This window comes from Euleptes europaea, chromosome 14, assembly GCF_029931775.1.
Source record: "Euleptes europaea isolate rEulEur1 chromosome 14, rEulEur1.hap1, whole genome shotgun sequence".
NCBI classification, from domain to species: domain Eukaryota; kingdom Metazoa; phylum Chordata; class Lepidosauria; order Squamata; family Sphaerodactylidae; genus Euleptes; species Euleptes europaea.
In genome coordinates this window covers 52,605,683-52,674,718 of record NC_079325.1, presented here as the reverse complement: position 1 = coordinate 52,674,718, position 69,036 = coordinate 52,605,683, and the positions used below count along the sequence as shown (strand labels likewise).

Genomic DNA, 69,036 nt, shown 5'->3' with positions numbered 1-69,036 from the left:
ACTTATGTCACAAGGTGTCTGTTGTGGGGAGAGGAGAAGGCGATCGTAAGCTGGTTTGATTCTCCTTAAAAAGAGAGTCGGTATATAAAAACCAACTCTTCTTCATCTGTACAGCTAATCGGATTGCCAATGGCCAATCAAAAACCCTGCTGAGAATGTCCCACCTACTTTTCTGAAACACTCGATGGGTGCCAGGAAAGGTGTTGGTGGGTACTATGGTGTCCACGGGCACTGTGTTGGGACCCCTGATCTAGTGAGCTTTGTGGATGAGCAAAGATTTGAAACCAGATGTCACCACACCTGGGCGTTTACCCTCTTGAATTTCTTCTTCACCCTGAGGAAGGCCCTGTTTGGTTCAAGCAGGAGCCAGCTGCTGTCAAGACAGCTGAGATGACTGGCAAGGGAAAAGGGGAGAGAAGGAGAATGTTTTGGAAGGGGAAGGGAGTGTCATTGTTCAGGGAGACAAAGTGAGCTAGATCTCCTACCGTCAACAGAGCAACTGCCCCTCCGCGCTGGAAGCTCCCCATGGGGAAAATGTGCCCACTGGGCTAAATGGCATGGCTTGTTCTCATGCAAGAGTAGAGAAGGACCAGCCTCACCTGCCTGTAGGCAGTCAGTCCTTTTATCTGTCTTTTTGCTCCTAATAAAGTATTACTTCTTCAGAGCTACCTGCCTGGATGAGTTTGCTTAAGGGATTCTAGGGACAGATGTCTGATTCTGGCATTACCAGCCGAATGTCAGAATCAGGCATCTGTCCCTAGCATCCCTTAAGCAAACTCATCCTGGCAGGTAGCTCTGAAGCAGTACTACTTTATTAGGAGCAAAAAGACAGATAAAAGAACTGACTGCCTACAGGCAGGTGAGGCTGGTAATGGCGAAACACAGGCAGGTTACATGTTTAAAAGCACTACAGGCTGTGAAGGTAAACATGGCTAAGCAATCCCGAGATAAGCAATTCCCGGGAAGGAAGACTAAACATTAGAGCACAGCTGTGGAAACCAGGACAAGCGAAACTGTACACAGAATTTACAGGCATGAGAACCAAGAACTTGACGTGTAGCCAGAAACTGGCCTACTCATGTCAGGAGCCTTTACTCCTGATAACAGCAAAGGCCTGACACCAACCTCCAGGCACTAGCTGGAAATCTCCTGTTACAACTGATCTCCAGCTGATAGAGATCAGTTCACCTGGAGAAAATGGCTGGTTTGACAACTGGACTCTATGGCATTGGAGTCCCTCCCCAAACCCAGCCCTCCTCAGGCTCCACCCCAAAAACCTCCCACTGGTGGCGAAGAGGGACCTGGCAACCCTATGCTGAGGTCATCTTTCTGGCAAGTGTGTTATAAGTTCAATCATAAGTGGCATATACATGGTTCTCCTTTCCTCCATTTTATCCTCACAACAACCTTGGGAGGTAGGTTGCCCTGAGGGAGAATATTGAACCAAGGTCATCCCCCACCAGGGGACTTTGTCACTATGCCAGGGGCCCTGGTCTCTTTGGTGCTCTTCTCAGCCCTCTTCAGCACCATACCAATAGCTAGGACACACTGCAGGACATGGGACGCTGTTATGCGCAGTTGGTGCAGTTTTGCCTCCGAACCAGGCCTCTAGTTCAGTGGCTCCCAACCTTTTTTTGACCAGGGACCACTAGGACTTTTTTGTTCGGTGCAGGGACCCCAAGGTTCAAAATAAAAATTCCGAGAAATTGAAAATAAACTTTAATCATAAGTGTTATTAAACTTAGGATAATATTTGAATATTTTTCATAATAGAGAACTTTTAATTGAAAATATTAATTTATTATGGTTTATAACTTTGTTTCACGGACCTTAATTTAGTTCTCGCGGACCCCTGGTTGGGAACCAGTGCTCTAGTTTGCCTCTTTGCTGGGGCACGCAAGGCGAAGAGAGCGGAAGGAGCAATGGGTAAAAAACTGGGCTTCAACGAGGCCCGTGAATCCTACTCAGCTATGCCAGTCACCTGCTTGCCCGTTTCGCAGGGACAACCATCCACTGTAACCCAATGGACGTAAGCCTAAAGAAAGAAGTCTAAAGAGCAGGATGCAAGTCTAAAGGATAAATAACAAAAACCAATGTTTTGATCCACTTCCCCCCCCCTCTCCTCTTATAAATGAACGTGTTAGCCTGAAGGGAAAAAGCCTCGCTTCTTCGTTTTACATGACGTGTAAAAATTGCTGTGCCCAGTTTAGGAATTTTCTCTCCACCTCACCCCTCCGAGGCTCCTGCCTCCCTTCTCTACCAGTCTCCCCAAACTGGGTGAAAAGCTACACCAAGGCAATGGTTTGTCTACCAGGTTCTCTCCAGTCCTTAGCCTGATGCTAACTACTACAATGTACTGCCTTTCGGAGACATTCCCTTTCTGCCTCGTTCATTCAACACCTTTTGCAAACTTCATCTCTCCCATCAAAAATTATCCAAGTAAAAGAAATGGTTGTTTTTTTTTAGCTCTCCAGTCCTTGAATGGTGTGATGTTTGTGATTTAAAACAGTAATGTGATAAGTGATCCCTAAATGCAGCCTTTAGAACTTGAAGGTAAAAATGCTCTAATAAGAAAACAAAAGTCCCTTTTGAGTGGAGTTGGCTGCCTGCCAGATTGGTGTGCTTGCTGTAATTCAGGAAAAACCAACTTGCCCATCTGGTTTTGTGACGCTATTATCGCTACAAGTTCTCTGAATGCGGCACATTTTAATTTTTTAATCTTGCAATGGCTCTTCTCGAAGTGACAAATATAACAAAAGATTGTCGGAGGCTTTCGCGGTCAGAGTTCGTCGGTTCTTGTAGGTTATCCGGGCTGTGCGACCGTGGTACCACGGTCACACAGCCCGGATAACTGACAAGAACCGACAAATATAACCTCCCGGTGGTGGCTGGGGATCTCCTGCTATTACAACTGGTCTCCAGCCAATAGGGACCAGTTCACCTGAGGAAAAACCCTACCTGCCACCCACTGTTTTTTGAAAATGGGCAGGGCCAGGTGGGGCTTTTGCCCAACAAGCCTTCTGAGTACCGATTGGACATTTGATGACTGGTTGTGCGGTTTTTAAAAAGGCCGCTTTGGCAGAAGGTGCCACAAGCATCTTCACTGTAAGGTAAGCTGCAGCAGCCATTTTGTGGCTGGCTCTGCCTCCCGCAGAAGCCATTTTGTGGCAGCCATTTTGTGGCTGGGCCAACACACCATGCCAGAATTGTACAGGCTTAAAAAATTGGGGGCCCTGCCCTAAACAAAAAAGCGGGGTAGTTTAAAAGAACAATGTGATCCTATGCAGAATTATTCCACTATTTTATTTAGGGTTGCCAGGTTCCTCTTGGCCATTGTAGGTTTTTAAAACTTTGCTTTGGCAGCAGCTGCCACCACAGCACAAGGATCTTCAATGTGTGACTGAAGGTGAGATATGGCTAGCTATGCCTCCAGCAGCTATGATGTGGCATTTTGTCGTTGCACCAACCACATTGTGTCAGAATTACAAAGGTGCCCGCTAGATCAAAGAAGAAGAAGAGTTGGTTTATATGCCGACTTTCTCTACCACTTAAGGGAGAATCAAATTGGCTTACAATCACCTTCCCTTCCCCTCCCCACAACAGACACTCTGTGAGGTAGGTGGGGCTGAGAGAGCTCTAAGAGAGCTGTGACTAGCCCAAGGTCACCCAGCTGGCTTCGTGTGTAGGAGTGGGGAAACAAATCCAGTTCCCCAGATTAGCCTCCGCCGCTCATGTGGAGGAGTGGGGAATCAAACCCTGCTCTCCAGATCAGAGACCACTGTTCTAAACCACAGCTCTTAACCACTACACTCTCTCAGAAAGGCTGGGGACCCCTGGTCGGAGCTATCCACATACTTTGTTACTTGTAAACAACTACATATCCATATAGGATAGCTATTACTGCACTTATTGCCAGCTGTGCTGGCTCTATGTAATGCTCACTTACTGTTTCACTTTTGTCGCGGTGTTTTGTGTAGGTTGTTGTCTGATTAGTTAGGTGCATTTCGCTAGCTGGTAATTGAATGTATACACATAGTATTGGTCATATAAATACCGGTGACTTTTGAGCTGCATCATTGTCCTCATTGTATGAACATGGGCTGGCCATAGCGGCTGTGCTTTTTGTTAACCTTTATTAGTACAGCACAAGTCTTTTTTTTTTTTACACCACCACCTGAAGGTTGGCAACCCTAGGCGCAATGCCATGGAGTCCACCGTCCAAAGCGTCCATTTTCTTCAGAGGAACTGATCTCCATAGACTGGAGATGAACTGTAATTCCAGGGGATCCCCAGGTCCGACCTGGTGGCTGGCATCCCTAATTTCATTCCAACAGGTTTAGACTGGACTACCTCTGGTAACAATTGCACAGACCAATACAGAGGAAGAGATCTGTAAGTTTAGCTGCAGTTCGGGATGGCTTGCAGTCACTCTCGGTGGGGACCTGTCCTGAGTCTGTTCAAAGGGGTCTGTTTGCTTCTTCTATGTGTGCATATAAAACCAGTTTTACAAAAACATCCTAAAAGTCTCCAGCAAAGTGTCAAGCAAAGGAAGATGAACCTTACAGCACTGTTTACCCCTCTTGCTGCTCAGAGCAATGGGAAGTACATAGAAATAATTTAAAGGCATTTAGTGTGATTATTTTTAATAACATGCTTACCGTATTTGCAGCTGGACGGGCTTCCAAACCAGTTTACAATTATAATCCGCCATAATATAGGATAAGAATGTGTGGGTTTGGGTGGGAGCGTCTTGCGGAAGAGGACTGAGATGTTTGTTGACTACTTTTCTTTCAAGGGCCCTTTATGCACGGGTAGTTTCTGTGGCGATCACCCCCCCACCCCCCCGACTACTTCGGGGCTCTGATTTCATTATGCACATCTTTTCTGACCTTTAGAAGTCACTTCGCTCTCTCCCTGTGTTTCCCCTGCATTTTCTGGATGCTGCCAGAAACAGCACCCAGAAAATGCAGAGAAAACACAGGGAGGGAGCAAAGTGACTTCTAAAGGCTGGGAAAGACATGCATAATGAAATCGAAGCCCCGAAGCAGTCGGGGGAGTGGTGGCAGCAGCAACGGAAACAACCCGTACATAAAGGGCCTTCCTTCCTTTCCCTTGATTTTTTACATTTTACCCTTTTGAGTCCCTCTTCCCATGCTGGCCTCCTAGGGTTGCCAGGTCCCTCTTCACCACCAATGGGAAGTTTTTGGGACAGAGCCTGAGGAGGGCAGGGTTTGGGGAGGGGAGGGACTTCAATGCCATAGAGTCCAATTGCCAAAGCGGTCATTTTCACCAGGTGAACTGATCTCTATCGGCTGGAGATCAGTTGTAACAGCAGGAGAGCTCCAGCTAGCACCTGGAGGTTGGCAACCCTGCGTGCATGTGTAAAGTGCCGTCAAGTCGCAGCCGACTTATGGTGACCCCTTTTGGGGTTTTCATGGCAAGAGACTAACAGAGGTGGTTTGCCAGTGCCTTCCTCTGCACAGCAACCCTGGTATCCCTTGATGGTCTCCCATGCAAACACTCACCAGGGTTGACCCTGCTTAGCTTCTGAGATGTGATGAGATCAGGCAACCCTACAGCCTCCTCATTCTCCGTTTTGGTAATTAACCCCAATTGCTGAGATGCTCAATTTCATTTTTCTCCTCTATGCAACGAAATGAGCTTCACAAAATGCTGGAGCATCTGTCGGGCCTGTGGCTGAACACTGAGAACTGAGGCCAATGGTTGCTAGAGATGATGGGAGGGAAGAATCCAAGATGTTGGTTCTCTTCTCTCCATTTCCTTTCCAGCTGCAGGGGGTGGGGATGCTGATAGCTGGATGCTTTGGCAAAACAACAACAAAAGAGGCGGGGAAAACCAAATGGAACTCAACCAGAGTACTGATTCCAAACCGAAGAGGTTGAGCTGGAAAATGCTAAAATTACGAATATATAAATTTTAATAAGGTGCACATTCAAGTTAAAAAGATTGTACATCACAGGTGTTCATGTTTGTATACAGTGAATGTGAAAGTTTTGCCTATGCTAGAGGCCTGTGTTTTTAACTTGAATGCGAACCTTATTAAAATTTATATATTTGTAATTTTAGCATTTTTCAGCTCAACCTCTTCAGTTTGGACCCTTTGGCATCCATGCTTGATCATAAGGGTATCCCTTCTGGAAGTATTTCCCAAAGAAAATGAATTAGGTACTCCAGATGACCTTCCTCAGGAGAGACCCAGTAGCTGCTGGACACAATTATCAGAGGTATGTGTATGTGTTTTCCCAAAAGGGATTTTAAAGCGCTTCTTAAAAATAATATTCAGACCATTATTAAAGAGAGGGCCTGCGGCCAAATGGTAGAAAGCAGGCTGATGGTTCAATCTCTGGTACTCCTTCTGGTTGGCCACAATGAACAGGGTTGCCAACCTCCAGGTATTAGCTGGAGATCTCCCGCTATTACAACTGATCTCCAGCCGATAGAGATCAGTTCACCTGGAGAAAATGGCCGCTTTGGCAATGGAAGTCCCTCCCCTCCCCAAACCCCACCCTCCTCAGGCTCCACCCCAAAAACCTTCCACCAGTAGTGAAGAGGGACCTGGCAACCCTAACAATGGAAAACAGGATGTTGGATATAGACCATATCAGTCTGAACCAGCAGAGCTCTTCATGTATTCTGACAACTGTGGGATTCCATCCCTGTACAAGTTTGCCCGCTGTTATCTCGACGGTCTTTCAGATGCCAGGATCACAGTCCAATCCTAAGCAGAATTGCACCCTTGTAAGCAGGGCTGTCAGCTCTGGGTTGGGAAATACCTGGAGAATTTGGGGGTGCAGCCTGGGAAGGGTGGAGTTTAGGGAGGGGAGAATGCCATGGAGTCCACCCTCCAAAGCAGCCATTTTCTCCAGGGGAACTGATCTTGGTTATGTGGAGATCAATTGTAATAGCAAGAGATCTCTGGGTACCCTCCTGGAGGCTGGCAACCCTACTTGTAAGTCCGTTGACGTCAGTGGACTTAGAAGGGTGTAGTTCTGTTTAGGATTGCGCTACCAACCTGTTTTATGATTTATTTAATTAATAATTAGTAATTTATTAGTATTTATCTGCCTTTTGTTTAATGTTATTTAAATGCCTATTCACCATTCTTTTTGTCTTAAATTGCCAGGTTTCAGCTTCTTTTAACACATGGTCATTAATTTTAGTTTCTACATTTGTAAGTTGCTGAGGCTATTTTTTTTAAAGATGGAATAAATATATACACTGCAGAGTGGGGTGACAATTCTTTGCTATTTATACACAGCCCAAAATGTGTAGATTTTTTTTAAAGTACTGTGGGGATTACTTTTGAGATTTACATGTAACTCCGTGTGCTTCTTTTCACCACCAGTCCTGCTCCCCCCCTCCATTCTGTTGTTTATTCCACTGCTGAAGTGTAGATTGTAAACTTCTCTGGGCAGGGACCTTTTTGCTCATGTTCGTTGAGGTATGCATGAAATCAAATTAGTGGAAGCCTAGGCTAGAATCTCTGCAATAAGTAAGGAAGTAAAATAAGTATGTTACTTTGCTCACTGATTTGGTAATAACAACTTGATGTCCAATTTAGTAACGGTCGAGGTATCGTAAGAATATCCTAAATGGGATTGAGGGTGGGGTAAAAGTTTGTAAAAGATTTCTGGAAACTTTAAAGTTGTTTTACCGGAACTAACATACTGCCTATGTTGTTCTGAACACGTTAGTTTTTTTTTTTTAAGTATCAAAGAGGAATGCGTCAAAATACGACTCTGGTGGGACTCGAACCCACAACCTTTGAATGACTTCGCCCCGTCACACAATCTAGAAGTCCAATGCGCTATCCATTGCGCCACAGAGCCTCCCGGATAAGCAGCGATCATCCTTCATGTTCTCTCCTTTGACCTCCCTCTCTCAGTTCCAGCTTAGCTCTCAAGCTGTTGATCTACTTAAAAATCCGACCTTCAGCCGCTGGCGGCCCTGAAAAGCCCCATTCCCGGAGGAAGCTGAGCTTGCATAACAACCCCCAAAAATTTCCCTGCAACTTTCATTTTTTCGTAGTTCACTTTAGGCACGCCTGAGGATTGCTTTCTTGCTTTCTTTCTTTCTTTTTTAAAGCTACGTTCGAAGGGACAAAGACCTGCTCGAAGCAGGAATTCATTCAGATCTTCCCGTGGGGATATTGCAACGGGACGAAAACCCGGGAGGGGGGGGGAGAAAGTATTTGGGACGGTGGGGGAAGAAGAAACTACGAAAAGTAGGCGGCGGAAAGAAAAGCGCACCCTCCCTTCTCCGCGAGAGCAGACCACGTGTAGGATGGAGCGCTCAGCCTACCCGAAAAAGGAGAAATACTACAAATCCCGGAGGGCATTGCGGCAGAGCGCCGGCGCCGCAGCGGCCCCTGCTGGCCGCCTGGGGCTTTGCGGTGACTCCCGCGGCATCAATTCGGGAGGCGGTGGCTCGGCGCCCCTCCCTCCCTCCTGCCATTCTCATGCAGAAGGGCGAGCAGTGCAGGTGGAGGAGGGAAAGGAAGTCTCCGAGCCAGGAGGGGCCAGGCCGATCAGGAGATCGCAGCCTCTGCAGGAGGCGGCGGCGGCGGCTGCAAAGACCTGCTGGCTGACAGCCGCCGGAGGGCTCGCCATCCCCGCCTCCAGGACTGGCTTCCTTTCCCCTGCGGTCGCTGCTGCTGCAGCTGCATTAAGAAATGCGGCTCTGACAACCGCTGGCCGGAGCCTCGTGGGAAGGAAGGAAGGGAGGGAAGGAGGGCGAGAGGAAGGAGGCGGAGGCGCTGCTCGCTCTGATCCGCCGGAGCAACCCGGGAACGCCAGGAAGAGATCCGGCGGTGCTGGATGCTGAAGACAGGGAGGAGACCTCCGGCCGAAGGGGTAAGCCGAGGCTGCTTGCTTAGGGTGGAGAGCCCCTCCCCTCCCAACCGGGTGGGTCCTTTTGATCCGCATCCCGGTCTGCGTAGCAACGAGAGCGGCATTGTGCAAGATTTAGGGGCGGGGGGGGGGGAGAAGAGCCCTCTCCCCCCCTCCAGGCACCTACAGGAAAGGGAAGAGTTCGTGCCGTGACCTTCTTTTCTCCTTCTCCTGGGTCTCTTTGCTCCTATTCTTTCAGCAGGTTGGCTAGGTTTGGGCTCCAAGGTGCAGAACCCCCCCCCCCCTTTGGTGCTATCAGTGGGCCGATGGGGTGGGGGGGGGCTAGAAGCCTGTTCGGTTATTTCTTTGTAGATAAAGGAATGGTAAAAGGGGGGGGGGGAATCAGGCCTGGCAATTGGGAATGATTAATCCTTGACTGATTAGCCTCATTTAAAGAGGCCTGCAGAATGTGAGATTCAGCTTCAGGAAAAGGTGTGTGGCGGTGTTTTTTGGGGGTGGGGGTTCTAACATTTGTATAATCAGCAATTTCTTCACCCTCAACCCATTTCCTAAAAATCTCAAATTATCTCTCTCTCTCTATTACCCCCATATTCATCAGCTACTCAAAGGGAGGGGGCTATGTCAATTATGCTCTGTGACAAGTTGATGTGGGATGGTGTCAGATTTCTTTGCCCCCACCCCAGTATGACTGATGGTGATACCAGGGGGAGAAATAGTTAAACAGGAAAGCCAAGCCACTACCTGGGTACTCCGCGTTTTTCCGTACAATTTGATCCTTTTGCTTCAGCCCTGCTGGCAGTGAACTCCTGGGGAGGGGGGGGGATTAAGCAAGGCCCATTCAGGTATTTATCTTTGGGCTGGGAGTTTGAGATGAGCGAGATTCATTCCTTCCCCCATTTTGGGTTAAGCTTTGTCTGTCTGTGTGTAGACACCTGGCCTCCTCCACTACTGGGTTTGGGTGGAGCATTACACTTTGGACTTCATTTACGCATAATTGTTTCTTTGAAACATGAACCCTCCTAAAATCTTTGGTAGGACTGCTGCCTCTGATAGAATCAGAATCCTGGCAGGGAAAAATGAGCCTTTTCACTTAAAAAAAAGCCATGTATTTACAAACCAGAATTTGAAAGGAGAATAAGACTTGGGTCGTTTTCTGTTGGTAGCCAGGAGTGGAATTGACTTTCTGTTGTTTCAGTGTGCTCTTTCTGGAATCGTACACCTACCTAGATAATTATTCTAATCTAAGTTACAAAGATTTCCAAAGTCTAGATACAGGAAAGAGAACAGGGACTAGTTAGACAGGGACTAGTTAGGAAAGGGGCAGCATCTCTTACTAAAATGACACATGGTTGTTCATATGTAGGTGTGGGAGTATGTCTCTGTGACAGCTAAAAAGCTGAAAAAAGACAAAATTTATAAGCCACTGAAATAGCTGACTGTTCTCTCTGTCGACTAATCCAAATGTGCAACAAGCTATATCTTTGCCCCCCCTCCCCTTAGCTGGAGAATGTTACTTGCCAAAGGCTGCAGAATGAGATTACAGGATAATAGGGAAGCTGTCACAATTAATTTGCGATCATTAATGTTTTGTCAAGTCCCTGGTTCCTCTTCAGTTTCCCACTTTTAGGAGCCAAAGTCAATAGGAAGAGATGGAATCCTACCATGCTGTTTGATAACAAGCCAGTAGCCCACCCTCGGGGCTTCTTTATTCATTCAGGAACACAAACTCCCTTCTCCAATTTGTTTATTTAAAGATATTATCCTTCTTTGCTGCAGGCACACTCCAGGTAGTTTACAAACAACCAATGAAACCACACCCTGATGCTCAAGGTAGCCCATTATTTATTTTTCTGGTGTAAAAGCTAATAAATCATCAAAGGATTCTACAATCTGGGTTCCATTAAAAGCTCTTTTGAAAAAAAATGTTTTACAATTCTTGGCCTCCCATATTGGCTTATTTAATATATACATCCCACTATATGCAGTGGCACAAAGAGACTCTTAAAAGTCAAAGTTTGCATTTTAAAAATCAATAAAAGCCTCAACAACCAATTTAAAATAGACTAATTAAACATATTTTTTTAAAGACACACATTATTTTTTTAACACACACATTATTGTTGCTGCAGGCTGTGATGCTGGAAGTGGAATCCATGTGGCAAAAATCTCCACCTAAGCATCCCAGCTGTAATGCACAGAGAGCAACTTTTGAGAGAGTGTTTCATTCAGTGGTCAAGCGCATGCTGTCTGCATGCAGAAACCTTCAGGTTTAATGCCTCCGGCGCAGGGAGGGGCTGTGGCTCAGTGGTAGAGCATCTGCTTTGCATGCAGACAGTCCCAGGCTCAATCCCCAGCATCTAGGGATCTGGCAGTAGGTGATGTGAAAGACCTGAGACCCTGGAGAGCTGCTGCCAGTCTGTGTAGACAATACTGACTTTGATCTACCAAGAGTCTGTTTTAGGATAAGGCAGCTTCATATGCTGAAAGGCTATCAGGCGGCAGAAGTTAGGAAAGATGGTCTTTACTTGATTCTACCAGAGAGTTTGTAGTCAGAGGAGACCATACTGACCTGGTCTGATTCAAAATAATTAGGGTTACCAACCTCCAGGTGGGACCTGGAGACTATCTGGTATTACAACTGATCTCCAGACTACCAAGATCCCCTGGAGAAAATGGCTGCTTTGGACTCTGAACAGTTATGTCCCATTGAGACCCCTCCCCAAACCCCTTTCCCAGGTTCCACCCCCAAATCTCCAGGTATTTCCCAACCCGGAGTTGGCCATCCTAAATGTAACACAATTTCATATGCTTTACTACTCAGATCAGGGAATGTAAATATCTATAGTGGCAGCCAGGAACTACCATGGTGTACATGTATACCTTAGAACTTTTAGAAATAAAATAGGGACATGCTTGTTCCTTCTCTTACATTCCTGTCCCCCCGTCCCCTGCAATACCTTGCTAAAGAATCTACCCTGTCCGAGAACAGGGTATAGAGGCCAAGGCCTTCCCCTGATCATTTATAGTCCACCTTTCTCATAGGGACTCAATTCAGATCACAAAATTAAATATCAAAACAACATTTAAAACAATCTAGAAACGTTTCCACGAACATTAAAGCTTCAACAATATTCCCTTCCTAAAAATGTTCTCATGAACAGTTCCAGTTTATACATCTCCAGAGTGATCAAAGTACGGGAGCCTTTCTGACCCCGTTGGTAAGCCATTCCACCAAGCAGGGCTCAACCGAGAATGTTTGGGCAGCAGTTGATTTTACCTGTTTTTCAGGTGGCGTCTTCAGTAGGCTACGTTCAGATGAGCGTGTAGAGATTTAATATTTAAATTGCTGCAAGCATGGAAAAGAGTGGAGATGCATCCATCCAAGATGCAGGGGGAGGGGTCATCTGGGGCAGCTGCCTGCTTGCAGCTTAGTTGGCTAATTTTTAAGTTGATAATTTTGTATGGCCCGTGAATGATGTTATAAATACCCAAATCGCCCTTGGCGGAAAAAAGGTTCCCCACCCCTGCTATATAGGATTGCAGTGTTAATGTTGAGCACTCCCTTTGCTTGCAAGCAGATTCCCAGTTCACTTCCAACTGAGAGGATCTCTGGTAGCAGGGCTGGAGAAGACCTCTGTCCAAGCTCCTGGGCAGCCCCACTCCTCCACATGAGTGGCGGAGGCTAATCTGGTGAACTGGATTTGTTTCCCCACTCCTACACACGAAGCCAGCTGGGCAGCCCCACTCCTCCACATGAGTGGCGGAGGCTAATCTGGTGAACTGGATTTGTTTCCCCACTCCTACACACAAAGTCAGCTGGATGACCTAAGAGACCTAGTCACAGCTCTCTTAGCTCCACCTACCTCACAGGGTGTCTGATGTGGGGAAGGGAAGGTGATTGTAAGCCGGTTTGAGTCTTCCTTAAGTGGGAGAAAAAGTCGGCATATAAAAACCAACTCTTCGTCTTAAATTTTTTTTGTATTTATCATAGGAGGCCCCATCAATACTCATATTGCAGATCTTCCCTACTCTTTCTCTGGTTAATGTTGTGAGGATTTTTTAAAAATCCAGCCAGTAATGAGAAGGAAATTAGATTCTTGCCTTCAGCATGCTTTTCCACACACACAGCGCTCTTTGCCTGTCTCTCGGCATGCCTTCGGCCCATCTCGACAGACAGGTCTTAATTTCACACTGAAATATATAGCCAGGATGTTCTGTTCTGAATTCCAACCTAGGGTTGCCAGGTCCCTCTTTGCCACTGGCGGGAGATTTTGGGGGCGAAGCCTGAGGAGGGTGGGGTGAACTGATCTCTATCGGCTGGATAGATAGTTGTAATAGCAGGAGATCTCCAGCTACTACCTGGCGGTTGGCAACCCTATTCCAGCCCCATTCGTTTGTTCGGGGCATGCTCCAAAGCTATAAAATGCACTGCGTGACCTTGGGCTAGTTACTCGCGCTCTCAGCCTAGGTTACCTCACAGGGTTATTGTGGGGATGTAATGGATCATGAGGGTGAACACGTGCACCATCCTGTTCCCTGGAGGAAGGGTGGTATAAAAATGCTGCTGACAAATAAAATACAAGCATGTGGCAACTCTGCCAATGCCCTGCAATCCTTGATCTTGGCAGTTCTCAGAAAGGAGATGACCTGAGCGCTCTAGCTGTAGGATCCAAGCATCCTTTCTCTGGCCCCGGTACAAATGTGTAAGATGACCCCTTCACCGATCCCATCCTGTACAAACTTAATTTCCTCCACTCTGAAAAGGAGAAAATCATATTCTTGTTGTTCTTGTTGTCCACAGGTGTGCGTGGAGTGTTCTGCTTCTCTGGCTGTAGTGTGGGTATTGGGGCAGTGATACTTCTAAGAGATGCATTAGATATGCATGCATGCAAGCAAGCTGGGTAAAGGTAGTCCCTATGCAAGCACCGGGTCATTCCTGACCCATGGGGTGATGTCACATCCCAATGTTTACTAGGCAGGCTATGTTTACGGGGTGGTTTGCCATGGCCTTCTCCAGTCATCTATACTTTACCCCCAGCAAGCTGGGTAATATTCTAATGTACCCAAGAGCAATCTCAGGGACATATTTTAACACCTCGGGAGTATCCCTGCTGTAGTTGTGTATAAGTGTGACCTGGATCCAGCTCTAGCTGACAACCTTTGACCCCAAAAAAAGTTCATTAACTGTTTTGCCTTTTTTTTCTTTTTTTTTTAAGTAAACTGCTTTGAGAACAGTGACTCAATAAAGGATGGGCAGATGGCCAAGACCATACTAGTCTCTTGCTGGCTGACCTTGGTTTAGCCCAGAGGTCCCCAACCTTTTTGAGCCTATGTGCACCTTTGGAATTCTGATACAGGGTGGTGAGTGCAGCCGCAAAAGACACACACACACACAGAGGAAGCTAGGGTTGCCAACCTCCAGGCAGTAGCGGGAGATCACACACAGAGAGGAAGCTAGGGTTGCCAACCTCCATGTAGTAGCGGGAGATCTCCTGCTATTACAACTGATCTCCAGCCGATAGAGATAAGTTCACCTGGAGAAAATGGCTGCTTTGGTAATTGGACTCTATGGCATTGAAGTCCCTCCCCCCCAAAACCCGCCCTCCTCAGGCACCGCCCGCAAAATCTCCAGGTTTTTCTCAAACCAGAGCTGGCAACCCTAAAGGAGGCCCAAGTACAGGGGACAAAAGGAGTAATTTTAAACAATACACTGGCAAAGAGAAGTGTGAGAGAGAATAAAACCAATACTTTGGTGTGCAGCCAATCAGAAGCCCTGCTAGGAATAACCTACCCACCTTCCTAAAACACCAGGAAAGGTGTTGGCAGCTACCAGGTTGGGGACTCCTGGTTTAGCCCTATAAAGTTGAACTGAACTGAAAACATGGAAAGTATTTCTTTCTTTAAATGGGTGATACGACCGTGTCTTGGCCTTAGTTTCCGCAATATGGGGATGATACTGCTGATTTACATTACTGGACTATTGTAAGGATTACTGTGATGACCTATAGGGTTGCCAGTTTCAGGTTTGGAAATACTAGAAGATTTTCAGGGTGGAGTCTGGGAGGGTGGGGTTTAGGGAGGGAAGGTACCTTGGTAGAGTATAATGCCATGCAGTCCACCCTCCAAAGCAGCCGTTTTCTTCAGGAGAAGTGGAATAAATGTTTTAAATAAATAAGTGATTTACGTAGTCTGGAGGTTGTAATTGCAGGAGATCCCCAGCCCCCACATGGAGGTTGGCAACCCCCCTGTAGGTGAAGCACTTTGAATACTAGAAATGCTGCTATTCTTATTGTGGTCCTCCTGGAAGGTTCCTTCATCCTGATAGCAGTGACAAAGATTTCACAGGCCATGGGGCTGTTTAGCTGGGAAAGAAGGTGGTTAAGGGGAGACATGATAGAGGTCTATACAATTATGCATGGTTTGGAGAGACTGGAAAGGGAGAAGCTTTTCTCCCTCTCTCATAATACTAGAATGGGGGGTCATCTGCTGAAGCTGGAGGGGGAGAGATTCCAAACAGATAAAAGGAAGTATTTCTTCACACAATGCATAGTTAAATTGTGGAACTCCCTGCCACAGGATGTGGTGATGGCTGCCAACTCGGAAGGCTTTAAAAGGGGAGTGGACATGTTCATGGAGGAGAGGGCTATTCATGGCTACTAGTCAAAATGGATACTAGTCATGATGCATACCTATTCTCTCCAGGATCAGAAGAGCATGCAGAATATTTTAGGTGCTGTGGAACATAGGATGCTGCTTCTGCAGTCGTCTTGTTTGTGGGCTTCCTAGAGGCTCCTGGTCGGCCACTGTGTGAACAGACTGCTGGACTTGATGGACCCTGGTCTGATCCAGCAGGGCTTTTCTTACGTTCCTATGGGGTTGGTGCTGAATTCATGGCTGCTGCTAGGTGCAGTGTGATCCAGAGGGCAATCTGTCAGGGAACTGGCACAGCGAGAGCATTCACCAGCATAGGTGAGCTGTGTGGGTTTGGATAGGTGCTCGGTGCATCTTTGGCCTCTTCCAAACCCGCTCGGTGCGTCTGTGTCCTTAAAACATGAAGGGTCAGTGCCCTTTCCAGTGTGCAGGGTCTGGTTCTTTCGCAACAGCCCGTTGTTAAACCAACTGTGGAGAATCAGGGTGTGCCTGTTTGGGATGGTTTGATTGGAATCAGGGGAGCTGGGCGTGGATGGAACCAGCTCTTTCCGACAGTGGAGATGGAAGGGGTGATATAGGGAGAGGGTGGAACCGTGGAGAGAAGAAATCTGGAAGGAGAGCGCAGGAGTGGGATGGAAATCCGCACAGGTCTTGTTGAGCAATGAGGCTGGCCTGTCGGTCGGAGTGAATACAATGCCATGGAGTCCACCCTCCAAACCAGCCATTTTCTCCATGGGAACTTATTTCTGTAGTCTGGAAATGTGATTCCAGGAGATCCCCAGGCCCCACCTGGAGGTTGGCACCATAGCCTGATGCCTCAGATTAGAGGAAGGCTCTAAACATTGCACACTGGAGTGATAGAATATAGGCCATTTTTGTCTGTGTTTCTCATGATAGGTTTGATGGTCAAGAGAACGAAGGGCTTGCTTGTATCAGGGTTGCCAAATCCAGATAAGCGTTTCCAAAATATGGGTCACATCTCCATGGGTGAGATGAGTGGGCAGAGGGGACTGGAACTGTGCAAAGGTGAAGGGAAGCATTTAGTTTCTCTTCACCCCTTTCTGGTTTTTGCACAGAGCTGGGTACATGCTTCATCATGATCCTGTTTGTAGAAGGCAGATTATTAAGCACACATGCGTTTTCAAGGGCTTTAATGCACCTGGATGCCAGTGCAGATTTCCACAGACAATTGGAACCCATCTCCTGCTGCCCTTGATTTGTTCCTCACCCTACTCTCTAGTGAAACAGATGTATAGGATCTTTGGGAAAGCATCTGTTTCCTGGACAGCAGAGAAAAGAGATGTAGTAAGAGGATTTGGTAATGGTGACAGAGTCAGCGTGATGTAGTGCTTAAGAGCGGTGGTTTGGTGGTGGACTCTGATCCGGACAACCAGATTTGATTCCCACTCCTCCGCATGAGCAGTGGACTCTAATCTGGAGAACCGGGTTTGATTCTCTACTCCTCCACATGAGCGGCGGATGCTAATGGTGACAGTGTCTTAGAGAGCCAGCGTGGTGTAGTGGTTAAGAGCAGTGGTTTGGAGCGGTGGACTCTAATCTAGAGAACTGGGTTTGATTCCCCACTCCTCCACATGAGCGGCAGATTCTAATCTGGTGAACTGGGTTGGTTTCCCCACTCCTACACATGAAGCCAGCTGGGGGACCTTGGGCTAATCACAGCTGTCTCAGCCCCACCTACCTCACAGGGTGTCTGTTGTGGGGAGGGGAAGGGAAGGTGATTGTAAGCCGGTTTGATTCTTCCTTTAGTGGTAGAGAAAGGTGGCATATAAAAACCAACTCTTCTTCTTCTTCGGCTTTAGAAAGGAAAAATTAACATGCGAGGCAGTCACTTTAATTACTTCATTTACCCCCTGCCTTTCTCCTTAATGGAGACCCAAAGCGGCTTACATAATTCTCCTCGCTTCCGTTTTATTCTCACAACAACCCTGTGAGGTAGGTTAGGATGAGAACAGGTGACTGGCCCAAGGTCACCCAGCAAACTTCCATGGCACGAGCGGGGATTTGAACCTGGGTCTCCCAGATACGAGTCTGACACACTTAACCATTATACCACACTGGTTCTCTAACTTCTAAATAAGTGTAACTGTTTGGGAAGAAATGGTAGGCAAAAGAGTAACAATGTGTTTCAGGTACCGTGGTAAGCATCGGTTCACACATTGCAAGAAAAAATGCAGGAAGGTTGTTATGAGTATGAGTTAATTTACCTGCATGCTCATTGATTTTGATGGGTACAAGCAGATTCAGAACTGCATTTCTCAAAAGTACGTACTCTTTACTAGATATGTGTGAAATCAGTTTAATTTTAGAAAAGAGACTGATGTCAAACTATTTGAGGGAGCTTGAGATCCAAGTACCAGTACTTTGTAAATTTGTGTCTCTGAGAGTTACAAGATAGAATCCCTTAGCGCTGACAGGAATCCAAAGGACATCTAGAGCTGTTGCAAATCAAAGCAATTGACTTTTGACTCTCTCCCTTCCCTGGTACCCTCGTCACACTAGACTACAGTGTGCCATAAGCAAAAAGTGGAAGACTTAAGAAGAAGAGTTGGTTTATATATGCCGACTTTCGCTACCACTTAAGGAAGATTCAGCCGGTTTACAATCACCTTCCCTTCCCCTCCCCACAGCAGACACCCTGTGAGGGGTGTGGGGCTGAGAGAGCTGTGACTAGCCCATGGTCACCCAGCTGGCTTCATGTGTAGGAGTGGGGAAGCAAATCCAGTTCACCAGATTAGCCTCCACTGCTCATGCGGAGTAGTGGGGAATCGAACCCGGTTCTCCAGATTAGAGTCCACTGCTCCAAAACACCACTCTTAATCACTACACCACGCTGGTACATTGTAGGGAAATTATTCTAGCTAGCTCTAGCAAGAAAGGGGAGCCCCTTACTCCAGGAAAAGGTAAGTGTAGAGTCACCTTCTGATTTGATTGGGGGGGGGGGAGAGGGATGTTGCATCCTGTGTTTGTGATTTCCAAAGGAAATTGAATTGGATGTCTGTGCAAATATAGTGATCGTGAACAAACTTTGTAGAACTGTTTATGTGGTCCTGTGATGACCCGTTTCTTGGCAGTTGGTCCAGGGCACAGCTGTGCGTTGGGGTGAAGCAAGGGTTGCCAGCTCCGGGTTGGGAAATACATGGAGATTTGGGGGGTGGGGCCTGAGGAGGGCGGGGTTGGGTGAGGGGAGGAATTTATGAGGTATAATGCCATAGAGTCTGCCTTCCAAAGCAGCATTTTCTCCAGGTGAAGTGATCACTTTTGCCTGGAGATCACTCGCAATCCCAGGAGATCTTCAGCCACCACCTGGCAACTGGTGACCCTAGGTGAAGCTGTGGTCTCAGGTAGTAGATTAAGGTGCAATGTCAGGGTTGTTGCAGAGCTGGGCAGCTGTTCAGCTCTGTGCCCAGGTATACACTCCTGTTTGCCCAGCTGTTGCATAATACTTCCAAGTTAGGCTGTAGATGCAGGTGCATTGTGTGGGCACGGCCGTAGCTCAGTGGTAGATTGCATGCTTGTTGTACAAGTGGGATGGTCTTGAGGTTAGTTTTCAATGTCTCAGTTAAAAGAGACTTTGAAATCTCAGTTTGGGAAAAGACTTTGGCGAGCTGGAGCTAGATGGAAGAGACGATAGTTGGCATGGGTTGTGGGACCTTGGCTATGTGGTAGAGCATATATTTCGCATCCAGAAGGTCCTAGGTTCAGTCTAGGTGGATCTGTAACTGGTTGACAAATCACACCCAAAGAGTTCTTGTTAATGGTTCCTCATCCACTTGGAGAGGAATGACTAGTGGAGTGCCTCAGGGATCTGTCCTGGGCCATTCAACATCTTTATAAATGATTTGGATGAAGGAATACAGGGGATGCTTATTAAATTTGCAGGTGATACTAAATTGAGAGGGGTAGCAAATATGGCAGAAGATGGATACAGGATGACCTTGACAGGCTGGAGAACTGGGCTAAAACTGATAAAATTCATTTCAACAGAGATAAATGTAAAGTTTTGCATTTAGGTAGGAAAAATCAAATGCATAATAATAGGATGGGGGAGACATGTCTTAACAGTAGTGTGTGTGAAAAGGATCTTGGGGTCTTAGTAGACCAAACACTGCACATGAATCAGCAGTGTGATGCGGACGGTAGCTAAAAAGGCAAGTGCGATCTTGGGCTGTATCAACAGAAGTATAGTGTCCAGATCACACAAAGTGATGGTATCGCTTTACTCTGCTCTGGTTAGAACAGAGTAAAGTGTTCAGTTTTGGGCACTGCAAATTAAGAAGGATGTAGACAAGCTGCAACAAAGATGGTGAGGGGTCTGGAGACCAAGTCCTATGAGGAAAGGTTGAAGGAGCTGGGTATGTTTAGCCTGAAGAGGAGAAGACTGAGAGGTTATATGATAATCATCTTCAAGTACTTGAAGAGCTCTCATATAGAGAATGGTGCTGAGTTGTTTTCTGTTGCCCCAGAAGGTCGGACCAGAACCAACAAGTTGAAATTAAATCAAAAGAGTTTCCGTCTAGTCATTAGGAAGAATTTTCTAACAGTTACAGCGGTTCTTCAGTGAAACAGGCATCCTTGGTAGGTGGTAATCTCTCCTTCCCTGGAGGTTTTAAAGCAGAGGCTAGGCCATCTGTCAGCAATGCTGATTCTATGACCTTAGGCAGATCATAAGAGGGAGGGCATCTTGGCCATCTTCTGGGCAGGGAGTAGGGGTCACTGGTGGTGTAGGGGGAGGTAGTCGTGAATTTCCTGCATTGTGCAGGGGGCTGGACTAATGACCCTGCTGGTCCCTTCCAGCTCTATGATTCTATGGTTCATAGCATCTGCTGAAAGGAACAGGTCATGGATGGTGTGAAAGACCCTGAGATCTTGAAGAGTTGCTGCTAATCAGAGTAGAAAGTATTGACTTTGATAGACCAGTGGTCTGATTATGTATTGGAAATGATGTCAATATTCATACACGGGCATGCTAGAGAAGTTGCATGATGATAAACCATTATTGCGTTTTACAATAACTTGTCAGGGAAAATCTATTTAGGGCAGTTGCACTGGTTCCTCAAGCCAAGGTTCTTCTGTTTACAAACTGATACCAACGATATTGATAAAAGAGCCAACCAAGGCCAATTTGCATAACCAAGCCAAGATGATCCTTTGGAGCTGTTTCTTGCATCCTCTCTTTGCAATGCAATACTTCTTTTTAATTGCAGAGAGTAATTCCTTCAGGATGGCTATGACTATTTTTTTGGAAGTATGTATTTCATGCCACCGCCACATGCATGATGCCATGACCCGTCTGCTATTGCAGAAGCACACATGGGTGTGTTATGGTGAGTGGACTTACCTTGTGTGGCTCTATAGCTGACAATGATTCTAGAGACTCTGATCTCTTCCAGGTTTTGGGTACTCTGAGAAAAATAACCTCCAGTGGCATCCTGAAGCAGTCCCTTACTGAGAGATCTTGAGACAAGGCAGATGGCAGCTTCACTGGAACTTAACCCACACACTGCAGCATTGGGATACATTTAGGGTTGCCAGCTTCAGGTTGGGAAATACCTGGAGATTTTGGGGGCGGAGCCTGAGGAGGGCGGAGTTTGGAGAAGGGAGAGACTTCAATGCCATAGAGTCCAGTTGCCAAAAGCGGCCATTTGCTCCAGGTGAACTGATCTCTGTCGGCTGGAGATGTTGTAATAGCAGGAGATCGCCAGCCACCACCTGGAGGTTAAGAATATTTAGCAAAAACAAGATTTCCCATGCTGAATTACCTGTTATCAACAAAAGCCAGCATGTAGGCTCCAATTTCAACTACTCTTCTAAATACATTCACAAATGTCACAAAACACGGTAATGACAATATTCCATATGCTATATTGAATGATCAAACAAAACCAAATTTAAGTAAACTGTGTTCAAAATTCATACAGAAACGGTTAACAAAAATACAATCATGCTTGTATATCAATGTCCCAACATTTTTGATGGTGGACCCTGGCAGCTGCCAGATGATGCCAATCTCTGAAGTAGGTTTCCCAGGTCCCTCTTCGCCACCCGAGGGAGGTTTTTGGGGTGGAGCCTAAGGAGGGCAGGGTTTGGGGAGAGACTTAAATGCCATAGAGTCTAATTGGCAAAGCCGCCATTTTCTCCAGCTGAACTGGTCAAAACCGGCTGGAGATCAGTTGTAATAGAAGATCTCCAGCTAGTACCTGGAGGCTGGCAATCCTATTCTGAAGCCGGCTCTGTAGAGCTTCCAAGCTTATTCTTTCTTATGGGAGTTGGCTACAATTATTAACCGTCAGGGCATTTCATATTAAAATCAAGAGCAAATACAGTATCTGTTTTCTAGCAAGCTCTGCAGTGGTGTATGAGACGCATCACACCATAGCGAAATGCTGCCCCAAAGGTCCCCCTCCCAGCAGCACATTCCCTGAGCCAATTCAATTATGCGAGTTGGCCTTCAGCGGTTGTCTCACCCTCGCCATCAGCAGCGCAGATCAGCTTTTAGCTGAATAATCTTGGCTTGCGGCGAATCTGGAAACTGCAGTGTCATATGAGGATTTACAAACACTGTCGGCAAAGTTAGTGCTTTTCCTCCCTGGTTTCCTGTTTGCTGCTCGGCTTCCTGTTTCTCCAAGTCCCATCAAAGGAGAGGTTGAAACGCAGAAATAGGTTGGAGGCCAAAGCTGGGTTTGGCTGGCGTTCAGTACAGGAGTCTGAGCTCCAGAGAAAAAATGGGGCCCTTTGGAACTTTGTGTGAAACATCTGAGAGCTCAGCTGGCTTCCACTGGCGCATCACGCCTGACCTTTTAAACGTACATGCACAAAGCGCATAGAATGTTGTGTGTGGTTTGGGCCATCCTTATCTGAGAAAGGGCATCGCTGTGCTGGAAGAAGTCCAGAAAAGGGCAACCATGAGTCAAAGCTGATCAAATACAGCCACGGTCGCATGCTGTCTGCCATTTTTAACAAGCAATATTAGCCATATGGGGCCCAGATTCATTTTGGGAAAATGCAAGAAGGGGAGTTTTTCACTGTGATTGTCTCTCCCCGCATTTAAAAGACCGTAGCTGAACACAGGGGTGGTGTCATTTACCAAAGCCATGTGGGGGTGGCTAAGTCCCCTTTCCCTGCAAGTAGGGTTGCCAACCTCCAGGTACTGTGCAAGAGAATAACCAGCAGCACTGGCTTTACAATAAGAATTTCAAAAACAATAATAGACGCAAGCGTCACAAATCTATATTAACAATGAAATAAACAAGTAATGAAGTGCAAAATTTGTGAATCCAAAACAATGTCTGTTACATCACAGGGTATGTCATACAGTACATTCTGTCCATGAAAGGAATCCAAAATTTCCGTGGTAATATTAATAGTCCACACAGATGACTTCAAACCACACATATAAGAAGAATAAGAACCTCTCTGGAGAAAATGGTCGCTTTGGCAATTGGACTCTATGGCATTGAAGTCTCTCCCCTCCCCAAACCCCACCCTCCTCAGGCTCTGCCCCCAAAATCTCCCGCCGGTGGCAAAGAGGGACCTGGCAACCTTACTTGCAAGTCTAAATCCAAATCAGGGCTGTGTGTAGTTGTACTTGCTCTTTTAAACTATTTATTAACAGGTAAAGTGTAGACAACTGGGGAAGGCAGTGGCAAACCAGCCCGTAAACAAAGTCTGTCTAGTAAACGTCGTGATGTGATGTCACCCCATGCGTCAGTAATGACCCAGTGCTTGCACAGGGGACTACCTTTACCTTTTACAAAAATAAAGAACAACACCAACAATAATAATACCAGGCTCTTGAGTAGGGATGCCAGCCTCCAGGTGGAACCTGGGGATCCCCAGAATCACATCTCCTCTGCAGACTACGGAGATGAGTTCCCCTGCAGAAAAAGGATGCTTTGGAGGGTGGACTCTAGGGCATTGACCCCACTGACGTCTCTGTCGTCTTCAGGCTCCACCCCCAAATCTCCAGGAGTTCCCCAACCCCAGAGCTGGCAACCCTACCCCCCCTACCCCACCAGTGCCAGGGGGGACCTGGGAACCTTACTCTTGCGATGCATCACCTTCTTGATTCTTGAAATTCATCCCCTTCTTTTGCCTCAAAGTAGGTCAATCCTCTGCACTTTCCCGTACCATTTCCCAACCATACTGATCATGAGGGTAAAGGAAATAGTTAAAGCGTGTCTGCAGAACATAATTTAGGCATGTCCCCTTTGCTTGCCACTAAGGTTGCTATATGGTGGCATTGCTTCTTCCTCTTTTAGTTTTAAAAAGCTAGGAACCAAGCTCTGCTGCTTCCATCACTGTTCCACTTCTGTTAACTTTTAAATAGATAGCATTCCTTTAAGATGACGGTAGCAAGGGAGGAAAAATAATTGTGTGCCGTGATCAGCACATCAGATAACCTCCAGCATTTCACAGATGCAAATAGGAAACACTGTCTTCATCATTTTTTTTACAGCCAAAGGCCAGCATAAAATATAAAATATAGGAAACGTTGTTTACCTGCAATATGCCAGTTCAGGAGCACTTGAGGATCTGGACACATGATTGGAAAACAAAACAGGTGTTTGAATAGATTGTTCCTTTTGGTTAAGACACAATGAAGAAAGCTGTGCCCCTTCAGAAATTCAGCAAAGATCTGTGCTTTCTTAATGGAGATTTTGGGGGTGGTGACTGAGGAGGGTGGGGTTTGGGGAGGGGATGGACTTCAGTGGGGTATAATGCCATAGATTCCATCTTCTAAAGTGGCCATTCTCTCCAGGCAAACTGATCTCTGTCATGGAATTCTTCACTGGATTAAGGTTTTCTGTTGTCCCATCAGATTCTCACCAGCAGATTTTCCAATACAAGGGCCCAAAGATTACCCTTTCAGCATCAAACGTGCTGATTACCATGGCCATCAGGTACAAGTACAAGGTATCTGGGAAGCTGAAATGAAATAATAAGCATTCTGTAGTACCTTAGCATGACAGTTAGAAGCCGTAGTTGTTTTGGTCTGGTCTGGTTTGAGCCACTGTGTATCAAGGGCATTTACCAAGTTGTTTGGCAACACAAACCAACTTTAAGATTGTTTGCTGAGAGACCCGAAGAATAAAAGCGTCCTTCTGTTTCATTTGTTTTGGATCTTGCCATGGCCCCCATACAGATGAAACCCTGTTGTAGTTTGTATTTTGATGCTGAATTTGATCATCTCAGAGTTTAGGCATATTAAAGCCCTCCCACATTTGTGTGTGTGTGTGTGTGTGCTCCATCAAGTCACAGCTGATTTATGGCAACCCTGTAAGGTTTTTCAAGGCAAGAGACTTTCAGAGGTGGTTTGCCATTGCCTGCCTCTGCGTGGGCTGAGGGAGTTCTGAGAGAACTGTGACTGGCCCAAGGTCACCCAGCTTGCTTCATGTGGGAAAGTGGGGAATCGAACCCAGTTCCCCAGTTTAGAGTCTGCTGCTCTAAACCACTATACCATGCTGACTCTCAAAGCATCCCACATGGGAGACACCAATTCTCACCCTAATGAAGGCCAGTGGGAACATCCCTATCTGTGGCAACTACTATGTACATATGTAAGTGCCATCAAGGCGCAACTGACTGAAGGTGACCCCAGCAAAGGGCTCTCAAGGCAAGTGAGATGCAGAGCTGGTTTGCCAGTGCCTTCCTCTGCAGAGTCTTCCTTGGTGGTCTCCCATCCAAGTATCAATCCTGCTTAACTTCTGAGATCTGACGAGATCAGGCTATACCGTGCCGCCTTCCGACCCTGGTAACTACTAACACACCATAAATGAGCCCCTACAGAAGTTCAACAAAGATCTGTCCCTTGCATCAATTTTTCGCAATACGTGGACTACCAGACACTTTCTGCCAGATAATGGGGCCCAGTTCACATCAGCGGAATCTGACGCATTTTTTCAGATCCATCTGATCCATCACAAAGATCTGATCCATCACATCATATCACCTCCTTCCATCCAGCAACAAATAGTCAGGCTGAATGGATGGTCAGAACAACAAAGGATACATTCAAATGGATTAAGGATGATTAGGATCATCATCTTGCATGTTTCCTCCTGACACAAAACATCCCATTGAGTACTACTACAGGCAGGAATTCTGGTGAGCTGGTAATAGGCGGTTGACGCCTCTGCTAGATCGTATGCACCTGGTCCCTGACTTTACTGAGAAATAAGCAAAGAATGCTGATGGCCGCACAGACAGAGGTGGAGTCCAAAGGTCCCTGCATATATTTGCCCCCTAGAACCCTGTTTATGTGAGGGTTGGGGATCTGGCTCAGCAAAGATCCCTGTAACTGACTCAAGCTATAAGGCCATTATCGTGCCTGACCCCAGATGGCCATGTGCTACAGATACATGTGGACCAGATGAGGAGCCATATATCTGGGTAGCCACCTTCCTCTGCAAGCACCATTTGTGCTCCAGCAGCAGCAAGTGTTGAGCCAGCAGCTGCCCAGGAACTGAGCCAAGGATATGTTGACACAGGTTGTTTATGCATGGGAGTTTTACCTGAGGTTTGTTGCTCTCTGGACCCACACTTTCTTTTTCTGGCAAGGCTATAATAAAGTGTTAAATATTTGACCCACACTTTCCTGTTGCGAATCTACCTACCAGCTGTCTCCAAGCTCAAATCAAGAAGCACTTGAGTCCCCGCCCCTTGAAACGCTGCTTTGTAATTGGCTAGAGTGCTTTCTGTGAGAGAAAAGTCTGCCCCCCCCCCAGCGGAAACCCAAGTGCTGCGTTAAAAGCATTTTAAAAATGAAAACAAAACAGAGCTCTCTAATAGGAACGGGGGGGCGGGGAGAGAGTAACTGAAGCCTCATTTTTAAAAGTCTTTCTTCTGCTAGAAAGAACTCTGTGGAAGCAGAAATCCCCACCCCTTGACACACTGCTTTGTAATTGACTGTAGTGCTTTCTGTGAGAGAGCACTGTCACTCCCCCAAGCTTCTGTGTCCCGCACTTGGCCTTATGCATGGTGATTTCACCCAGGCTCATCTCAGCGGAGATTATTAGAGGGTTATTAGAGGAATAGAAGTCCCAGGATTTGTGAGGGCTGGCCACGAGGTCATCTCTAATGGATGGAATACTCATGCATAAATCCAAGGAACAACCAAGACAGACCAGGGGTGAACATGAATGAAAGTACCCATGCATAAGCAACCACAGACTACAAAGTGCCAACCAATGTATGATCTCTGTCTGCTGTCTTGCACTAGAGCTTATCCCTTGTACCTTCAAGAGATGGGAGGGACATAGTGTATTGGCTGTCCCAGCTTGCCATACTAGGACATACTAGAATTCACCTTCGCAAGAACAGTTTCACTTGGTCTTCCAGTTCAATGTGGCTCCTGCTAGTGGCCAATTCAATTCAAGTCTTCCTCCTGATGTACGTTTGTGATCACAATAAAGTTATGTGCAAGTTATAAACCTTTTTGCCTAACCTCTTCACAAAGTTTTGTTTGTTGGCATCAAGTTGCAGCCAACTTATGGCGATCCCGAAAGGTTTTCAAGGCAAGAGACGTTCAGAGGTGGCTTGCCATTGCCTGCCTCTGCGTAACAACCCTGGACTTCCTTGGTGGTCTGCTGTCAAAGTACTGACCAGGGCCAACACTGCTTAGCTTCTGAGATCTGACAAGATCGGGCTAGCCTGGGCCATCCAGCTCAGGGTCTCCATGATAGTTTACAGTAACTGTGTCCTGCCTTTTGCTTCCAATCAGTGGAACATACCAAAGCTATTAGGGGCAGGCAGGAGAGGGACTGTGGCTCAGTGGTAGAGCATCTGGCTTGACACTCAGAGGGCCCCAGGATCCACCCCTGGCATCTCCAGCTAAAAAAAAGCATAAAGTGGTAGGTGATGTGAAAGGCCACAACCTGAGCTGCTAACAGTCTTGCTGGACCAATTCAGTATAAGACAGCTTCATGTGTTTGTGTGTGTGACTCCCAGGGTAGATCCCCCCCCCCCCAATTTCCTACTCTGTTAGCTTTCAGACACAGTATACTAAGGTGCTATAACATGTATTTAAATTTGTATTGGGTTTAATTCTAGTAAGTAGATATTCAGTGAAGACGCCGGCTCCCCCCTCCCACTGGTGGCTGCACCCGAATGGGGGAGGTGTGGACTAGGGTTGACAACCTCCAGGTGTTGGCTGGAGATCTCCTGCTGTTACAATTGATCTCCAGGTGAAAGAGATCAGTTCGACTGGAGAAAATCGCCGCTCTGGCAATTGGACTCTATGGCATTGAAGTCCCTTCCCTCTTCAAACCCCACCCTCCTCAGACTCCACCCCCAAAATCTCCAGGTATTTCCCAACCTGGAGCTGGCAACCCTAGCACAGACACTGGCATGTGGCAGGACTTGCCTGACTGTTACCCTGAGGATGTAAAAGGGAGTTAGGTGGTAGCTGTGGTAACACCCAACTAGGTTGCCAGGTCCCTGTTCGCCACCGGCGGGAGGTTTTGGGGGTGGAGCCTGAGGGGGGTGGGGTTTGGGGAGGGGAGGGACTTCAGTGCCATAGAGTCCAATGGCCAAAGTGGCCATTTTCTCCAGGGGAGCTGATTTATGTCGGCTGGAGATCAATTATAATAGCGGGAGATCTCCAGCTAGCACCTGGAGGTTGGCAACCCTAGGTGGCACCCAACCTTCAGAGTCACCAGCCTGTTGCTGGGCTGTGGGGCTTATTTAAGCCTTCCCTTGTGGCTCAGCAGGGTGGTGGGCAAAGAGGGGAACAGGCTGTTTGGGGCAGGATGCTCTCTGGGAGCTCAGGCCTGACTGTCTAGGGGGCCAGAGTGAGCCTTTAAGAGGGAAGCTCCTAGAGAGGGGAAAGATGATTGGCTGCAGCCAATAGGATGAGGTCCAATCACAAGAGAGCAGGGATTGGGATCGAGACAGGTGTGGTTCCTGGGGCTGAGATTAAAAAGTGGTTGGAAGCCAGCCCATGAGGATATCTTGATGCTGGAAAGAGTAAGATTGGAGGCAGAAGGGGAGGACATAGGTTAACTCTTTCTCCCCTGCTTCTGAGGCCATCAGGCAACAAAGTGTTTAAGAGTGGAGCGCTTAAGAGGGAAAGCCAGCGTGGTGTAGTGGTTAAGAGCGGTGGATTCTAATCTGGAGAACTGAGTTTGATTACCCACTCGTACACATGAAGCCAGCTGGGTGACCTTGGGCTAGTCACAGTTCTCTCAGAGCTCTCTCAGCCTCACCAGCCGTTTGTTGTGGGGAGAGGAAGGGAAGGAGATTGTAAGCCGGTTTGACTCTCCTTAAAAGGTAGAGAAAAGCAGCACATGAAAACCAACTTCTTCATTGCTGGGGGGCATTACCTGCTCTCCCACAATGCTCATAGGTCCCAGTGTTCAAGAGAAATGTCACGTTGCAAAGAGAACACTTAAACCAAAGGCCTACCCTTGCTCAGCCAATAACTAATCCATAATAATAGCAATAGACTTGCACTGTACTAATTGATTCACATAGAAAAATTATTAGGGACTGTGGTCTATACTACTATGTATATAGCATTGGTGTCGAACTCATTTGTTAGCAGAGCCGGATATGACATAAATGTCACTTGGTCAGGCCGAGCCATGTGTAACATAAAGTTTAATGCCAGGTACCTGTCATGAGTCAGCCTGCAGAGACCTCTGACGAAGAGGAAATAGAAGCCAGAACAGAGGGACATCCTCAGGCAGAAGTCCCACAGGAACAACCACAGGGCCTACAGCCTGCCAGAGTAGAGGATCAGCCAAAGTCAGGAGATGACTCACCATGCCTGCAGCCTGCCAGCTCAAGGACTCCAGTTGGACCTGACACTTTGCAACATGCAGTATCTACAGAGGCCTCGCCAAGGCCACTGGAGCAGAGAAGAAAACAGGTTCGTCTGGCAATGCAGCAGAGACGGCAGAGTGCTAGACTGAAGGCTTTACAGAGGAACCTCCCCAGTAGCAGTGATGAGGAAGAGCAGGGCTGAAGCACTACCTGTGAACTCAGCCTCATCAGCATCACCTGGCTGTGCTACAGCAGCAGGGGAAGGAATTTAAGCCATCAGTTAGGCTTGGCTGTTGTGCAAGCAACTTGTCACCAACCTCTTTGTGTACCTGCCTTGTTTCCCTGCTATCCTTTGGATTCCTGGTATCCTGACTTCTCGGACTGGCTTTGACTAACGCCTTGGACTTCCCTTGCCTATATTGCTATCTCTGACTCTGCCTTCACTGTGAATGACCTTGGACTGTTCTCCAGACTACGTTTACAGCTTACAGCCCTCGCCTCTCGCCTGCACCAGGACAGTACCAGAGATACAAATTTTATAGAAGACACAGGCAAAGCCCATAACATTCTTACAGTATTTTCTTTTATTTAACAGTCTTTGATCATTGTCACCTCTGGACTGAGGAAGCTGACTTCCTCAGCTGGCGACCCCGCAGTGAACACGCCAACTCAGATCGGGACGCCTCGACTGGTGAGCCTGCAGCAGACTCGGCAGCCCAGAGCGGTAGTGGGGGGGGGGCGCTGCCTCGGCTTGCTCGTGGGCCGGGTCAGAGCCCTCATCGGGCCTGATCCGTCCCTCAGGCATTATGTTTGACACCTATGTTGTATGTGTGTGTAAAGTGCCGTCAAGTCGCAGCCGACTTATGGTGACCCCTTTTGGGGTTTCCAAGGCAAGAGACTAACAGGTGGTTTGCCATTGCCTTCCTCTGCATAGTGACTGTGGTATTCCTTGGTGGTCTCCCATCCAAATACTAACCAGGGCTGACCCTGCTTAGCTTCTGAGATCTGACGAGATCAGGCTTACCTGGGCCATCCAGGTCAGGGCCCTATATTGTATAGCTTGCTGAAATTAAGGTCCTACTTGGAAGTTTGCATCACTTAATGTGTCATGTTAACACTTATGCTTTGCTTCAGTTCTGTTTTTAGACTTCTGGTTGGTTCTACAACCCTAATCCTATTGCATTGTTTGTTGAATGTCTCATCTGTCGACTGTACTCACTCTGTGTAATCCGCCTTGTGTCTAAGTGAGAAAGGTGGACTATAAATAACATAAATTAATAAAATAACAATCCGTGTTGTGATTTGAATCCATACATCTTCCATGATGCTAAAGTATCACCCAATCTGTGAGTAGGGCTAGGGTTGATGTTATTACTCTTTAGAGGAAGGGGCTGTTGCACAAAATATGTTGAGGGGAAGCAGCTACGTGCTCAAAGTGTCTGTATTTACCCAGGACAATGTAGATTTTCTGGTCTCTGACTTTTGTAAATCACTCTCCCTGTTTTTCTCCAGAGTTGTTGAAATTTTGCTAGTGTGGTTGCTAGAGATTACCTTTTTCAGCGATTAGCTCCCTTGACTTAACTCTCTAGAAGTTCATTCTTTGAGTAGTGGTAGAAGATGCATCTTGTTTCTGGTGCATTTGATTTGATTTATTGGATTTATAGGCTGCCCTTTCCTGGCCACGCCAGGCACAGAGTGGCTAACAACCTTATTAAAACAGTTTTAAACAATCCAAAAAGATCTACAACGTGTAACCAAGTGTCATGAGAACATTATGACATCATGAAGCACAGTCTACGGTTTCAAACACCAGTATATTTTGAACTGTCAGTAGATCATATGTTATAGGACAATTATATTTTTCATATTGGAGGCAGAGGAAGGCTTGCATAGTAATCCTGGGTATGAGAATCAAATTGTTACAAGTGTGTGTGGGGGTAACCATGAGGACCCTTCTGTCTGTCTTTTGCTTTCTGTCTCCCTCTTTTCCTTCTCTCCTTCCCACCCACCTTCCTACTTTTTTCTGTTTCTTGGCAGCCTCTGCCTTAGGGTTGCCAACCTCCAGGTGGTGTCTGGAGATCTCCCACTATTGCAACTGATCTCCAGGCGACAGAGATCAGATCAGTTCACCTGGAGAAAATGGCTGCTTTGGAAGGTGGACTCTGGCATGGAAGTCCCTCCCCTCCCAAACCCCTCCCTCTTCAGGCTCCACCCCCAAAATCTCCAAGTATTTCCCATCCCAGAGCTGGCAATCCAATTTTTCCTTCCTGACCCACCTTTTTCTGTTCCCCTCTTGCAACTTGAGCTTTACCTTTTCCTCTCAAAGATTACCTTCCCTCCCTCCTGTCTTTTACCCTTTCTAGTGTCTCTCCCCCGTACTTGCTGTGACTGAGGCTCTAAATCTGTAGCAGTGTTGACTGCAGGTTGCCTAGCAACCCCCAAAATGGCTGCTGAGATCTCACAACAAGAGCTCAGTGGCACTTTTTTCTTAAAGAAGCAGGCATTCCTTGTATGTTTTGGGGGTTTATCTAACACCCTCTCGGTGTGGGTTTTATCATTCACATTTTTAAGCAAACCCCTGGGGCTTTCCCCAGGCTTGTAAAATACTATCCCTGTCTCTGTCTAGCTCCATTGTGTAGATTTCTTGATCCACATTCTATAGCTTGGTTCAGAACTAGATAAAATGATAATGCCAACAGATAGATAATTTATTTGCGGCACTTAGCCAGTCAAAACATGATAAAACGGAAAGCATGGACTAATAGATTCTTACAATCGAAGAATTACAGTCCGAGTCTTAAAACATTTTTAAAACATTAAAAAAAAAGAATTACACCTGGGACACATATAATGCCAACAGCCTTTGCCCGTGTGGGTGGAGACCAGCCGCCAATGTTTCAGAGGATCGAATGACAATCGGTAATCAAGGGGTGCCCTTGGACGTCCTTTTATCTGATTTTTTTTTTATCTTGTTGCTTTTCAGGTTATGGTCCCAACAGCGTTATCTCTGTTTGGCGAAACTGAAGCGAAGCGAAGCGAGGGAGAGACATTTGTAAGGCCAAAGGTTGTCGTGTGTGGGAGAACCACAAGCTAGGATTGGAACACTGCAGTTGCCTTCGCTACGTAAGGCCCCCTGGTTTTTATTCTTGGGTCTTTGTTCGTAGTCCAGCATAGATCTAAATTGGGTTTTCTGGGTTGGTGGCTCTGCTGGGGAGTCATGTTGAAGAGCATTTTCTTCTCTTCCCTCAGGCCAAGATGTTGCATTTGGTTGCTCTCCTCCTGCTCTTTGTAATTTTTCGGCTTGTCTTGGGTCTTCCTTGGCTCCAAGTGATTCCAGCCCTCTTGATCTTCTACTTGGGGTCTGGTGGATGGCGATTCCTTCGTATAGTCATCAAAACGGGGCGTCGGGACGTAACGTAAGTGAATAAATAGTTTTATTTGCATATAGACACAAACATGTCAACAATACAACAAATACATAATAGAAGGAAGATACTAGGTTAAAAAATTGCTAGATTGATAATAAATATGCATAATAAAACTATGCTAAATTGATGCATACAGAACAATTAATAGCTAAAAATTGTGGCAGTGTCCCAATCGGCCAATGAGGCCTAGCAACCATTAAAATCAACTTGAAGGGTCAGCTCTCTTAGCAACCATATTGGACCTTATTTTCTTTGCCGCCAGAGCATACAGGGAAGTCCTATAAGAAACAAACCCATCAGAGTCTTTTAACAAAAAGACTAATTTCTCAGCACTAGGACAAGTGTTTAGGCCAGAAACCAACCCAGCAAGAAATTTAACCCTGGGTTCCACATATAGAGGGCATTCAAATAAGTAGTGGTATAAGTCCTCCAGAGCAGACATTCCTCAGATGAAAAAATGTTGATCTTTGGGAATTTGGCAATAATGCCCTGTCACGACAGCCGTTGGCATTGTCTGAAACGGTAGGGACTTAAAGGCTGCTCTAAGCTTTGGATTTGGTATGTTGGGTAAAAAAGGCTGTTACCGCACTTGTATTCCCAGCGATGTATTAAGAGTTTGAAAATATTATAAAAAATACTGTTCGCTCTTTGTTTGGCCCCTTTAGCTGTGAAGACGTCTTCCAACCATTTATAAACCGTGGTATCCAAAAACCCTTTTAAAGCGATGTTTTTTATAACATTTTCAAACTCTTAATACATCGCTGGGAATACAAAGTGCGATAACCCCCTAAGAAGCTCTAAGATGGTCAGTTTTGAAAAGTTTAAACCAAGGAGCAGTTCCCGATTTTAGAATCTGTGTTCTGTCCATTGGGGCATCGAATTTGTATACCCGGGTCATTACCGCACTAGGTATTCCCAGCGATGTATCAAGAGTTTGAAGAAGTTATAAAAAACATCGCTTTAAAAGGGTTTTTGGATGCCACGGCTAAAAAATGGTTGGAAGACGCCTTCACAGCTAAAGGGGCCAAACAAAGTGCCAACAGTATTTTTTATAACAGTTTCAAACTCTTACTACATCGGTGGGAGTACATAGAAAGTGCGAACAGTATTTTTTGTAACATTTTCAGACTCTTAATACATCGCTGGGAATACCTAGTGCGGTAACAGCCCCAGTCTTTAAGCTGGGACTTAACATTTTGTGCGCACCTTCTGTCCTTCCTAATGTGGCTTCCCAAGAAAGCAGGCCCTTCTTAAGACTCTGCAAAGACTGGTCAGGCTCATTTTCCTCCTTGTACCTTGTGTTGATGTCACCTTTTTCCTCAGTTGAAACAAAACAGATATACTTATCATCTTCCCAGACTTAATTTAAGCTTTCCCAGTGAAACTGACTGAGGGTCCCCAATGCTTCTGAATCAGGAGAGGTTAAAATAAGGGGGGGAGCCTCTTAAATGTATGTACAACTCTATGGAAGAGATGCTGGTCTAGAGATATTGTTTCAAAAAATGCTGCGTAAAAGGATGCATCTGTTCATAGGATGCATGGAACAGACAGGAAAGTTTAAATGCAAATTGTAAACCCACCTTCTTGCTGGCAGAGCATGTGAAAGAGACTTCCTGCCTTTTACATGTGCATACTAACAATGGGAGAGAGCACTTCAAAAGCACTTTTAGAGGCACATGAGAAATCTGCCTATGTTTTCGATACTCTGCTAGGCCAAACTATATGTCTATTCAGAACCACTTCACGTGCTACTTTTTTTTTTAAGTGTAGATCTAAAAATGTAACCTGCAGCTGTGATGGGTGTGTGTAAAGGTGTGTCTGATTGTATGCTGTACAGAAACTGTGGACTTGTTGCTTTGTAATGTATGATGTGGCCCTGTAGAGAAGGCAGGAGCTTTCTTAGGCAAAGTTCTGAGTCTCATTTGGTGCACTCTTTCATGCCAGATTGCACTTTGTACTTCAGATGATGCCTGCAGTGTTGCCAGCCAGATTGCAATCTGAACTGGCAATTTGCCTGATCCAGTGCCAAGAAACTACCTCTGATCTGGCAGAACCAGTTCTTGAGAGGGAAAAAACCCCAAACCTGGGGGAGACTTAATATATAGGAAGCAGTTGGTATCTTTTGGGATATGATCAGCAGCCGATAGGAAAGGCAGTGCCAGACAGGGTGATTTCTGTTATGTGAAAAAGGAGAGACAGAAACTCTTTAAAAGTAAGGGCAGTTCCCTTAAAACCAGAACGACCTCACAGTTTCTGTTATACAAAGCAGCATCTGACAGGGAGTTGAATGTGGGAAGCTGTCAGGTTTGGGGGGGAGACTGGGTGCTTAGCAGGAGCTGGCCTGGGCGCTCCATATGGCTCGAAGGAGCTAGGTATGTGCACTGAATGTATAATGGTCCTCGTCCAGGTGATCACTGTATTTAATGGCAGCCCCAGGCCAATAAAGTAAAAGCAAGCCCACCCTCAGACAAGAAAGGGGTTTCTGTATAGTCAGGGAGACTCCCTAGGTATGCAGAAAAAGATGACTTTGGTAATTTACAAAAAGGAGAAGAGGAGCCCCTAAAAAACACCTGATGAGGATGAGTTCGCTCCAAGGGGTATGGAATGTTGAGAGCAGCTGAGAGTTAGGGAAAAGCAAACTGGGGCAGGGGGAGAAGAAGAAGAGTTAGTTTTTATATGCTGACTTTCTCTACCACTTAAGGAAGAATCATACCAGCTTACGATCGCCTTCCCTTCCCCTCCCCTCAACAGACACCCTGTGAGGTAGGTGGGGCTGAGAGAGCTCTAAGAGAGCTGTGACTAGCCCAAGGTCACCCAGCTGGCTTCATGTGGAGGAGTGGGAAAACCAACCCGGTTCATCAGATTAGCGTCCGCTTCTCATGTGGAGGAGTGGGGAATCAAACCCGGTTCTCCAGACCAGAGTCCACCTCTCATGTGTAGGAGTGGGGAGACAAATCCAGTTCACCAGATTAGCCTCCACTGCTCATGCGGAGGAGTGGGGAATCAAACCAGTTCTCCAGATCAGAGTCCACCGCTCCAAACTACTGCTCTTAACCACTACACCACGCTGGCTCCCAGCTCACCACGCTGGGAGGGGGAATCATCCTGCTCAAGCTCTTGAGAATTTGTAGAATCCAGAAGGAGACGGGGGGGGTGTTGGGGGGGTTTCCCAGTTCCCCCCATCTCACAATTCTGGACAGGCTCTCAGATTGTAACCTGCAACAGTCAGGAGGGAAAAGTAAAAGCAACTTCAGTTTTCTTTGGTGGGAGCTTTGCTGGCAGGCCTCTTACCTTACCCTCTACTCTGTTTTGCCAGCACGGGGCTCATCGTCATGTGGACTCGAATGAGGGTCTGGTGGTACGTGAGACAGAAATACACCATCCCCAAGCTGTTCCAGGATACCATGCAGAGACATCCGGAGAAAGTGGCTCTCATTTTCCAAGGAACAGGAGAGTCTTGGACCTTCCGGGACCTTGATGAGTACTCTAACAAAGTGGCCAACTTCTTGTACGGGCAGGGCTTACGCTCCGGGGATGTGGTGACCTTGTTCATGGAATCGTGCAACAAGTACGTCGGCTTGTGGCTCGGCATGGCCAAGATCGGAGTGGAGGCGGCTCTCGTGAACTCCCACGTGCGGAAGGAATCGTTGGTGCACTGCATCAGCATCTCCCAGTCGAAGGCCGTTGTGTTTGGGAGTGAGCTGGCCGAAGGTGAGACATGGAGAGACTTGGGGAGAGGGAGAGATGGAATTTGCTGGACCCAAAACTTACCGTGCAAGAGATCAAACATCTAAATAGTACTTGTGCCTCCCGGTAATTAACAAAGGGCTTGATCCACCAGGAAAAAAGTGTACTTCACAGCTGGTCATTTTAGTTATTTATTTTATTGTTTTATTTTAAACATTTATTTGCCGCCTTTCTTCCATACGGAGCTCAAGGTGGCTTTATAACACAGATAAAATACATTAAAAAACAAAATTTAGGACTGCTAGTAAATTAATCAAATGTGGTCCTCAAAACCGTGTTCAGCTGCCTCCTAAAGATCAAAAGTGAGGGTGCCTCCCTGGGGGAGGTTCTTCCATAATCGTGGGGCTGCCACTGAAAAGGCCCTCTCTCGTGTCACCCACCAAACACATGAATACATGAAGCTGCCTTATACTGAACCAGACCGTTGGTCCATCCAAGTCAGTATTGTCTACTCTGACCGGCAGCTGCTCTCCAGGACCTCAAGCAGAAGTCTTTGAGGCTTGCTTTGATCTATAACCCGATGATTTGGTTTTTGGCAGTCCAGGGTATCCGTAACACTGTCCTCCAACACTACATTTCAAAGGTATCTGCTTGCTTCCTATCAGCTTTCTTCATTGTCCAGCTTTCACACCCATACATAGTAATAGGGAATACTATGGCATGAATGAACTTGATCTTGGTTGCCAGTGACACATCCTTACACTTAAGAATTTTGTCTAGCTCCTTAGCATTAGGGTAGCCAACTTTTCAACCAGCGCTATGATCTGCAGCAAACAGTAACAATCAGGTTTAGCTCCTGGCCGGGAAAAGCTTTGCTTTCTGATTTCTGCTGATCAAACCACTGTGAAAGGTACAGGGGACCAGCGGGCAAACCTGAATGGTGTAGAGTAGCGGTTCCCAAACTGTGCTTCACGGAGCACTTGGTGCTTCGCAAAACATCTCCTAGTGCTCCATGAAGAGATTGGAAAGAAAAATAAATAAAATAAATGTGACAAGATCTCAAAATTGTGAATTTTTCCAGCCATGAACTATGTGTAGGTAAGTATCAAGTAGAAATTGGTGCAGAAAATAATTTTTTGGAGTGAAATAAAACTTGATGTTTAACATGTCCAAATGCTTAAACTACCTTCCATCGTCAATACTACTGTCATCCGGTTTAGTTTATAGGTGCTAGGTGAAAATTAGTGCTCCATGAAGAATTTCTCTCCTGAAAAGTGTTCCATGACTCAAAATGTTTGGGAACCACTGGTGAAGAGTATGAAGAATCCCATAATTCAGAGACAGGTGCGACTGTGGCACTTTCCTCTAATACTTGTTCTTCTTTCCCAGCCATGCAAGAGGTTCATTCGTCAATACTGAAATCCCTTCCTCTCTTCTGTTCTGGTGACTGGAAAGAAGACTGCGTCCCACCAGGCACAAAACATCTGGACCCTCTGGTGGAAAAAGCATCTCGCGATTCACCACCTCTGTCACCCAAAGGATTCTTAGGTATGCTCAGAGAAGGAGGGAGAGGCCAAAGCCCTGGGCTGCCTTCCTTGCCAAGTGGGGCTGCAACAGGTTTCCAGGCAGGGCTTCAAGAAACAAAGGGTGATTTCCTCATAGACAACACAAATTTTTGCAAACTTCTTACTAGTTCAAGAGAGCCATCCTATGCAGGCCTATTTAGAATCCTTCCATGTCTACTCAATGCGGTTTACTCCCAGGCAAGAGTTAGCATGCGTTTCAGCATCTCTGAATTACTCATCGGAAACATATCAGTTGAAGGCTCAACAGCTTTTCCTTCATAACAATGACCGTTTTTCTTAGTGATACGGTTACCAGCCTCCAGGTCAGGCATGGAGATTTCCTGAAATTACAACTGATCTCTAGATTGTTCCCCTGGAGAAAAATGGCCGTTTTGGAGGATGGATTCTCTGGCCTTATACCTTGCTGAGGGCCACTCTCAAAACCCCGCCCACCTCAGGCTCCACCCCTGAATTTCCAGGAATTTCCCAACCTGAAGCTGGCAGCCCTACTTAGTGAACTTGTTTAAAAGGGAGCCAAAGGTCCATTTTACATCTTGCATTTTTGCTAAAGGGGCCATTTTCCCCAGCTTTCTAAATATATTCCTAGATGCATTTACTTAGAAGCAAGTCCCACTTTATCGAATGACACTCTTGAGTGTGTTCATAGGATTGCATCCATCAGCATAATCAAGGTCCCTCAATCTTCAAGAGAGCCACCCTGAGCTTGGGGGAATCTTGGGTGGGCTGAATTGGGCTGGTCAGGAGGGTGAAATTTGGAGTGCTGCCATTTCTTGGATGGGGGTGGGGTGGCACCTGTTGCCAACTTGCCACGTTTTAAATAACAAATGTTCCACTTCTAAAAGAAGAAGAGTTAGTTTTTATATGCCGACTTTCTCTACTACTAAAGGAAGACTCAAACTGGCTTACATTCACTTTCCCTTCCCCTCCCCACAACAGACACCCTGTGAGGTAGGTGGGGGCTGACGGAACTCTAAAAGAGCTGTGACTAGTCCAAGGTCACCCAGCTGGCTTCATGTGTAGGAGTGAGGAAACAAATCCAGTTCACCAGATTATCCTCTGCTGCTCATGTAGAGAGTGGGGAATCAAACCCAGTTCTCAAGATCAGAGTCCACTTCTCCAAACCACCGCTGTTAACCACTACACCACGCTGGCTCTCACATTCTTTAAATGCAGCTTGTCATTGCACGTTTTTTAAAACCATAATTTATTTAAGCTGCCATTTCTTTATAAAATGCAAAGTACCTAATCCAAGGCACTAATACAAAGTACTAATCCAAACTATCAACTACCTGAACTAATATTTGTTCTGTACATATGACTTAGCTATATCTAAATTTTCCTTCCCACCCGAATGTGTACAATATTTATATTTCCTAGCCAGTTTAATTCAGTCCTTACTGATTCTGTAGAGGATTTCAAGTTCCAAAAAGTAGCAGAGGGCACCCCACCACTTCTTTTGCTCCAGTTGCTTATTTCCCCCCGTCTTGCTTACACATAGATATTTTGGCTAAGATATATTGTACAGCTCCTCCTCAGCATAGTGTTGCCAGCCTCCAGATGGTAGCTGGAGATCTCCCTCTATTACAGCTGATCTCCAGGCCACAGAGATCAGTTCAACTGGAGAACATGGCCACTGTGAAAGGTGGACTCTATGGCATTATACCCCATTGAAGTCCCTCCCCATACCAAATCCCGCCCTCCTCAGGTTCCATCCCAAAATCTCCAGGTATTTCCCGACCCAGAGTTGTCAATTCTACCTACAACGTGTTCCCGAGACAAACTGCGCCCTGGAGCACTTGGGGACAGCATTAGTTCCCCAGTGTCAAGTTCCTCTGTTGAATGGGTCTGGGAATCCCAACTGGCTGACTTGTGGCAGCTGTAACATCTAGTTTGGCCCTTTGGTGGACACATGAACACATGAAGTTGCCTTATACTGAATAAGACCCTTGGTCCATCCAAGTCAGTACTGTCTACTCAGACCGGCAGGGGCTCTCCAGGGTCTCTGGCAGAGGTCTTTCACACCACCTACTTGCCTAGTCCCTTTACCTGGAGATGCCAGGGATTGAACCTGAAACCTTCTGCATGCCAAGCAGTTGTTCTACCACTGAGCCACTAAGTCAGTACTTCAGGTTGGGGCAGCGTACTCGCTGGGGTGACCTTTCCTCAATTGGAGCAGTTGTTCTTGAAGGCCAGGGACTCTGGCTAGGTCTGCATATTAATTCTGAGTGTTTAGACATCAGAGTACAATAATACAAGCTTTTAGGGCCAGCCTTGCCAATGTGTGTACGCAAATTACTAAGCCCACCACATCTTTAAAGGCCCATGCATAACTATGTTTGTTGTTAGGGGCTGACTGGGAAGGAAAGCAGCCAGCTTTTTTGAAATTAAGATTGATTTCAAATTCTTGTCTCTGCCGTTTTGACTAGAAAATCCTTGTTTCAGTTTGGCTCTTTGCATGTGAATTAAGCTTGTTCTCATTTTTTGTCATTTTCTGTTTCCATGTACTAATTTTTTCAGCATTCATCAGTAAGTCAGCATTGTGCACATATATCCTAGGTCTGAATGTGGGGAACTCTGATCCCATATCTCCTTCTCGTTTTACCTTCTAGATAAACTGTTTTACATCTACACTTCGGGTACGACGGGGATGCCCAAGGCTGCAATCATAGTCCATTGCAGGTAAGTGAACTGATTATGGGGGGCAGAGGGCTGCTTTGCAGGGAAAATAGGTACGGCCAACCTATAACCCTGGTTTGTCCCTACATATGTGGTGTGTAATAAATAATAGTTATGTCCTGTCAAGTCACAGATGGGTCATGGCAACCCCAGGACCATGGGGTTCTCAAGGCAAGAGACTAGCAGAGGTGGTTTACCATTGCATTCCTCTGCATAGCAACCCTGGGCTTCCTGCGTGGTATCCCATCCCAGTACTAACCATGGCCAACCCAGCTTCCAAGCTCTGACAAGATCAGGCTAGGCTGGGCTATCAGGAAGCCATCTTGTGTGTACTGGAGTAAAATTTAGCTAGATTCTTTGAGTGGGATTTCTTAACTGAAGCACAGCTTGCTACCATATGCTACCAACTTGCTGCTGTTGTTTTACCTCTTGTGTAAAACCTAGGGAAAATTGCCCAAATAAAAACCAACTCTTCTTCTTCTTCTCCTTCTCCTTCTTCATTATACCCCATTGAAGTCCCTCCCCTCCTAAACCCCACTCTCCTCAGGCTCCACCCCACAATTCTCCAGGTATTTCCCAAGTCACAGCTGACAACCCTATGTGGCATGAGTATCTGGGGAGGCAACAGAATACTGCTATCTCTTGCTCTCTTAAGCCCTGACTCTGAGATATCACAAAGGACTATAGAGCAGTGTCCCATTATTGGTGGCAGTGGGTAGGACCACCCATGTCTGGTAGGATTGCCAACCTCCTGCAGCCTGGAGATCTCCTGGAATTACAACTGATCTCCAGACTGGAGCAATCAGTTTCCCAGGAGAATATGGCTACTTTGGAGGATGGGCTGCATGACACTATATCATAGAGTTGGAAGGGACCACCAGGGTCATCTAGTCCACCCCCCTGAACAATGCAGGAAATTCACAACTACCTCCCCCCAATACCACCAGTGACCCCTACTACATGCCCAGAAGATGGCCAAGGTGCCCTCCCTCTCATCATCTGCTTAAGGTTATAGAATCCTGCAGAGGTCTCTCCTTTTCCTGGGCTCCACCCCCAAATCTCCAGGAATTTCTAGCCTGGAGATGGTGACTATAATCTCTGGTCATTGGTGGGCTCTTTGCTGAGTGTTAGGGCCAGATGGCCAGTAATGCTGGCTATTGATACCAAAACTGAGTCATTTTTTGCACACGTGCCGACGGGCGAGTTGTTCATTGATCAGCCTAAACAAAACAGTCACAATATTGGCCTTCTGCATTAGGACCTTAGTTGGAAATTGTATTAGTTCAGCAAAAAAAGTATTTGATTTTTAGAAAACGTGATGTTGGTATCTTTTTTTAAGAACTCCCAATTTAAAATGCTGAACTGCAAACTGCCCCCTCCTCTATCTGATTGATAACTCATTTGATTGTAGAGTTGTAATGAGGTTTAAAAAAATTATTCATGAATAATTTAAAAGAACGTGAATGCCTGCAGTGCGTTGTTCTGAAAAAGTGCTTTATTGGATGGGATTGCATCTTTCATTGCACTGTCTGCTGTGTTTATTCACTGCATATAGTCGATAAAATATTGAAAACAGCAAAAATGGCTCAGACACACAAGCCTTGTGGGGAATGTGTTTCTGTCTCTTGTTAGATGAGCTTCTTTTGGCCTGGATGCTGACGTCTCTGTTTTCTCCTGTATTCCAGGTATTTCCGCATGGCAACTTTGGTCTTTAATGGCTTCTGCATGAGGCCAGATGATGTGGTCTATGACTGCCTTCCCTTGTACCATGCAGCAGGTAAGTCTAGCACATTAGAAGAGGGCTGAGTGGTATAACAACTGCTTGGCATGCTGAAGGGCACAGGTTTACTTCCCAGCATCTCCTTTTGAAAGGATCAGATAGGAGGTGATGTGAAAGACCTCACCCTAAGGCCCTGGAGAGCAGCTGCCAGTCTGAGTAGGCAATACTGACTTTCATAGACCACTATTTTGTTTCAGCGTAAGGCAGCTTCATGGTGTCAAGCACCTTATGGCTGCATTCTGGTATTGTGATAAATTGTGCTTTCTTTAAACTGTGGTTTGTGCAACAAACTCTGCTTGACCTATACATCAACAAGTCCTGGTTTGTATGTAAACCCCAGTTTAGCTGCTTATTGCTTCTATCCTCTCAGTAGAGAGGACATCCTACCTGTCCAACCTTGCATGACCTCTTTTTCACTGGCAGACAGCAATCTGGAAATAACACGTTCTATTGTCAAATTCTTAGCACTTGTGGTTTCTTTATGCTGTTACAGAGACAGGTTTTACCTTTCCTTTTATCCCTTAGAAGCTCCTTGATCAATTGATCTTGAGCAGCATATATCTAGTGTTGGAGGGATATAAGGACTGAAACAAATCTTGCCACTGACAATGTAGCCTTAGGGTCCCTATCACTTAGTAAAAAAGGCATTATGTCAGTCACAGAGGCATTGGATTTGTATATTAAAAGGGGGGAAATATAGTGCGATCGAAGTTCCTCGTAAAAGCGGCATTCCAAAAGGGCATGGGCTAATGAGTCCATAGAGCCAGAAGAGCAAGGGCAGATCCTGTCTGAGTATGGTATATTCAGAATTCTGCCCTGCATTACCATAGAAGGGTTAGCATTCAATCTAGCCAAGCAAAAAGCTCTACAGAGACGAGGAGTTGTTAGATAATATGTATAGGCAGGCAGACCACGTGGAGGGGGTATTCCGAAGAACTGGGATGAACAGACACAAGGAGCACAAAAAGTAGTGCTGTGAGACAGGTTTTAATGAGATGAGTTTTAATTTGCCGTAAAGGTAGTCCCCTGTGCAAGCACCGGGTCATTCCTGACCCATGGGATGATGTCACATCCCGACTTTTACTAGGCAGACTATGTTTATGGGGTGGTTTGCCATTGCCTTCCCCAGTCATCTACACTTTACCCCCCGCAAGCTGGGTACTCATTTTACCAACCTCGGAAGGATGGAAGGCGGAGTCAACCTTGAGCCGGCTACCTGAAACCGACTTCCATCGGGATCGAACTCAAGTCGTGAGCAGAGCTTGGACTGCAGTACTGCAGTTTACCACTCTGCGCCACAGGGCTCTTTAATTTGCCAGGCTGTAGGAAAAAAATGCATGCAATCTCCCATTAAAATCAAGGATGGGCAGTAGATAATGCATAAGGAAAGTGCGAACTTACACACTGTAATCAGATGCCAGTTCTAAAAGCTGACTTGACTTTGTCAAGTTTCTAGTGAATAGAAATTCCAGGGCTGTGGAGCAACTCTCAAAAGCGCTTCTGAAGGCGCAGGCCCTGCGGTAATGGGGCAAAGGGCCTGACTTTCAAAGGAAGAAAAAGACCATTAGAGGCGGACAAAGTGGCCCCCCAAAAAGGAGAGATAGGTTGCTTTCCCATAAGGCGCTGAGTCTGGAATTGCCACCCTTGGTTTGTTTAGCTTGGCAGAGAATCTAGGCAACATTGTTGACAACCCGTGGTGCTCTGGGATGGGGCGTTTTTTTGTTTGATTTTTGGTGGTTTTTTTCCTTTCCTTTCCTTTTCTCTTTGACCAGATTTGTGGTGATTCTCCACCCCAACCCCCCAGCAACTCTTAAAATGCAATGGTAGCATCTGTTCAAAAAGCTGTCATAAATGCTGTCCAAACTTCCCTGTCCCTTGAAATCTTCCGTGCCTGTGTTGTGTTAAAGCAGCTTTCCTCTCTTCCAGGCATAATTACTTTCCCTTCATTTGGCATTCCTGAATGGATCCAGCACGGGTTCCTTTCCCTGGAAGGGAAGTTTTAATTGCTACTTTTTCCTTTCCAACGAAAGTCATCATTCTTTTCCTGTTACTTTTTAGGATCATAATTGAGCAATTAAAAAACTAGAATTGTAAAAAGAAAATTAAGCACTCTGTGTGTGTGTGCGTGTATGTGTGTTAAGTGCTGTCAAGTCACTTCCAACTTTTGACGACCCCATGAATGAATGTCCTCCAAAATGTCCTATTGTTAACAGCCTTATTCAGGTCTTGCTAACTGAGGGCCATGGCTTTTTTCACTGAGTCAGTCCATCTCACGTTGACTGTTCCTCTTTTCCTGCGACCTTCAACTTTTCCTAGCGTTATTGTCTTTTCCAGTGAGTTACTTATTATGTAACCAAAGCAAAAGACAGTGATTTTTATTTATAACCCTTTTTTCTTCCTGGGTGGACACAAAGTAGTTTACTAACAAATTTATTTATGATTCATGTTTTATGTTCTCTGTGATTAATTGTAACAGCCTTTGGCCATATACAGTAAATGCTATTACACAAGTAGCTGACAGTAAAATAAAAATCATGTCAATAAACCAGTAGACACACAAGCAAACAGGATCTGCCCAAGCTGTATTTGTTGGAACCTCCCCTGGTTCTCTCCCCCCCCCACACACACACACACAACAAGAATGGAATGAGGATCCGTTAGGAATGGTGGGGAACTCGGAGCGAACAGGAAGTCATCAAGTTAGCATTTTATCTTGGAATAGCAGAAGACCCCGGAAAGTAACACTCTTAAAGGGAAAATTGCAGGGAGATCTACTTGATGTCAAGCAGACCTTTCAGTAGGATCTTGTCCTTCAAGATGGGTATTGCCAGATTTTTATGGGGGAACATCGTTATAAATTAAGGATTATGTAGATTCCCAGTTTCCATTCTCCTTCCAGCTGATAGTGAGAAAAGTATCTTTCGGTAGTGCTGAAGGTTTCGGAAGCAAGCAACCCTACCCCCCATCCCTTCCTGAGAGAAGAGGGAAAGGGAACAGAGAGGGAACCATAAGCCAGACTCCATGTTTCCTGCCCAATGAGAGGGAGAAATCCACATTTTGATTAAAGCAAAAGCAAGGAAACTGAGAAGAAAGGGGGAGGCCCCGAAGAACAACCACTCTTCTTAATCGCAGAGCAGCCGTTCAGTAAGATCCAAGAAAAGAAAACCGAGGAAACAGGGCAAAGATTAGAAAAGCAGCAAGAATGAGAAGCAGGCCTGTGAGGGTGTTTACACACAGGAAGCTGCCTTACACTGAATCAGACCATTGGTCCATCGAGGTCAGGATTGACTACTCGGACTGGCAGCGGCTCCTCAGGGTCTCAGGCAAAGGTCTTTCAAATCATCTACTGCCTGGTCTTTTTAACTGGAGAAGCTGGGGATTGAACCTGGGACCTTCTGCACGCCAAGCAGATGCTCTACCACTCAGCCATAGCCCCTCCCCAGGTAGGTATCCAGAGAAAATGAAATACATTCAGCACAAGGGAGAGGAGCAAGACAGGAAATATTTTTCCCTTTGGCTTCTGACTCCAGTGCAGCTGAAAGCCAGCTGCCCCGTGCTTTATGGGGGCGAGTGTCAGAGTGTAGTGGTGAAAGAGCTGGACCACAACTGGGGACTCTGGGCTCAAATCCCCGCTTAGTTTTAAAGTTCACTGTGAAGGGGCAACCTTATACCAGGCGCTCTCTCTGAGCTCTACTCTGAATGATGCTACGCTGTCACTGCTACCAGGCACACCTGGGGCTGTCTGGAGCATGTAGCTTACACATTTATCACCACCTCTCCAGTGTTTCTGGGTAAGCATCAGCCAATTTATTTTATTCAAAACATTTATTCACACTGCAGCTAGAATGGTCTTTGCTAGGCAGTGGAACCAAAAAAACCTCCCCTAAGATACAGGACTGGATTTCAAAAATAAAAGAGGTGTATATTTTAGTATATTAAGTGGTTACTTACCAAAAAAAAGATGATATTAGTAGGATAGATCTGTTATGGACAAGAACGATTCAAAGAATTGAATTGTCCATTTTACGATAAGATATGGTTTTGGTTAAGCAAGAAAGGGCTACCGATGCAGGGTTGTAAAGCATTTTATGTGACTTTATGCTATTGTGTGACTTTTTGTTTTTAGTTTACGTATATATTTATTGTTGACTATCCATTTTTATGAATAAACTATTAAAAAAACATTTCTATGCCACCTTTCCACCCAATCCAGCATCCTCTAAGCCCCTCCATCACATTTTGGTGTAGTACAAAGTCTCTAGGCAGAGTCTGAGCCTTAGATAGCTCACTCTGTGGGTCAATGTTGAACATCCTGCCTTGGAATAAAAAGATAACTTCACATAGAAAAGCCAGCGGGAACCTTATCCTGATACTTGATGTTCTATGTGCAGAGAGCTGCTTTTTTAAATGTATGGAGGATCATTGAACCATTAAGGAACATTAAACCTCCCATGGGAAGGGGCTGTGGCTCAGGGGTCATGCATCTGCTTTGCATGCAGTAGGTCCTGGGTTCAATCCAGGGCATCTCCAGTTGAAAGGACCAGGTAGTAGGTGATGAGAAAGACTTCTGCCTGAGACCCCAGAGAGCCGCCCCCAGTCTTAGACAATACTGACCTGGATGGATAGGGTTGCCAGGTCCCTCTTCGCCACCAGCGGGAGGTTTTTGGGGTGGAGCCTGAGGAGGGCGGGGACTTCAATGCCATAGAGTCCAATTGCCAAAGCGGCCATTTTTTCCAGGGGAACTGATCTCTTTGCTGGAGGTCAGTTGTAATAGCAGGAGATCTCCAGCTAGTACCTGGAGGTTGACAACCCTATTGATGGATCAAGGTTTTGATTCAGTATAAGGCAGATTCATGTGTTCATGCAGTTCCCACTTCCAAACAGCGGTACAGTCCGAGAACCATTTTTACACTGTGAGTTGTGACTCCAAGAGATGAGGAGCTTTTCATCACATTAACCAACCAATTGCTTTGTTAGTCTCAGAGGCGGCCTTACCCAAAGGACAATAAGGCCAGCTGCCCTGGGCCCCATGCTGTGAGGAACCCCAACAACCCACAGGTCTGCCTTTCAAAGGAGGTGGGGAACAGCCGATCTGGGGCACACACAGCCGGCTTGTGGCAGTGGCTGCTTGCATCTGCCCCTTCTGGGGCTCAGGCAGCTGGATTCTGGGGGCAGTGGCTGCTCTTGTTCGCCTCGTGCAGAGCAAGAACCTCCTGTTGCTTGGTCTTGCTGGTGGTCCAGCAGTGAGGGGCCAGTGATTCTGGGGCCCCATCCTGGACTTTCGCCCAGGGCCCTAGAAGCAGGGTCATCTGCTGAAGCCAGAGGGGGAGAGATTCAAAACAGATAAAAGGAAGTATTTCTTCACACAACACATTATTAAATGGTGGAACTCCCTGCCCCAGGATGTGGTGATGGCTGCCAACTTGGAAGGTTTTAAGAGGGGAGTGGACATGTTCATGGAGGAGAGGGCTATTCATGACTGCTGGTAAAAATGGATAATAGTCATGATGCATACCTATTCTCTCCAGGATCAAAGGAGCATGCCTGTTATCTTGGGTGCTGTGGAACACAGGCAGGATGATGCTGCTGCAGTTGTCTTGCTTGTAAGCTTCCTAGAGGCATTGGTTGGGCCACTGTGTGAACAGACTGCTGGACCTGATGGGCCTTGGTCTGATCCAGCATGGCTTTTCTTTAATTCTTATGCCTATTATATTAGGTGCTGTGGAACACAGGCAGGATAATGCTGCAGTCGTTTGTAAGCTTCCTAGAGGCGCATGGTTGGGCCACTGTGTGAACAGACTGCTTGACTTGATGGACCTTGGTCTGATCCAGCATGGCCTTCCTTATGTTTCTATGTTCTTAAGCACTAAGACCTCCACTGGCTAGTCCCAAACTTTATGATCACTAGTGGTTTCTTCTCTTGTTCGCACTTTCTAGGTAACATTGTTGGAGTCGGCCAATGCCTCCTGCATGGGATGACCGTGGTGATCCGGAAGAAATTCTCAGCTTCAAACTTCTGGGATGACTGTGTCAAGTACAACTGTACGGTAAGGCAGGGGCTGAAACCCGACCCAAATCGGAGTGGGGTGGAATGTGATGCAAATGTTCTGTTGCATTCAGATATTGAAAAGAAACGAGAGGTTTTTTCCCCTTGAATGGCTTGAACCTGGTAAATTGCGGGGTGTGACCCCGCCTCTCCCCTTTCTGTGCTCTAAGTTTGGAGACGGAAGTGTTCAACTAACTCCAGTTTGATGCGACCTGCATGAGAGCACCTTCGCAATTTAGGGGGGGTGTCTTCTGATTTAATCCTAGTTAATACTCCTGCTGTTGGTATAAGAAACAACATCCAATTTGTTGAAGTTTGTTATATCTCAACTGAGACTTCTTTTCTGGATATGAAAATCTGGACTTGTCTCGTGGCTTTTATTTGATATCAACCAGAGCAATGCACAGAAGCATAAGATCTGGTTACATTTCTTAGAAATTGAATTTATTCCTCTAGGGCCGTGTAGGAGTGTGAGCCATCTTTAGGCTATGTTCTGTCGGCTATCCCCTTTTCACCTTTCCTCAAAGTTTCTAGTCCACCTTGTGATTGCTTCAAGTTTGAAATGAGATGAAATCCAAATAAATGAAATATGCATGATGGGTGTGGGTTGTTTAAGCCCTAACTGGAAAGTATCAGACTGTACAAGCTACCGCCTATTGTTAGTTTGACAACTACCTTGTCAAAGGTGTTGATTCATAAACTGTAACCAACAAACAATTAAAAACTAAATAAGGGAGTTGTTCAGTGGTTCCAACAACAGAAGTGTCTAAAGCTGTTGAGTGTGTGACAGAGTGAAGCCTTCCATTGTGTTTCACCTTTTTCCTTAACTCTTTTCCTTTTTCTCCTCCCGTCGGTTGCAGATTATACAGTACATTGGGGAGATTTGTCGCTATCTCTTAAACCAGCCGTCGCAGGATGCGGAGCGCAAGCACCGAGTGCGAATGGCCTTGGGCAACGGCCTGCGGGCCTCCATTTGGAAGGAGTTCACCACCCGGTTTGGCATCCCTCAGATAGCCGAATTTTACGGCGCCACCGAATGCAATTGCAGTGTGGGCAACTTTGACAACAAGGTGGGAAGATTTCTTCATGCTGGTGTTGACATTTCGTTTTTGTTTTTATAACGGGCCTTGGAAAAATCACTACCCAGGAGATGGCCACCAACTGAACCACTTATTTCCTTGGTTCACAACTGAAGGCCATTTGCTTCTTAAAAGGCTTCCTTCATATGCACAAGGGCGCTCCTGTCCTAGTTGTGAACAGATGCAATGGAGAACTAATAAGAGCTGCATTCAGCAGTAGCAATAAACTGTGCTTTGATCAAACCCCACCAAATTAATTCATACTATCCAAATGGTAAGTTGCGTCACCTGAATGCAGACTACCCAAAGTGAACCTCTTGAAAACAAACTGGGATTTCAAACTAGAGTTTGCAGCTGGTTTGTTAACTGCAGCTTTTGCTAATAGTGTTTTGTTCTGACCTCTGAATTCACAAAGCAAAGTGCTGAGCAACTTCGCTTCTTTACCAGTTGCCCAGCTGCTGATGTGGCAATATGGAGAAGAGAATGTGTGGGAAAGATGAAACTCAGCAAAAAGCAGCTAAACCAGTATTTACACACTTGAAGCATTTGTTACCCATCTGTGGTAGACTAACCAGAGTTTGTTGTGCAAACCACAGTTTATTGTGCTGTCCAAAGTTTGGTTGGAGATCTTACAAGCTTGGGGTACAAAAATGGTTTTGCCAATGAATTCAGCCCGGTAGAGATGATACCCCCTTTTCTTTGCATGTTGACTCACCGTGTGGGGAAGGGCTATGACCCCTGCCTCTGTGCAATTGCCTGGTCGTCTGCAGAATGTGACTGCATAGAGGAAGTGGCAGTGCTCATACCCCCTCCCCTGACTCAGTGGAGCCTCCATGTTCAAAGGCAGTAACCATCTGCATACTAGTGCTGAAAGGAAACAACTGAGGAGGTATTACCTATGTGCCCCTGACTGTGGGCCTCCAGGGATCATTTGGCTGAGCAATGTAGGAAAGAAGATAGTGTACTATTGTTTTTTTTTTGTTTTTTTTTTGCTAATTTTATTTGAGGCTAAAAGCCATTATGTTTTAGGGAAGATACTGTACTCGATGGCTCGATCATTGGGCTGATCCAGCAGAACTCTCCTTACCTGTCCAAAATTCTCTCCTCTCCAGTTTGGTGCTTGCGGCTTCAATAGCAGAATCCTCCCCAGTGTTTACCCCATCAACCTGGTTAGAGTAAACGAGGATACGATGGAACTGATCCGGGGACCTGATGGACTTTGCATTCGGTGTAAACCAGGTGAATCTGGATAGCAACAACATGATGAGTCATCCTGGAATTGATGGCAGGATGGTGGAGGCGGGAGTATCAGCAGCGGAGGCTGATTTCCTAACCTGTTTTTTTCCCCCCGGGTAATTTTACACCCGCAGAAAGGTTCCCCGTTTTTTTTTTGCAGTATTTGTATAAGGTTTCCTAATAATTGTTTGCAGAACAGTTTACAGGTGACAGTGTAGCAACACAAAAATCAAATTAATCGAACTGCCCAGTGCTAAAAAGAAGCCACAAGTAAGTAGATACTCACTCTTGGGGTCTAACTGCACCTTACTCACCATTTATGGGTCTGCCCTGCATTTGCCAAAACTGGCTAGTGCTGGGAGTTCCATGTTGAAACGTTATTCCCAGGTGCACAGGGGCCCATGTTAGATCGAGTGCTGGGAGTTCCATGTTGAAACGTTATTCCCAGGTGCACAGGGGCCCATGTTAGATCGAGAAGAAGAGGAGGAAGAAGAGGAGGAGGAGCTGGTTTTTATATGCCGACTTTCTCTGCCACTTAAGGAAGAATCAAACCAGCTTACAATCACCTTCCCTTTCCCTCCCCACAATAGACACCCTGTGAGGTAGGTGGGGCTGAGAGAGTGTGACTAGCCCAGGGTCACCCAGCTGGCTTCATGTGTAGGAGTGGGGAAACCAACTCAGTTCACCAGATTAGCATCCACCGCTCATGTGGAGGAGTGGGGAATCAAACCCGGATCTGGATCCACCTCTCCAAACCACCGCTCTTAACCACTACACCATGCTGGCTCTCTTGGGGTCTAACCGCACCTTACTCACTATTTATGGGACTTTGGCACATGGGAAGAGAGGGCATAAACTTCCCCTGCCCTGTGTTTTCCTGACTTGAATCTGCCCCAGAGAGTTGCTATTTCCCCCTTGGGGAAACTTATATATGCTGTTGGGCTACACATAAGTTTCTCTAATGAGGCAAATATCAGTTACCTAAGGCCCTTCAAGTTGGGAAATGTTATGTGCGGGAGGGGGCCGCCTCCCTGCGCACTAAGATCCTGATCCAAATTGGGCTTCTGTAAGCCTGAGAATTAAGTGTGAACATGAATTCCACGTGATATCCCTGGGGAAAACCAATATGTAGTTGAGCTCTTAGGCAGCTGGTTAAAGCTTGACTGTTCCATAGCAGTTTTGAGAAGGCCCTTAAAAGGTTTAACGTTTTAAAAAGGCAAAAAAACCCACCAGCAGTGGGTGAAGGAGAATGTCAGGCCCAAGGGGAAATTATACCCAATGTGGCACTAGACAGGGGCAGAAAGGTGCAGGAGTACGCACTTTTCCATCCACATTTCCCCCAGTTCTGCTTTCACTAACATTCTCCAGGATAGATTATATGAAAGTAGGTTTCAGGAAACCTGCAGTGGAGCTGGGGAAGATCTAGAAGGCTGGCAGAAGCATGGCGTTGTCAATTGGAAGCCAAAATAAAATGGCTGCAGTTCTGTTGGGGGAGAGAGGGATGCAGTGAAAGGGCTCTGGGGAAGCAACCAGTGATTCTGCCATCCGCTTAAGTCTGAAAAACAAAACTCTTGCTTTTCAGACACGTTGTGATTTGACATACGCATGTGCTGTCAAGTTGCAGCCAATTTATGGTGACCCCAGCAAGGGGCTTTCAAGGCAAGTGAGAAGCAGAGGTAGTTGGCCATTGCTTTCTAGCATGGTGGTTAGGAGTGGTGGACTCTTATTCTGGAGAACCGGGTTGGTTTCCCCACTCCTCCACATGAAGGCAGCTGGGTGACCTTGGGCTAGTTATCCTCTCTCAGCCTTACCTACCTCACAGGGTGTCTGTTGTGGGGAGAGGAAGGGAAGGAGATTGTAAGCTGGTTTGATTCTCCTTAAAAGGTAGAGAAAATTGGCATATAAAGTCCACCTCTTCTTCCTCCTCCTCCTCCTCCTCCTCTGCAGAGTCTTCCTTGGTGGTCTCCCATCCAAGTACTGACCCTACTTAGCTTCCAAGATGTGATGAGGCTGGGCTGTTCCATCCCACCTTCCCTCCCATTGTGATGTTACATGACCAAATCTGTTTCCTTCTGTCTTTCCCTTCTCCTTCTGCAGGAGAGCCAGGGCAGCTGGTTGGACGCATCATCCAAAGTGATCCTTTGCAGCGCTTTGACGGCTACTTGAACAACGAAGCCAACAATAAGAAGATTGCCCACAATGTTTTCACGTACGGCGACTCTGCTTACCTCACTGGTGAGGCCTCCTGCATGCATTTTTACAGCTCTTCTCAGCTGTCAGGCATCCATTTCCCTTTAAGTGTGGGGTAGGTTTGTAGGTACTTCACTATGGGAAAAAAGACATCAGTCAAAAAATTAAAGAAAGGGGAAAGTTTTTATGAGGTATACCTAATCAGTGCAAATATAGCCCATTAAATGGATATTATAAAAAAGTCTGATACAACTAGAATGTGAGTTCAACTGTCCGTAGGTAGAAAAGAGTGAATTCAGACACCCACTGGCAATAGCCTGTAAATGTCAGTAGCAGGTAAATGACAATAGCAGGAGTAATTGAATTAGGTGTGATATGCAGAAGGGTGGAGAAATCAGCATTGGTAAAAAGACAGGAATCCCAGGTCTCTATTCAATCCAGGAGAATGCATAGTTTTGAGCTGTAATTCAGCAGTCTCTCTTTCTAATCTCCCTTTGAAATCCCTTTGTAAGAGAACTGCTACTCTTAAATCAGCAGCTGAATGTCCTGGAAGGTTAAAATATCCCCCCACCAGTTTCTGAATGTTGTGGTTTCTGATGTCAGACTTGTGTCCATTCAGTCTTTGCCGCAGGGACTGGCCTGTTTGCCCAATGTAGAGAGTGGAAGGGCATTGCTGGCATGCAATGGCAAAAAATGCATTAGAAGATGAGCAGGGCCTAGTGATGGTGTTGCTAGGATCTATATGAGAGCAAAGTTGGCACCTTAGTTTGCTGCAGGCCTTGGTACTGGAGTCCATGCTACTGTTAAGTAGTTTATCATTGCGGATGAGAAGTTGTTTTAGGTTAGCAGGCTGTCTGTAAGCAAGGAAGGGTCGGCCTCCCAGTGCCTTAGCGAGGGAAGTGTCACAATCCAGCATTGGTTGTAGGTCATTACTACTATGTTGGACTGGCTTGAATTGTGAGCTGTATGTGACCAACAGAGGTGTTCTGTTGCCATTTTCTTTGGGCTTGTCTTGTAGCAAGCTGTGCCTGGGTTTCATTCTGGCCTTTCCAATAATGTTTCTTACCACATCAGCAGGATATTGTAGTTGTAAAAATGCTTGCTCTTGATTCTTCAAGTGGGTATCTCTATCTGAGGGGTTGGAGCAGATTCAGCTATAGCATAGTGCTTGGCTATAGACAATGCACTGATTGATATGATTGGGGTGGTAGCTGGAGGCGTATAGATATATTTGCCGATCTTTCGGTTTCCGGTATAATGTGGTGCTTGTAAGTCCCTCGTGCATCCATAATGTGGTGTCCAGGAAGTTTATTTCTTGTTCAGAGTGATTCATAGTTAGACTGATGGTGGGGTGGAAGTTGTTGAAAGCTTGGTGAAATTTTTTGAGGGCTTCTTTGACATGAATCCAGACAAAGAAAATGTCATCAATGAATCTCCAGGAAAGGAGAGGCGCCAGTGGGTAGGAGTTCAGAAAATGCTGTTCTGGATCTGCCATGAAAATGTTGGCATACTGTGGAGCCATGGGGTGCCCATGGCTGGGCCATTGATTTGAAGTAGTTGTGGGTGAGAACAAACCTGCAGAGTTCAGTGGCAAGGTCTGCTATGGTGTTGCCAAGAGTGGTGTTTCTAATGGCTTGTAGTCCATCCTCATGGGGGATGTTGGTATACAGAGACTCAACATCCATGGTGGCTAAAATGCTGTTTTCTGGGAGATGGTTGATGGACTGCAGTTTCCTTAGGAAGTCTGTGGTGTCATGGACATAGCTCGGGGTATTAATGACGTATGGTCTCAGGATGGAGTCCTGGTATTCCTACGGTGATGGTGCCTATGCTTGAGACAATGGGACCTCCAGGGTTGCCAGGTTTATGTATCTTTGGCAGGAGGTAGGAAGTGCCTGGTCGAAGTTCTTGGGGTGTATTTTTATAAATTTGTTCCTGTGTAAGTTTTGGTAATTTCTTCATGATTTATTGAGTTCTTGCTGGTATTCCTGTATGAGGTCTGTGGATAGCAGCCTGTAGAAACTGGTGTTTGAACACACATGAAGCTGCCTTATACTGATCAGACCCTTGGTCCATCAAAGTCAGTATTGTCTACTCAGACTGGCAGCTGCTCTCCAGGATGTCAGGCAGAGATTCTACTACCTGGTCCTTACTGGAGATGCCGGGGATTGAACCTGGGACCTTCTGCATGCCAAGCAGATGCTCTACCACTGAGCCATTGAGTTGTCGCTCAGCTTCTTGTGTATATTTTGCTTTGTTCATTATGAAAATGGCTTCTCCCTTGTCAGCTTGTTTTATTGTACTATTTGGATTGTTCTTCAGGCTGCTTATGGCATTCTTTTCTGTGTGGCTAAGGCTAGATCTTGAGCTGTGGTTTTTGTTGATTATTTGAGTTTGGGCTCCGCAACAGAAGCATTTTATATACAGGTCCAGTGTAATGTTGCGACCTTCCAGAGGAGTCCACATGGAGTTCTTCTTTCTATGGTGTTGAGTGGGAGCTAATTGGTCATATGGTTCATTGGTATAAGTGTGAGGAGGTTGTTTGGCAGTAGATTGTTGAAGCTGTGAGGAGGCTGCCTGTTTGTGTTCTGTTCTGTGCTGTGGTGAAAGTATTCTGTAGACAGCGGAAAAAGGCCTCCAGGTCTCCACAGAGTTGTACTGTCCGTGTGGATTTAGTGGGGCAGAAGGATAGGCCTCTTGAAAGGAGGGTATGATTTGGCGAGGGGAGGGACTTCACCAGGGTGCAGTGCCAGAGTCCATCCTCCAAAGCAGCCATTTTCTCCAGGGGAACTGATCTCTGTCGTCTGGAGATCAACTGTAATTGCAAGAGATCTCCAGGCCCCACCTAGAGGCTGGCAACCCTAGCTGTAGGGCTCCAGAGGCCTAAGATACAAGAAAAAAAATTAGCTCACAAAACCTAAAATCACAACTTCTTGTGGGGATCTCTCTTTCCTCCTTTAGGTGATGTGTTAGTAATGGACGAGTATGGCTACATGTTCTTCCGGGACCGCACCGGAGACACTTTTCGCTGGAAGGGTGAAAACGTCTCCACGACAGAGTTGGAAGGGACGCTAAGTCGTATCCTCAGCATGACTGATGTTGTGGTCTATGGCGTGGAGGTGCCAGGTAATGGGCGATTCCACTTTCTCTTCCAATCTTGCGTTTTGTTTCTCTTTTTAGTTTATGTTGATAACTCTCTTGGGTAACATTCAGTTTCTGTGGCCCAGTTCAGGCTGTTGGCTTTGATATTAATATGTGTCGTAAGGGAGGCCTTCCCTCCTGGTCTCCCAGGAATCCCCCTTGAGCATTAAGATAACTGGGGGGCCCTGCTCTGGGTACAATCTTGCATAGAGGCCAGAATGATCATTAGGATACACACATGAAGCTGCCTTATCCTGAATCAGACCCTTACTCCATCAGTGTCAGTATTGTCTACTCCAACTGGCAGCGGCTCTCCAGGGTCACAGGTAGAGGTCTTTCACGTCATCAATTACCTGATCCTTTTGACTGCAAATGCTGGGGATAGAATCTGGGGCCAGGGCCTTTTTTCTGTGTCCTCTAGAAGTGCTGAATGCTTTCCCTATTGTGGCCTGATTCTTCACTTCAGGAGATGAGACCAGGAATTTTTACTGGACATTGAGAGGATGTTCTATTTTGGCTTGAATACCTTTTTGGATTGAATATTTGTATCTATTTTTTTTAGTACTGAGTTTAGGCTGCTTCCATGTGGGGATATTCCCATTTGTGTACAGAGTTTCGGGGGGGGGATGTCTCTGTTTTCCTTGGTATCCCCCTCCCAGCATTTTGCCAGTTTCTTCAAACAGTCAGTAGTAGCTATATCACTCGAGTGTTTCAGCAGTTATTGTGGGTGCCGCCTCCCACCATAGGTGGGGTTGCCATGTTTCCAGGTTAGGGTTGCCCGCTCCAGGCTGGAAAACTCCTGGCGATTTTGCAGGTAGAGCCTGGGAAGTGTGGGGTTTGGGGAGGGACCTCAGTAGGTTTAATGCCATAGAGTCCACCCTCCAAAGCAGCCATGTTCTTCAAGGTAAACTGTCTCTGTCATCTGGAGATTAGGTGCAATTCTCGGAGATCTTCAAGTCCCACCTGGAGCTTGGCAACTGTAATCCAGATGTGGATTTCAGGAAAAACCAAAAGTAAAGCCAGTTATTGGCTCATAAATAATAGAAATTTCTCAAAGCCTCTCTCTGGTACAGTCCAAATAATCTGAATAACAGTATGAATAATCTGAATGATAATATGAATAATCTGAGCCAGTCTGGTGTAGTGGTTAAGAGCGGCAGACTCTAATCTGGAGAACCAGGTTCGATTCCCCACTCTTCCACATGAAGCCTGGTGGGTGATCTTGGGCCAGTCACTGTTCTCTCAGAACTCTCAGGCCCCCCCCCCCATCACAAAGTACCTGTTGTGAGGAGGGAAGGGAAGGTGATTGCAAGCTGCTTTGAGGCTTGTTAAAGGTACAGAAAAGCGGGTTATAAAAACCAACTCTTCTTCATGGGGCCTAGTATAACCAGAGGCTCCTGGACCTAGATAACGGGGGGGGGGGCCGCCTTGGGAGGGGGGGCTCTGTTATCTAGGTGGCCAAGGAAGAAAAAATAGTCCTAGCAAGGCTCTGTGTTTCAGGCACTGAAGGGAAGGCTGGAATGGCGGCAATTGTTGATCCCCACCACTCCTATGATCTGGAGGCCTTTGCAGATGAAATGAAGAAGGAGCTACCCGCATACGCACGACCTGTTTTCCTGCGACTGCTTTCCGAAGTGCATAAAACAAGTGAGTGTCTTTGGGGAGAGGGGGGTGTTTTAGAGTTTGTTTGTTTCAGTGGACTCACTTTTTGGTGTAGTGGCTAAGAGCTGTGGTTTGGAGCGGTGGACTCTGATCTGGAGAACCGGGTCTGATTCCCTACTCCTCTACATAAACAGTGGACTCTAATCTGGTGAACCAGATTGGTTTCCCCATTCCCACACATGAAGCCAGCTGGGTGACCTTAGGCTAGTCACACTCTCTCATTCCCACCTACTTCACAGGGTGTCTGTTGTGGGGAGGGGAAGGGAAGGTGATCGTAAGCCGGTTTGATTCTCCCTTAAGTGGTAGAGAAAGTCGGCATATAAAAACAACTCTTCTTCTACTTCTTTTTCTTGTCACAATGAAGAATGGCACAGGAGATGGAAAGCCTCACTGCTATTTCTTTTCCTTCTATCCCTGCCCTTCCCGACGCAGGCACCTTCAAGTTCCAGAAAACAGAGCTGCGCAAGGAAGGTTACGATATCTCCATGGTGAAGGACAAGTTGTATTATCTGGAGCCGAGACAATGCCGATACCTTCCATTGACTGAGGAGGTCTACAAGAGGATCCAGTTAGGACTGGAGAAACTGTAAAGCCTCTGTTCTTCGTGCGGTTTTAGTGCCTCCTCCTGAGGTGGGAGCTGGAGTTAGGAGAGGATGTGGAAAGCTAGAAAGGGTTTAAAAATTAAGAAAAAAGGCACAGAGAATGATTTTTTTAAAACAAACAAAAAAAGAAAACATTTATCAAGTTTTACAGAAGACCGCGGCATACAATTTGGGGAGGTAGCTGACGGAGAAGGTTGCATACCAAAGCATAAAAACATTATGGCTTTATTTTCTGTTTCATGTACATGGTGACTGTTGGGTTAGGGGGGTGACAGCGGGGGCGTGGCATTGTCCACCCCACTGGGATGAGCGTGGTGGGGATCAGTCTGCCCTCTTCCTGGTGTGCCCCCCAAAGCCATCGAGACCAACAAGGGCTGCGCTGATTTGTGGTGCCTCTAGGAGGCACTGTGGTGCTTTCATTCCCTTCCAATCGGGCAGCTGCGGCTGAACTGGGATAGCTTGTGCAAAGTTTAGCCAACTGTTTTCCAAGGGCCATCCTAGGAAAACCAAAACACAAGTTGTGGATATTTTTTTTGATGGGAAGGGTTGTCTCCTTCCTCCTGGCTGCTAAAATGTTATCGCTAACGTGGAAAGGGCGGGAAGGAAACGGTGATGATGCGAACACTCGTCTGCCATGACTTTTTTCCCAGGGATTTTTTTTTTCTATTTTCATAGTTGGGCGATTTTTTAGTCTGCCAGTCCATGTGTGTTATAATTTATTGTGTTTTTTGTTTGTTTGTTTGTTTGAAAGAAATGATCCGCTGCAAGGTTAGTATAAACTGGCTGGGTTTTTGTTCTGTACTGTTGTCCTGCTGGCGGCACCTGGTTTAGTTTGTTGTATGTCAACACGGCTGTCTTCATTCCGCTACTTCCTATGGGGCCTTTTTTTAAGGTCAGAGGCAAAATGTGTCCGTGGTCAGTGCTTGGAGTTGCACACTCACCCCCTTCTATAAGTGTTCCTACCTAGCTGACGCGTAAGCCTCCTTGGCTTTCAGAAATGTGAGGACTTCTGCATGTTTTTTTTTTATGTTGCTCCTCAATGATTTGCCGGAGCACTGATACAGGGTATGTCCGTACTAGTTCTTCCACAGATGGTGGTTGTTCTACAGTGTGCTCTGTGCATATCTGCACTGTGTGCTACTTCTGAACTGGAGGATCCAGGCAAGAGCTAATGGAGGAGAGTTCCAGATTGGGCGGCTAGACGGAATAGTGTGTATGGGCTCCTGTATCTTTGAAAGACTTCAAAAGTCTATCGATGGCTTTGCTTGCAGAAGATCCCAGGTTCAGGCTCTGGCACCTGCAACATAAAAGGATTTCTGGGAGCAGGACCAAGAAAGACCTTGGACACACAACGTAGGCAGTAATGGATAGGGTTGCCCTGTGCCTGTTAATGGCGGGCAACTGCCCGCCAATTAATAGTCCTGACTGCTGCCCCTCAGCTGGCCTGTGGGGGAAACAGGCCAGCTAAATGGGGGCGGGAGATCCCCATGTGTGCAGCAGGGCTTGGCACAATCATGTCCCTTCTGAGGTAAACCTGGAAGTGATGGGGATGCTCTAGCACGTCCCGCAAAAAAAAAAAATCTATGGAAACCATACAGTTTTTGTAGGAATATGCTAGAGTGTCCCTGTCACTTTCGGGTTTAATAAGAACTCACAAATCCCCCCCTCCCGAAGTTCCCGCTCATGGCAAGGGGGGACCTGGCAACCCTAACAATGGACTAGATTCACCAATGGTCTGATCCACTGCAAAGTAGATCCAGTGCTGCCCAACCACACAAAATGTGCACCAACCTGCTCTACAGGTAATAGAACGGGGACAGGGATACATCCAAGATGATAAATGGTCCTAAGGTGCCGTCTTGGATGCATGCCTCAGGAGGCCCAGTGACCAATTCAAGGAATTTTAACTTTATTTAACTGGTTAATCAACTAGATGCAAATCAATGTGCTCTGGGCACAGATGATTCAGTCTCGGGGCAAAGGGCAACACCGAATTCCCCCTTGATTCTATGATTCTGTGCGCTCTCTGGAAGCAAGCACAAGTTGTAAACTCGTCCTACATCTTTGTGTATAGATATGGAAATGGAATTACAAAAACCCTCCTGGGACTTAAAAGGGAGGACAGGAAATATGGCATATCTCATTCATACCCTCCCCCCCAAATTCTGGAATTGAAACTTGATAATCGATCCAGATGGTGCACGTTCAGTTCTTCTGTTATGCGCAATATTTGCACGCACTTGTAGTGTTCATGCCCATTTGGGAAGGGCGTAGCTCAGTGGGAGAGCACATGCTTTTCACTCTGAAAGAAAGAATTCAGCATCTTGGGTTAATGGGCTGGGAAAGGTCTCTTCCTGAGCCTCTGCCAGCCCTGGTACTGGCAATACTTGGCTTGATGGAGCGATGGCTTGACCTCACAAGACAGTTCCTTCTACTTTAATGCAGCTGCTTAGTGTGAAAGAGAATCTTAGAACTAAAGTTGATGGGCAGTCAGTTGTCCTGAAACCTAGCCACATGCCTCAAGGCACTTTGTTCAGTCGGGTTGGTCTTACAGAGCAGAAGTGGTAGTGCAAACAAAATGGTGGTTGTATGAGAAGGCCTTCTAGTACTGAACAGCTGAAGAAGTGTTCTGTGTTACTTCCAGTGTTCTAAAACATTGGCTGAGTTCCGTGAAGGTATCCATTTCGTTTGCTTTGTGAACCTAAGGAAGGGTAAGCGCGGCTTCACGGTTGCTTGAAGAGGTCTCCCCAGAGCCCAAGACTCCATTTTATGTGTGTGTTGCTTGAGAAACTAGCTACAAATTGACCAGCGGTTGCCACCCTCAGAGTCCAACCTGCCAACAGGAGCTCTATCCTTCTCTTCAGGGTATGAGAATGTACGAGAATGTACAATTATCTGTATGTTTTCTACCCATGGGACAAATAGCTTGAAGAGAGGGGAGGATCTGCCTCAGGAAGACTCCCCTCCATTCAGTGTTGTGGCCCCAGTCCAACTGAGGCAGGGGGAAGGCCTCCAACTGCATTTGTTCGTTATAAATTGTGGGAGATCCTGACCGCAAATCACTCATTTCACAAGTACTTCATCCCTGAGGGCTTCTAAAGGACAGAATAAAATCTTATGGTGAGGGATCAGAATCAAGAGGGCAGGTTTCCCCCCCCCCCTGCCATTTTTCCCTGCCCCACTCCTCCATATCTTTCAGGCTATGTGCTGAGGTTCTAGGGCACAGTCAGCCCTTGGACTTGTCAAATGAGTTCCTCTCTCACTCTGATTCACGCTCTTCGAAGTATGCAGATTGGGTCTGGGGTCCCCACCCTACATAACAGTCAGCCCTGACGATGCACGGGGTGCCTGATTCAGATTGGGGCTGTGGAGAAAGGGCTCCAGTATTCCCCTCTCATAACTTTTGCCTGACCTAAAAAGGGGTTAGGAAGGAAGGCACTATTTGGTCCCTTGGGGGAAACATGGGTTTCCCCAATGGGCTACACAGCAACCCCACCCCAGACCATTAGAAGCTGGGGAAGCCCTTTTTCTATGCACGCCACAGTCCCAATCCAGGTCATCCCCCATGCATGTGGGAACTGAAGAGACCCACAACTCATGTCTGACTGGGTGGGGATCCCAGACATAACCAGTGCACTCTGTAATGTGTGAATCGGCAACCAGCATGCATTCACATACACTCCCCTCTATCAGTTCTCCTCTCCCTTCTGTGTTTGACTGTGCCCAGCAGTTAGATGGCAGGGCATCAGCTTTTCTCAACCAAACAGCTGGATTCGAGTCCAATAGCACCTTAGAAACCAACAAGATTTTCAGGGTTTGAGCTTACGTGAGTCAAAGCTGTCAGATACAAGTCAGGAGAGACTAGGGGGCTACTGGACTCAAATCTAGTTGTTCTACTGCAGACCAGCACAGCTGTCCTCTAAAACTATCTCAACCGAACAGATGATACAGCACAAGGAGTGTGCCCTTGTCTTAAATGACTCTGGGGTTGGAGGATGGCCTGAAGGGTTCTGGAGAAGTGCAAACTAATCCCCCCTGCATTTGCTTGAACGTAAGAGAACAATTGGGCATGGGGCTGTCTTACTAGGTAGGGACCACAGATGTAAGGAATTACACAAGTAAGGCAAGGGGCCCTGTTTGGCATGCGGAAAGTCCCAGGTTCAATACCCAGCATCTCCAGGACCAGGCAGCAGGCGATTCAAAAGATCTCTGCTTGAGACCCTGGAGAGCCACTGCCAGTTGAGTAGACAATACTGATTTTGATGGACCAACGGTCTGATTCATTATAAGGCAGCTTCAAGTGTTCCTGTGTTATCCTTCTGCCCACTGGAGGATCCATTGACTGAAATCTCTTGAGCTCTGCTTCATACTGTGCAAGTAGGTACATTCATTGAGGTTGCCTCAAATAGGGTTGCCAGCTCTGGGTTGGAAAATACCTGGAGATTTCTGGGGCAGAGCCTGAGGAGGGTGGGGTTTGGGGAGGGGAGGGACTTCAATGCCATAGAGTCCAATTGCCAAAGCGGCCATTGTCTCCAGGTGAACTTATCTCTATTGGCTGGAGATCAGTTCCAATAGCAGGAACTCTCCAGCCACCACCTGAAGGTTGACTGAGTAAACAATAGTACAAGGCTCAAACACTCAAATAGCAAAGATGTATATTTGAAAGTTACAATGGTGAAAGTGCAGGAAGTGACAAAAAGGAAACTTAACACGAAATCTATTCACTAAGATCTAAGGTCGATAAATATGATAAAGTCAATAAATATGTCTCAATAGAATCTTTAAAAGTTCATAATAAATATATTCAAATCCTTGCGTTGTGGAAACGGAAGTCAGGAGAAGACGGAACGCAGTCCGGATGCCTTGCGTTTTCGCCGCCCCTCAGGGCGGCTTCTTCAGCTCTCCGTTATAAACAGAAACTGTTCTCCTTAAATATTCATTCAGCAGTTTCTTAGATATAAAATCTCAGGCAAACTCTTCTTGCTCCCAACTGGGCTGCTCAGTGAAAATGCTTGCCTTAAAATAAATCTATTTCTCTAATACATCATTTTACCTTTCTCCACCCAACCTTGCATACCCAGCTTTTGGTTTTTCAGGTTGGGTCCCCCCTTTCTTGTCTATTGACTGCTGGGCTTGAACCAGGGCAGCTGTGGAACAGCAGCTCTTGCTTCCCGTTGGGCCCAAGCTGAAGCTTCTCCACAGAGTCGTGTGGCGAAGACCATTGCTGCTAGTGGGTGTCAACTGTTGTGAAGAATGCAGAAGCTGGTGACAGTGATTTAAAGTGCATTTAGGAAATGAAAACCAGCTTCTTCTTGCATACTGGATGCTTGTAGCAGAGGTGGTTGGAAGGGCAGGACTTGGCAGTTTCACTCCCATATGCCTGGGGGATAAACCATGGGACCTCCCCACTCCCATTCCATCCCATAGATAGCCCAGGATCAGTCAGCTCCAGAAATCCTTCTGTTCCTCCTTCCTCCAGGGCAGGGTTCCTTGGGTACAGCATTAGACACTTTCTAGGTGTCAATCCTGTTGCAGAGCTCCACAGAGATGACAGGAGGATCTCTAGCCACTGTCCCAAAACTTGATGGGCACAGAATGATGTGAGAAGTGTTGCCAGCATGGTGGGAAAGCTCCCAAATTCTGACAGCAGACCAAACCTTGGTTGAGGTTGCTTAACATTGTGCCCCAATTTTGTAAATAGGTTGGTAAACCAGCACTGGAAAGCATGGCGTGTGGTAAACTTTGGCTTGGCATCACATTGCCAAACCAGGGTTTTTGTGGCCATTGCTCCCTTCTAGAGGTTGCTGTACTGCACCAGGGAAACAAGAGGGGACTGAGTGCTGAAACGAGGTTTGCCTGTATGTTGGAAAGTTCAAGCCACAGTTTGGTTTATAAGTTGTGGTTAGCATGAACCATAGTTTGGCATGCTGTCTGAATTCAACCACTGTCTTTAAGGGTTGCAGAGAAGGGAAAACTTCAGTCGCTGCATGTTCTCTAATTGCCGCAACTGCCATTTAAAATTGGCCCTTCTGTGCAGCTCTGAATTGGCTTCCATGCAGCAACTCCCCCCCCCTCAATGAGTGCTCAGTTGATAGGGTTGCCAACCTCCAGGTACTAGCTGGAGACCTCCCGCTATTACAACTGATCTCCAGCCGCTAGAGATCAGTTCACCTGGAGAAAATGACCACTTTGGCAATTGGACTCTATGGCATTGAAGTCCCTCCCCAAACCCCACCCTCCTCAGGCTCCACCCCCAAAACCTCTCACCGGTGGTGAAGAGGGACCTGGCAACCTTATCAGTTGAATGTAAACAAAGAAGAACATGAAAGCTCTACGAAAGAGGTACAAATTTGCACGTAAGGGGAAGAAAACATTCACCCAGGCTTGCTGCACAATATCCCGTTAGGACTGCACTGCATGTGCTGATCTTACTAATCCCTCGATCTACTGGTTTGGACTAGTGAGGAGCAGAATGGCCATTGGGGCTGGCTTGTGGGTGTTGGGTGCTCGGAATGAGCATGCACGACACCCCAAAAACTGCACTCTGAAAAAAGGAGAGCTGTCCCATTCTGATGGTGTCCTGTCATTGTCAAAAAGGTGACAAAGCAAACTTCTCACTTTTCTTGGAGGGGAGGGTATGTCGAACTTTTGCCAGTTGGATTCGGGACTGGTTTTCCTGGGCGCCAAAACTGGGATCCTTTATCTGCCACAGATGAGGATCCTTCCTTAAAACCTTTGCCCCCTTTTTTTCTGATTGTCAAATTTTTCCTAATTCTGGTTTGTGTATTGTAAAATAAAACTATTGTTTGTTTTTCTTCCTTTTTTTAAAAAAAAAGATGCTGTTTCTACATCTACTCAGGGAAGGTGATGCTGAAAGGGTGCGTGTGTATATGTCTGTTTGGGGAGGGAGCTGTAGAGGGGAGAGGGGTCTTTTAGTTTATCTGTGGATGAACAGAGGGACGGGAGTGTTGTCTCTTACCTCTGATGCTTTCTCGTCATCATGTGATATTTTCTGTTCTGTCAAAACAAAATGGCTTGTAATTCCTGCTGTGGAACTAGGGAAGACAATGGAATCTTCACATCTAATAAAAGAGGATTTCAAATCATGTGCTGATTATTTTTTTGTGGGGGAGAGGGGGGTTGTTTATGCATGGGTACTTTCACTCACGTTCGCCCCTGGTCTGACTCGGTTGTTCCTTGGAGTTACGCATGAGTTTTCCGTCCATTAGAGATGACCTCATGCCCAGTCCTCGCAATGTCTGGGTTTTCCCGTTCCTTTGTTAACCCGACTCTTCCATCTTCCCTGAGCAAAGCCTGGGTGAAATCCCTAAGCCTAAGGCAAAGTGCGGGGCACGCAAGCTTGGTTTCATTCACAGCCAATTACAAAGCAGCATTTAAAGAGGCAGGGATTGAAATACTTCCTGCTTTCTTTGAGCTCTTTCTGAGCAAAAGAAAAGCTTTTTAAAACCGGGGCTTGGATTCCACCCCCCTTTCAGATTGTTCCATTTTTTATGTGGCAATTGGGTTTGGGGGGGAATTTTCTCTCACAGTAAGCACTACAAGTAAGCCAGTTACAAAGCAGCATTTAAAGGGGTGGGGACTTGATTTGAGCTTGGAGACAGCTGGTGCATAGATTTTCGAAAGCGTGGGTCCAGCAAGCAACAAACCTCAGGTAAAACTTCCATGCATAAACGACCGGGTAGTCTGTTTGGCAAATAGGGTTGCCAGGTCCCTCTTTGCCACCAGCGGGAGATTTTTGGGGCAGAGCCTGAAGAGGGCGGGGAGGGACTTCAATGCCATAGATTCCAATGGCCAAAGCGGCCATTTTCTCCAGGGGAACTGATCTCTATTGGCTGGAGATCAGTTGTAATAGCAGGAGATCAGCTAGTACCTGCAGGCTGGCAACCCTATTGGCAAATCATGTTGACATGGGAATCCTGAAAGGTATTTCCTGAAATCCTGAGAAACTGGAACATTTCTAGAGCAGGGTTCCCCAACCTTCACCTCTGGACTTCTAACACAATGTGGGTGCAGCCACAAAATGGCTGCCGTGGGGGGTAGAGCCTGCCAAAAATGGCTTCCATAATTTACCTTCAGTCACGCAGTGAAGATCCTTGTGCTGTGCTGTGGTGGCAGCAAATCAAATCTGTAAGGGCCTATCAGAGGCCTTGCTGGAGAAAGCATCACATAGCCATAGCCACTTCCTCAAAACACTTAGTAGGCACTATGAAAGATGTTGGTGGGTGTCGTGTTGGGGACCCCCTGTTCTAGAGTCTGGCCTGGCTTTAGAAAAAAAATTGTGCTGCTTCTTCAGAGACCGGCTTGAGTCAGCTTAAAACTGAAACAAACTAAAACCATTAAAACACAGTCATAAAAAAGCAAAGACATTAAAACAGGGATGGGGAACATCAGGCTCGGGGGCCGTTTAAGGCCCGCAAAATCATTTGGTCTGGCCCTTTGTGGGTCCTGGCAGATCTCTAGCTCAGAAGGATCTAAGACTGGCGATCCGCCCCTTCCCACGGACAGGAATAACCTCTATTCAAGGAGGGTGTGAGTTTGTTTTGCCGAGAAAAGGAACCTTTCCCCCCCCCCTTGCAGAAGAGTCATTAGCTATGGACTTGCTAGGACCGCCCAAGAAACTGTATTAACCCTTTCCCACCCAGGCCGTGGAGAAACGTATTCCCTTTGTACTACAAGAGGGCGGAAGTGGCAACAATGGAGGGGTTAAAAGGGGCAGGAGCAGAATGCGGGGGGGGGGGGAGTTCTTAGCCAGTGTGTCCTCATTTCATCCCTGCAGGCGGAGGTAGAAGGAGCCAGCTGTAGAATCCGGCCCCAACCATGCAGAGCAGGAGCAACTCCGGCGTGCAGCTAATGCAACAGACCATCCTGTGCCACCAGGTGGGCAAGTGTGCCACTGTTTGGATGCCTACCTGCTTGCCCATCTCGGGGGGGGGGGTCATCTGGGGCAGTTGCCTGCTTGTGGCTTGGTCAGCTAATTTTTGATAATTTTGTATGGCCCACAAATGATGTTATAAATATCCAAATGGCCCTTGGTGAAAAAATGGTTCCCCACCCCTGCATTAAAAGAACAAGTCAGGTCATAACAGCAGCATAAAACACACATCAAGAAGCATAAAACGATGGCAATAAAACAGTTCTCCAGTCAGAATAGACCATAAGCCAATAAAAAAGAACTCAATTCAAACTTTGGGTAAAGTGGCTTCATAGGGCAGGAACATGATGTGGGCAGAACCTATGTAGAAGAAGAACAAGAAGAGTTGGTTTTTATATGCTGACTTTCTCTCCCACTTAAGGAAGAATCAAACCCGCTTACAATCACCTTCCCTTCCCCTCCCCACAACAGACACCCTGTGAAGTAGGTGGGCAGAGAGAGTTCGGAGAGAACCGTGACTAGTCCAAGGTCACCCAGCTGGCTTCATGCGTAGGAGTGGGGAAACAAAGCCAGTTCACCAGATTAGCATCCTCCACTCATGTGGAGGAGTGGGGAATCAAACCCGGTTCTCCAGATCAGACTCCACTGCTCCAAACAACTGCTCTTAACCACTATACCACGCATGTAGTCCTTATCAGGGTAGCACATGCTTAACAACAGCCTTGCCGTGTATGACAAGTGCATTTTGACCATTGAGCAGTCCTTTCACAAGTGAACACAATAGCACAATACTATAATTTTGAGGGCTGCAACCTTTTGTTGACCAATAGACTCCTCAGTTTTAAAGTCTGTTGATGAAAGGCATGCCCCTAACTAGATAGCAGATTTATTAAAATCTGGTTTAATTCTTTATGAATGTAAGTACTTCTAAACCCATGAGGAGCAAGTACCTTCTTGGAAGAGGCTTTCCTCATTTTCATATGGAACTGCATGCCTCTTTTGATGAGCCCCGCTGTAAACATAAGCATCATTAAAAAAAAAACACAACTTCTGTGTTTTCCAGAATAATGTGATTCATACGCACATGTATACAGAATGAAACAGTGGATTAGAGTTCAAATGATTGACAACCTCCAGGTGGTGGCTGGAGATCTCTCGCTATTACAACTGATCTCCAGGCAGTAGAAATCAGGTCCCCTGGAGAAAATGTCCACTTTGGCAATTGGACTCTATGGCATTGAAGTCCCTGCCTTCATCAGGCTCCGCCCCAAAAATCTCCAGGTATTTCCCAACTCAGAGCTGGCAACTAGGGTTGCCAGGTCCCTCTTTGCCACCAGCAGGAGGTTTTTGAGGCGGAGCCTGAGGAGGGCAGGGTTTGGGGAAGGGAGGGACTTCAATGCCATAGAGTCCAATTGCCAAAGCTGCCATTTTCTCCAGGTGAACCGATCTCTATCAGCTGGAGAACAGCTGTAATAGTGGGAGACCTCCAGCTAGTACCTGTAGGTTAGCAAACAAAAGTTAGCATGCTGTACAGTAGTTATCAATTATAAAACAACAACAACAAAATGCAAAGATTGTGTAGGTATAATAGTGTTATTGAAATTGCATATACACTATTGCCAACAATTAATATCTGGTTCACTTTCACACCAAGATATATTAGGCAAAGAACAAAATAGGTTCAAAGTCCACCAAGTCACAGGTATAGAGTCCTTTCGACTGTGTTA

General features: G+C 46.4%; 1 protein-coding gene and 1 non-coding gene across 2 annotated transcripts; one reads left to right on the top strand and one right to left on the bottom strand.

The window, feature by feature from the left end:
• Window positions 1-7,755: 7,755 nt before the first annotated feature.
• TRNAR-UCU (transfer RNA arginine (anticodon UCU)) lies at window positions 7,756-7,850 on the bottom strand. The gene is made up of 2 exons: window positions 7,814-7,850; window positions 7,756-7,791 (listed from the first exon to the last, which is right to left on the bottom strand). It is a non-coding gene; the product is annotated as a tRNA-Arg (tRNA).
• Window positions 7,851-32,558: 24,708 nt separating this feature from the next.
• Window positions 32,559-58,404, top strand: SLC27A4 (solute carrier family 27 member 4). The gene is made up of 12 exons (XM_056860579.1): window positions 32,559-32,719; window positions 36,048-36,442; window positions 37,808-37,966; window positions 40,614-40,683; window positions 42,366-42,457; window positions 48,398-48,507; window positions 49,367-49,576; window positions 50,698-50,824; window positions 52,919-53,056; window positions 55,973-56,137; window positions 57,653-57,799; window positions 58,247-58,404. The coding sequence occupies exons 1-12, from the start codon at window positions 32,559-32,561 to the stop codon at window positions 58,402-58,404; spliced, it is 1,932 nt and encodes a 643-aa protein (XP_056716557.1).
• Window positions 58,405-69,036: the final 10,632 nt, after the last annotated feature.

Bases quoted from the DNA above. Each gene is read 5' to 3' on its own strand.
- SLC27A4 (XM_056860579.1), top strand. From the start codon at position 32,559: ATGTTGCATTTGGTTGCTCTCCTCCTGCTCTTTGTAATTTTTCGGCTT. The intron at 49,577-50,697 runs GTGGGAAGATTT...TCTCCTCTCCAG, and splicing joins TGGGCAACTTTGACAACAAG to TTTGGTGCTTGCGGCTTCAA. The intron at 50,825-52,918 runs GTGAATCTGGAT...CTCCTTCTGCAG, and splicing joins TTGCATTCGGTGTAAACCAG to GAGAGCCAGGGCAGCTGGTT.